Consider the following 66149-nt stretch of genomic DNA (forward strand, 5'->3'; position numbering starts at 1 on the left):
AAAGATAGATAATTTATATAATGACTTTATATATTGGGATAATACCAATAGTAATCTAATAATCTAATTAAAAACACCACATTGTTCATTATTATAGATTAAAGCAATGGTTCCAACCATTTAGTCTCCTCTTTATAAAAGAAATATAACATTTTAAGATGGAGTTGGGAGTGGTTCTTTCTAAAACTATTGGATAATTTCTAATAAAAACCTGTCTGAACAAACAACAGAGGTAAAGCATATTTAAGTGCATGAACGAGCTTAAAGTAAGTGGTATGTAAAAAGTAAATCACATGTAACTGTTTACATATGTTGTGTTCAAATGATTTGGAAATAGTTACCTGGCAGAATTTTACTGGATAAAACTTTCCTAAAATGTGCTGAAATGAGCACTGAAATGTGCTCATGTGTCAGGTTTCTGAATTATGCATGAGACTGAGTCTGAATTCAATTACAGTTCCTGGGACTAATGTCATTTATTCGTCACTCAAGTAGAAACCAATTTAAAACCACACATCAATTTAAGTATGTGTAAGTTGCTGTACTGTGAATTTGTTCATCTTAACAAATACTTTTAGTATTTAGATTAAGATCAAGTGATTGTTTTTTGTTAAGAAGACCAAAAGTCTCTTAAACTGCTCTTCATCCTCCACCATCCATCCACCCTGCAGATCGACATTGTAGCTCAAGATCACTAGGGGGCACGGTCGAGGCTGAAATAAGCGGTGAGGAAAGCGACCTCAGAACATGCAAAACAGAAAAAGGACCAAAAAAAGCATCACATGTAGATTATTCATTTTAGAGTTGCGCTATTGATTATCTTGCCATATCAGGGGTGCAAAGTAAATCTTTTAAAGCTCTAAATTATATCTGCAGAGTATTCCTGCACATTTTGCATGGCATGCTTTGAAAAGCAAGACCTTTTAAAGTTACTACCAGATACCAGCTTTCTTCAAACACTGAACTTTCTCATGTTATTTTTTGATCCGCTTGATGACGCATTTCCAAAACAAAACGTAAGAATGGCTGTTACCTCTTGTTAGATCATACTTCATACTCGTCTTTTCTTGACTCAAACCTCAGGGCCGATATGTGAAGTTCAGCAAGTTGATTGGTCAGTTCCTCATCACTTCTTAGAAGCAAAGGGAGTTTTTGTTTACTTTATAAAACCTCTAGAGAAAGAAGCTATTCTAGTTTTCCCAAGTCGGCAGGACTCACACCAAACCCACACTGAAGTGATAACACTGACAGCTCTGTATCAGCAGTCACAAGTGGTTGATTGCTCATGATAGCATTTTTTTTATGTAGCAAACAAGCTGTGCAAATTTATTGAAGACATTTAATTATTTTGACCCTCTTGCACATGTGACCTCTAAGAATATTTTGTGCATTGAACTCAATAAATTGTCGTTTTTTCGAGTTTTTTTTTTTGTGAAATGTGTGAGTGGTGAGTGAGTGTCATTAGCTGAAATGAGGAACTGGTCATGCGGTATCTAAGCTTATCATCAACTTTGTTCTGACTGAGGTGTTAAAGACATTTGTTGGCAGGAAGTTACAGTATGGGTCTAAAAATGAAAAAAGGAAAGAGATAAAGAAATAACACGAACTCTGTCATCTTTATATTGCTCTTGTCTTTTGACTCCAAAAAGTCAGTCTATTAAAATAAAAAGACATCATTTTTGCGTAAATGAAATCAATTGTGCAAAAAAAAAAAAGGAATAATAAACAATTATTCTCCTGCAGCAAGATATTTACTCCTAAAGAGCAAATACCCACATATGACTGTTCATGCTTAAGTGAAAGAAGATGTGAAAAGCTTGTGTGAGTCAAGCAGTTACTCAGTTTCAAATTTAGTTTGAGGAATCACTATTGGTAGGAAAGTGAAAAAAGTTGCGAGTGCCGATAAAAATTCAGTAACTTTATACATACGTAATAGTATACTGCCAATGTGCACATACTGCATATGTACTTTTTATTTAGAGTGCAAAAAGTGTGTGTGATGAGGAAGAGTGTATGTGGGGTTTAGAAGTCTAAATATAAGTGATTTTGTAACCAGAGGAGGTTATTTGATTGCGTGTTTTGACTCAACACTGTAGAACAGACTAGAAAGAGTCTAGCTCAAATTAGTTTCAGTACCATAACAGGACAGATCAGGAACTTTTTATTGAAAAAAATTTTTTTATTTCTTTTATTTTAAACTCGTGTTCTCAGGTACAAACTGAACATTTCAATAAAGCTTTTCAAAATCATGAAAGTGAGAGTTTACTGTATATTTTAAGGGGGAAATATCTGTAACCTCATCTAATCTAATCTAATCTAATCTAATGTACATTTATCTAACAAAAAGATGTGAAACTCTACCCACTCAGGAGATGTGGGCGTTCTACATGTTATAACACTGAATGATCATTATTTGATGACATCTTCATCACGCCCACCTTTCAAGTGACTGCAGGAAAATATAAAGTATGCGAAGAAGCAGCTCAGAACACATAATGCTTTAAATCAGAAAGCTGTAAAGCTGGATTCAGTGCTGATGGCTTTAGGACGTAAATATGTGGTGTATCCCGAATGTGATACTGAGAGGCGGAGGTTTCAGGAGCCTGTGGTAAAGCCACATAAATAAAAATTTGCCATTATCTGAAGGGATGTGGTTGGTTAACTGCTTAAACGTTGGCTGGCAGATCTTGATAAGGCCTTATCGCAAAACCAGAATATGTACTGTCAAGATTTTTACTTTGTTTTGTCATAACTTTCGCCATCCTGAAATAATTACCGTTTTACACGTAAGCCAGAAATTTGTTGCCAGAAACTTACTTATTTCTTACTTATTATTGTGACTTGCTTACTCATTAGAACAGTTTTTAATGTTTTCTGTGTCCTCGGAAACAAAAACATGAATCATACTTGTCATTTCTGAATTTCATAAACTTCTAAACTAAACCAAAAGCCTCCACTGCGTCTTCCTTCTGCACTTAGGCTTTTTTCGCAAGAAGTGTTGCAATCCGACAGCATGTTTTTAGAGCTTGTCATTTAAAACAGCTGATTATGCATTTGACGTGAAGGTGACATTAAATGCTACTGTGGACAGAAAAGGGGAAATTGAACTCGTCACAGAGGAAACTCCCACAGACTTCTCGGCTGGCTGACTAGAAGGAAGCCACAGTGAGAGAAGGACAAAGGAAAAACAGCCTTCACAATCTATGGTAGGTAAGTGAGCCATTTATTTTATACACCCTTGCACTGTGTTGGAGATCATGGGTGAGCTAGGAAAGGGGTGAATGCTTGCCTCTCACAAGTGCTACTTTTTCACAGCTAGAAAATCATGTTGCTATATTATTTTAAAAGTTAATGACCTCTGATGTGTGAGCATCAGCCCTATTTAGAAATAATGATAAAAATCCACAAAAGTCAAATGCACAGGTTTGCTTTTTGGGCTTCATCAGAGCTCATTTTAAAATGTGTTGAGCTCATGAAAGCGGACATGAATTCCCAGCATATGTCATCCTGTGACTTCTTCTCCTTTGATTTGCTCAGAATTTTCACAATCAGATGAGAAATTGGCTGAGACTCTTCAGAAACATGCGCACTTCTCTTTATGAACGCTTAAAATATCGCCCAGAAAATACAGTGAGTGTACAAAATGAAAAAAATAGCTTAATACAGTAACATACAGGTGTTTCCAGGTGCTGTGGGGTTTTTTGTTTTGGGTTTTTTTTTTTTACATTTACATTTTTTACTTGTGCTATTTTCTGAAAATCATTCTGTCTTTGATTTCAACTCAACTGATGGTTTCCACTTCTACAGTGTGGCCTACTGCACCTCTGACAATAACAGGTTGACAAGGTTGTTTAGTTTCAGAGTGAATACTGGATTCCCACATTCTCCTGAACGGGGGTTCCCCCAACCTTCTACTGTAAACAGCAGCTCTAAAGGCAGAAGTAATGCCTGAGTGACCCTTAAAATCCCCCGTTGATATTCTAAAACAATGTACTGAAGTCTTTTTTTCCCTCATTTTTCTGTAACTTTATTACCATTTCAGGTTGCATTCACGTTTTTTATGATTGTACATCAAATTTTATTTAAACATGTTGAGGGATCAATTAAAAAAAATGACAAATGCATTTTACAAAATGTCATTTTGATTTAATTTGCATTTATTTGTCAAAAATGTACAAGGTTTTACTGTTTTTACATTGTCAAAAAAGTGGACGCAACATGAATCAATTGATTTTCTTCTTGCAATGTGGGTAAAAAAATTGATTTTTTTATTTTGTGTTTTTTACATTTAGTCATTGTACGGTGTTTACATCTCTTTAAAACATAAAAAACAGACATTTAAAACAAAAAGAAAATGCCCACCACCACCCCTCACTCATACACATATACAAACACCCACACATACGCACACAACTTAACCATACATATGTGTGGCGGTGTGTGATCCCCAGTGTGTTTATTTCTTTTTATCTGCGTCTATCACATGTGAGAAAAAGAGATAAGAGAGAGGCGGATGTGTGGTGACATCCCACAACAAGCAGACACTCAAAGCGGAAGAATGCTCGTAGTGTGGTTATGACTCATTTGTTCATTGTTTCTAGTAAATGAACTAATTCTTCTCCCCTCTCTCTCTCGCTCTGCCTCGCACACTGCCCTCTGCTCCGACTTGTCTTCAGACTTCTTGATGATATCAGTAAAAGCAGTTGGGCAAGTTTCGTGAGGGCAGCTCATAACAAAAGGGCCACCTTGCCCTCACTGGGCGCAATAATGGTGCCTCTCTTCTGGCTTCTGCTTTTGGCAAAGCTTCCTAAGCTGGCTCTTTTCTCCGGTTCAGATCGTTGTGTAATCCAGGAGATCAACAACTCACAAAATGGTAAATATATGCCCGGTGTAATCCTTCAAACAACTACATTTTTAATTGTTTTTCATTTTTATTGTACTTTCATTTTAAAATACAGTGACTTTTGCATATTTAGCTTATAATAGTTTTTCATGCAAATCGTGCCATAAGCACCTAAAATCTGATAAAGGTTCTGAGGAAAAGTAAAGCAAAATGGCTAACTGTCATATGAAATGTATTTTGTTATGAAAGGTGAAGTGCAAGAATATCTTAACTGTTTTTTTTATATAATTATAATCATTTTGAGTTGAAGATGACTAAAGATTACAGGAATACAACAAAGCGACTGCCCGATTACCTAAAATGCTTTTCTTTTTCTGCTCAGTGTCTTCAGTACTGGAATCATTACAATGCCATAATAACTACATGTCCCATGTCCACTGCAAGTGGAGGCAACACATAAACACACAGTTGGAGCTCTGGGTCGATACAGGATCTGGAAGGTAAAAAAAAAAAAGGGACAAAAGACGTGAAGAAGCAAACAGAAAAAAAAGATACATGGGACGCCTTTTTCAAGGAATAACTCTGTGTTCATGTCCTTGCAGGGAGGTGAAGTGTGAGCCATTTGATCCTAGAGATGCAGCTAAGCACAGGGATGTCCGCTGTAGATATAAAGCCAATGCATTTGGCATCGGCTTAAAACACACCGCCTTCTTCCTCCAAAACAAGACTTGTCTCTCCTCCTCCTCTGTCCAGCACAAGACTCTTCATCTTTTACAGCACCGTGAGTTTAACATTCATTCTGTTGTGCTTCCTTTAGCATTCAAGTGAAACTAAACACTCAGGGATGTTGTGCGCGTTTGCATTTTTACAGTGAAAGCACTCCCACCAGCGAATCTCTCCACGCACGATGCAGCTGATGGTGGCCGAAAGCTCATTTGGTCCAGCCCCTACCCTCCCTCCTCATCCCTGAACAAAAACCTCACCTATCAGCTCAGCTATAAGACGCACAGAGAGGACAACTGGGTGGTAAGCATCGCACATGCAAGCTCATAACTGGATTGAAAATGCCTCATCTTTGTAGCACGTAGGTTTAACTGAAAGGTCGAAAATAGAAACCGAGGTAGCATTTAACACTCTTCATACTTCCTTGCAATATATTTAGCAATAATAATGAAACCAGTGACCTGATGCCTATAAATCACATTTTAGATTTCCTCTCACAGGAAAGCTTCAAACCTACGAGACCCTCGAGTCAGAAGCCTGGCAGCTTTAAAGAAATAGAAAAAACAGATTAGGATACACCTGGGGAGGTTCTGAATTCAAACATAAGCATACTAACACATTCACAGTTTGGATTTAAACAAATAACGCAAACATACATTTACATTCTAGGTAGCTAAAAACCTGGAAAATAAAATAAGGATGCACATAGAACTCAGTAGCTGATCCAAATACTTTTTTAACCTTGAATAAATGTCAATAAATAAATATTCCATAAGCCACTCACAACACCTGATTCTCTTTGCAGACTGTGAATGTCACAAACACCAGTATGACACTTGAGAGGCAGCTGTTGCGTCCAGGTCACAGGTATGAAGCCAGAGTGAGGGCCTGGGCCAGCATGGGCCTGTGGAGTGACTGGAGTCCTGTGGTGACCTGGCACACTAAAGAAGGTAAATTAAAGAAATCGGTTCAACTTCAGCTCTGAATAAATTGGTTGGCATGTTTAATATATTGAATAATTTTGCACAAGTAGTGCCTTTTCCTTCTTAAGGAGACCCACACTCTTATCTGCTTTCCTCACATTTCTAATCTTCTCCCTCTGTCCAATTTTATTGGTTAGAGATAAGTCTGGGGCTTTGCAGCTGTTGTTATTAGCTCTTTTTTTCTCTCTTGGGCCACAGACTTTGGGCAGCTTCCCACTTTGCATTGTGTACTGGACGGAGAGAAGGAGGTAACATGTAGCTGGGAAGTGAGCAGAGAGCTGGCTCACATCATTACCTACCAGCTGGCCTGTCGACACAATGAGAGTGCGCCGTAAGTTGAGCGTGACGCTGGCAACACCACCTGGCTGGAAATGAAAAATGCACCTTCATCATTCGTCCATCCATTTGTCAGACCGTTCGTGTCATTTCCTCTGCTTTCAACCTCTGCTTTCAGGTTTGAGAGATGTTGTTTGAACCCAGCAGTCACTTCTGACCTCACCAGGATGATGCTGAGGTACAGCTGCACGCTGTCTGTCACAGACCCAGAACATCTGCAGCTGAACCTCCAGCCAACACACAGTGCCAAGAGTTTTAAACTCTACCAAAACAGTGAGTAAACATGTGACTGGAGCTACAGCATTCTGGTCGGGTGCTCCAACCTGGGAATAATTCTTGTTCTTCTAAATTCCAAATCCACACTCAAGGAGCGCTTAGAAAAAAGGGTCTTGCTTGAGTAGCCCCACCTACTGTTTAAATAGCACTATTGCACCCATTCCGTACCCAATAGACTGTGTACCCAATATATATGTATGTAGATAGATAGATAGATAGATAGATAGATAGATAGATAGATAGATAGATAGATAGATAGATAGATAGATAGATAGATAGATAGATAGAAATTCACAACATGATTCTGTCATGCACACACATGCACACAAACAAACAAGCACACACACACACACACACCAAACACACACACACCACACAACACACACACACACACACACACACACACACAGTAACTACACCCTGTGGGGCTTATTTATTGGCATAATGCATTCCCTAAAGTTAACCAATGAGCTTAAGAATGAATGCCTAATGGCTCAGAAGTGAAATCTAAAATCAAATTTTACCCTAAAATTTAATAATACCCTAAAAAATTAGCATGGGCTAATTTTAGTCTCTACAGTAATACAAGTCCTTACAGGTTGGTGGGCAGTAAGATTAAAGTCCCCACTTGGCAAGATAAACGAGTGCAGACACTAAATCACAAGGCAAAAGCGATACCACACACAGCTGTTAAATATGCATAAGACTTTCCACAATAACTTTAGCTATAAACGAACTTCTCTGCATTGCTCTTATTCCACAGTTCGTCCCAACCCCCCACAGCATGTAAATGTGACGGAAGAAGACAATAACTGGATCGTGAAATGGACCGAACCAAACAAGAGTCAAAAACACGGCCTGTATTATCAGGTCCTTTATTACAGGAAACAAGATGAGGTAAGAAGCCTTACTATCAGTGTTTGTTTTTTTTAATCTTGATGATTGCATTGGAATTCATTCCCATTAACTATAAAAGACGTACTAATTTAAAGGTGACGTAACTGAAAAAAATAACAAAAAATCAGGTACATATATATATTATTTATTGGGGTTTTTTTTAGAATTCTTCTACACTACTGGAAGTAAGGGATTTAACTTCTTGGACCATCCTTGGAAAATGTTTAGCCCCACTCCAGGATTACCAGGTCAAAGTTAGGTCATTGGTTGTCCCTGGATCAGGTTCAGAGTATAAAGGAACCCCATCAGAATGGACGGATCCTGTGGAGTGGACCACTAATGAAGGTTTGTGGGGTTTACTTTCAATATGTTTAAGCTTAAAACTTAAAAAAAAGAAGCATATCATGATTCATGTCATTCCCCCAATAACACGATCATTAATTCTGTTTTCCGCACCAACAGTCTGGTCCCCCACAACCTGGATCTATATACTTATCACTGTAGCAGTGGCTCTAGTCTTCCTCATTCTGTACCGCACTATTCCAGCTTGTCGAAGGTACATTATTTGTGTAAAGCAAAAATTAACTACTGCCATCAAAAGTATAAATAATGCATTTATTATGTTCTAATTTCATAAGAATGATTTTTTTTAAATGATAAATTAACCCTATTTGCATAAATTTTAACCACTAGGAATGTAATTGGGTGGGTGGACTCAGTTCCTTCTCCAGGAAAAAGCAAAATCCTGTCAGAGTTGATGGTAAGACTTGTTCAGTTTACAGTTTGCTGTTTTTTTTGCTACTTCTTTATCTTTATATAAATGTTGCACACTTGCTGTTTTTATATGTAAATGTGTTTCCTTTTTTCTCTACATCTATTTGCGATCCAGTCCCCCGGCAGTCGGACCCTTACGCAGACTGAAAAGCTGTATATTTGCAAAGTGCAACAACTGGACGTCTTATCTACATGGTAATATGTTTCACACTTGACCTGTCCGGAGGTCTGCACATTTTTTTTTTAGTAAAAGAAAACACTTTCAGCATCAGTGATACTCTATAGCTGTTCCCTTAGATAACTCACACAGACAGACCGTTCAGTGCTCCTGAATGTCACCAATCACTGGGCGTAGCTCCCAGAAAGTGAATTGCAAAATGACGAGCTGTTACATAAATCAATAAAATTCTTATTTTCTTCCCCTGCAGCTCATCACAAGCTTCGCTGTGGCCGACCAAGGACACAGAAAAAAAGTGCCTGGATCAGGATGAGGGTTGCTGGAGCTGTGATAACCTGCCCTCTCCTACTGAGGAGGTTAACGTCTCTGACACTTCTGCGATAAGCTTCACCGGGCCATACATCCTCTGTCGGGTCAGCTGCTCAGCAACTCTAACCAAGTCATTTGTCATGTGTCCAGAGCCTGAAAACCAAAAACATGAAACTCAATTTATATTAAACTAGCCTTAATCAATTTTGCATATCCACATACTGTATGGACAACTTTACTTAATAGTTTTCTTGCTAATAGTTAGATGAGAAGAACACACTTTACACACTATATTGTCTAGAATTTTAGATAATTTCTTAATTAGGTGCAATGATAGAAAGTCTCTGTTCCTATTAAAAAAACATCCCTGTAAGCTATATATGAACTAGATATAGCCACTGTGACACTGCCCACTGGTTTAACGACTGATAGCCTGAACCTTTGAGTTTTAACTGCAGCAGTTTTTGCATCAGTAAAAGCACAGCATGCAGTTCTGGCACTTTGTTTTTATTTTTTCCAGAACAGACACACAAAACAGAATGTCACCTATAGCGGTGATGGGAAGTGCCAGGTTAGCAGTTTCCCACTGATTCCGGTGTTTGTGCTAAGATTTTTGGCCGCTTAATTCACAGAGATGAAAGTTGTACCAGCCGTTTCATCGAAACAGAAAGTGAAGATGTAGATTCGTAGAAAAACACCAAACTGCGCCCTTCATGAATGTGTCAAATAAAACTGTGTTACTTGAATCTATGTATAGCAAACCATAAATGAGCAAACATCACTGGTAAAGATAGAAAGAAAAGAAAAATTAAGGCATTTGATTGAAGACTAAACAGCACTGTTTCTTATCTGACAGTCGCCGGAGCCAGCCCCCGAGTCAGTGAGTGTCAAGGATGAAGAGATGGACACAGAAGCCCCGTCAGATGGCTCTGCATCGCCTTCTCCTGTAAATTTCACTCTTTTCGGCGAAGGCTATGTGTGTCTGCCCAGACACAGCAACTCCAGATCCACACAGGACCTCATGTCCCACTGTGATGAAAACACGAGCACACACTGGTGTGACAGTGCTGAGCAGGACCAGAGGTGCAATGATCCAACACCATGGCTCGTTAACTCGGACATCAAGCCTGGCTTTAGCGAGCCCACCGTTGGGGGCAAACCGCCAGAATACACGCCGGGACCTTTCACCCACTGGCCTGAAGGGGCCACCGTACAGGCGTCAGGGTACTGCCACCTCCCCACAGCCTTCATGCAAGAGCAACGCGCTAGCCTGCATAATTCATAGGAAGATTTTATCAAAAGAGGACCTATCACTTTCTCTGCACACGAAACAACTTTCTTTTTGCATAAACTTTTCACTTTATTCTGAGTTACTGATGCTTCAATGTGAAAAAAAATTCCTTCTAGCATTTTTGAGAAGCTTTGTGCCTGTTTTTAATCTTAACTGACAAAGTGGCTCCATAGTGTAGTGGCTTATAGAAAAGGCGAAAGATCTCAGTTTTGATCCCAGAAGGAAATGCAAATGACTCTGGAGTTGTGTCAGGAAGAGTATCCAAAGAAAAATCAAATATACTGAAGTGTAGTTTAGTGTCTCACCATTTGAGGGCAATAGTGAGCCAAATTTTGTAGGTGGTCTTTAAGCTTATGAGGGATAGAATGCAATATTATGGGAAGCAAACTAAGCCTTTTCTTTGAACTTTTTTAGATAATTTCCTGGCATAGACGGGGATGGTATGTAATCCAAACGTAATCCAAAAAGCAGCCATGCAAAACAGCTTTCGTGATTTTCAATGCGTTCAATTTTTGTTCTGCCTGTGTCTAAGCGTTGCACCATCTTTTCAAATGCATGGCACCATCATTTTACTTGCCTGTGTAATCTTTCAGCGTAATGACAGCCTTTCACGCAGGATGTGCACATTTAGCCGCAGACTCTAAGAACTCAGTTGAAATTTAGTCTTCTTTTATTACTTCCTCTAATTCCTTGTTGCCTTCACAGCTGAAGGGACGCAACTATGTGAACTTCACATCGTGGAAACAGTGTGTGCTGTACGTTTGCCAACTGTAACTTTCACTGTGGTCATGTACAATATGCGTGTTTTGCACAGAGGTGTCTGAGTTGAGACCTTGTTGTCAGTGTTGTAGCCTAAGTGTTGCCAAAGGTGTGTAGAATATGCCATCTGCATTGTGATGTGCTGATTGTGCTAAGATAAGCATAACCAGTGCCGTGTGCAAAGGTTTTAGTTTAGAACTGACGTCAGCAAAGGCACAGAGACGTAAATCTAAACACATAAAGTCTATTTTAATGTAGGTAATGGCAATTAAAGGTGAAGGAGCACAACTCTGCCTGTAAATACAAAAGAAGAGAAAATAAGAAACGTTGGGCTGCCAAACTATGTAATATATATATATTATAAATGCACTCTGTCTGTGGATGATCTTTATGCTGAAGGAAATAAACTTGTGTAAACTGATGTCAGCTGTAATTAAAAGAATATTATATTTTTGCTGGGTTTCTGTCTTAAATTCAATATAATGAAGATGTGACCGAAGGTCCTTAAGGTAGAAGACAGTTTGACACAGTGAAGATGCAAAGAAATATCAAAAGTAAGATGTTACTATCACTGATGTACCATTATGAGTACGGCTAATATACTGAAAACACTGATGCATTGAAGTGCATGCTTTATTATGGCAGCTGGTCAAAACTAGACTATAAAAAACTTTGTAGTTGTCCACTGGATTCATTCAACTGTGATGAGATTTCCAGTTCAAGACGAACTGAGTCTGCATAATTCTCAGACCAGTGTGTTTCAGTGTGGGGACAGTGTTCTTTGCGGTGCATGTCTCTCTGCTTTCTCCAATCATAAGCTGCATCTCTGTAGCCAAAGAGCTGATAATCCTTCTTCAGGTTGTCCTTATTTTGTAGTTAAATTCATTCGCATGCAATACTAGTAATTCTGGATTCCTGTTGAGCAATTTTATAGCACTTAAGCATTATAGCATTAAATATAGGTTCAGTTTAGGCTATTTGGGGCAATTGTTAACTTACTCAATAGCTAACTCAACAATTGTTGAGACGAGTGTTGTGTGGCCCAAATATAATGACAAACATTGCAACTGGCTTATACAAGGTGTACTTGTGTTTTGCATTGAGGCAGGCAAACTTACCTGTCCATTAATCAGATCAAATGTGGCCCATAAAAACAAGGTGAGGAAAATTCTTTACAATGTAGTTTTTTTAAAAGCTAGGAGTAGGTGTGCAGCTACCTTTTCTTAATATAGCATGGCTTTTTTAAGGTTTTGTGGTTGATTTTTTTTTTTCAGCTAAGTGTGAAAGTACCATTTATAGTCCAGCCATTGTTAGTGCAGTACTGTTACTGAGCAAACATACAGAGGTATGACCAAAGCAAATGTAGGCTGGCATTGTGTTTATTTGTGTTTTATAGGAAAACCCCCCTACAAATTTTAAGTTCAGGTTTAAAAGAAATGAAATGTTGTGCAGCATAATTGTAGTTGTGATCATTTGCATTTTAACACTTTCATATTCCTTGCCTGTTTTTCTAATGCACAGAAGCATCCACGTACACAGAGACAAAGATAATTCGTTTGTATTTATTGTGTTTTGCTGAAAATGGTTTTGTAAATTGGAACAGATTGTGTTTGTGTGTATGTGCGTGTCTGCGTGGTGACTGTATTTCTTAACCTCACACACCGGTGTTGGGAGCATCACACACAGTTTCACAGCGTTATCTAATTTATTGCTCTGTTTATCTTCCCATCTGTTTGGCCTGACAGGACTGCAGAGAGTTTTCAGGGGCTGCTAGTTTCTGAAAGCAGGTGTGAGTGTGTGTGTGTGTGTGTGTGAGTAATACACAGAGTCTGTGGTATGCATGCATGTTTTAGGTCGCTATGCAACATAACTGTATCAGAGTCACCTCGTGAAGATATTGTGCTTCGGTGATCAGTGATTTGTCTCAGTGTTAGTGAACTATAAGATTGTCACTCTGTTCTCTATGCAGAAAAAACACAATGGTGGAATTCCAGGCATGCTGATATCAACTTCCTGTGTTTTCAACCCATCGTTAGGTACAACTTCCTGCCTGATGAGATCGAGGATCAGTTTGACATTCGCTAACTGAGAAATGATGCTTATGTTATGCTTACACACTCATTTATTTGACCTGCAATGTGTCCGTGGAAGGTGAGGGGAAGGTGTTTGATGTGTTTTCCCAACATTCCAGGCTTTTCCAAATACTATGCCCCAAAAAGCAGACACATTCCTTGGTCTCACGGTCGTCGTCACGGGCCTATTGTTCTGAGGCCAGGGAGTGAGTGACGGACACATTCATATTAAGGAGAAATGGAAAGTGGTCGAGATAAAGCACCAAGGTATGTTTTGATGGAAAGACCAGACTGCTTAATGACGGGGGTATTTGTGTGGTCATCTGTGTACGGCATGTCCCTGTCCTTTGTCGTACATAAAAACAGGAAAATAAAAGTGCTGGAAGGTGTAGGGGGTGCGTGGCGCCACACGGATGCTTGTGTAACCTCCTGTTCAAAGGCCTCCTGTTTCCTTACTACTGTGCATTGGGGAATCTGAGCCATACCGGAGCACACATACTTATGACATGTCTTTCAAAGCAGCCTGGACATTAAGATAGGTTTTGTCAGTCTTACTTAAGTCTCCATATTTGCAATCTAGATGATGAATGAGTGCGAGTAAAAGAATATCTCAGAAGGATTTTAACTTTTTACACAATTTTCCCTTGTTTGGAGCAACCAAATGGAACTTTTAAAGCTTTTAAAGGAAAAAATGAAGACTTTATTGAAAACTTAATATCGCCTAGTTTCTGTAAATATATGTATTTAGCATGTGGCTAAAACAAATTCAATCATAATCCTAGCCCTAGTTGGCCAGGTGGATGTAAATAAGATTAGAGCTGCAGCTAGTTCTGCATGGTTGCACTCTCCCAAAGGTCCCCACATGTTTGAGTGCCTGATTCCACATGCACTAACCTTATGAGGGTCACAAATTCACTAAATTTACCCAGACTTTGTGAGCTATAACCCTACTGAACCACTATAGTTTCAGCATGTGTTTTTCTGTCAATCTCCCAAGTCTATCAGAGCGCTAACTTACAGCCAAAGCAGCTCTGAATCCTGACATAACTAGCATTATGAAACAGGATGGTCAACATTTGGGTCATGATGTGTTTAATTTGCATTGAAGCATTTGTCAGGTTTTGGGTCATGATTGTTCATTTATTAGTTCCAGTGGCTGTGTGCTAGTTAGGTAATTGTGTTGTTGAGACCTAACAAGCCATAATGTCCTTTAAGGTCAGTCAGTCAGCTATGAGCAGTCCCGTGCCTTTAGTCCCTGTCCCTCAGAGACACTCCCACTCTGCTACGGTGGCTGACCCCTCTATGTATGTGAATGAGCATGAGCACTGCCTGTGTGTGTGTTTGTCGCAGTCAACAAGCCTCAGTGCACGACTCTCGCCTGTTTTTGTTTGAAGGCTGCGGGGGGTTGGGGAGCTGGGTGGACACCCATGGAAAAACAGGCATCCCACCTCAATGCTGAATTTGGAGATGGCCTGCTGTTTAGGAATAGTATGTCTGTGCAAGATTGACGGTGTTAGAGAGGGGGGCTGGAAGTAATGCACGAATCACTGAATCACATATGGAGATACAGAGCAAACCCTTACATAACTGTCATTTTTTACAGGCGCAATAATATGAGATCCAGCATAGTGATTTATGCAGTTTAAGGCAAAACGACAAGGTCTTATTTATATGCACTCGCAGCCACATTCAAATAATCCCTTTAACCCTATACTATTCAGGACATTAGTATTTATTATGTCAAGTAATTCCTTGTATGACTGATATGATGACAGGAGCCGTGATGACTTATTGGCTCGATAATTCACAAACATACCAGTGCAGCTGGCTGCTGAGTTGGGGAGTTTTTGCAGCCAAGAGTCAAGTGGGTTATTGTGAAAAACAAACTACAGAGAGAGTGTGTGCCAGAGTTCACCTACAGTACATTAACCCCCACATTTTCTTCTCTTGCTTTTTTTTCCCCTTTCTTCCTCTCACACTTTACAAACCCCACTGTACATTTCTAAATATACAATGTAAGGTGTAAATGATGCCTCTGAAGAGTTGGGGGTGTTTTAGGTTAAACAGCTCAGCTACATATATAAAAAATAAACTAAAGTGATAAGTTTATGAACATTTCTGTATCCAGCCTTAAAATCCCACATGAATGAGGATAGTCTCACAGTCTCAGCACTCAGGTCCAAACCAAATAATATGATCTATTTTCTTTTCATCTATCACCATCATCCAGTCAATATTTAAACTACCCATGCTTTACTGGGTGGCTAAACTGATGATACTCCTGATTAATGTTATGTCATTTTGTTGACAACAAAATGAAGCTAGCATAAAATGACTAAAACTGCAGTTTGTTGAACTGAAAGATGAGCGCAAACATGTACAAAACAAGTTTATAGCTCAATTTAGATAAAAGGTTTTGGTCTGCATTTTCTTTCTTCATAACTGACTCATTGGGCCTCAAAGTTATAGCTTATTAAATACTGAGGTGAGAGCTAACTATGTTGCTAGCCGTCTGCGAGGCTTCACTTCAGCTAACTGTAGCTGCTGTTTGAGTTGTCTTTTTGTCCTTTATAATGCAATTTTTAAATGCTTTTTTGCATTTACTTGTATGTTACTTACTGCTTATTATCAGGAACCTGTGCCAAAAACATTCAGGCTATGCATATTGCTAACCAAGCTATTGCTAACTGATAACCAGCCAACTGTCTGACCAGTCTCCAGGCTCCAAAGGGCCAAAATGGTGATGGCCATAAAATGAAAGGTCAAAGTGACATTATAGCAAGTAGTCTATGGTTTAGTAATTTTTAGTAATTTCATGTGCTGATATGCTAAATTAAGATGCTAAACATGATGAAAAGAAATGGTACCCGCTTAGTATTTGGAGGAAACACGATCATTTAAGCATGTAGCACTGGGCTTAACTGCCTTGAATTAATGAAAGGGAATAAAAACACATACAAAGAAGTTTCAAGCACATTAGCTTCTTATACCCATATGAAAATAGCATTATGTGGCAAAGTTATCACAAACATTCTCTTTTTTTCACCAGATCAGGTAAGAAAACACATTTTTTTTTAAAAAGTAACAGTTGTCAGATGGTATAAGGAACATACATACAAGCCTTTTTTCAATAACTTAAAATGTTCTGACTAAATTATCAGACACAAAATAGCATCAGTGTGTTTCTACATGCTGTTATTAAGGGAAACAGAAAGGTCATAAAAACAACAACATTTGTAAAGTTTATCTTAGTTTTCTTGTTTTAATAGCTAACCCTTGAGTTACTGGTTTTCACTCTTTTAGTTGCCTGTAAATGAAATCAAATATAATGTGTTGTAGGCTCCCTACAGAAATACACTCTGGGGTTAGGACTTTAAAATGAATGTGACTGCTTGCACCAAAACATATCTGGTGGGGGAGAGACATTTCTGTATGAAAGGAAAAAAAACTCAAATAAAGAATATAGATGTGAGCAGAAACACATACTGAACCACACATGCATACAAAACAAACATGCACGCACTATTTGACACTGAAGCTGAACAGGATACTGGGGTAAACTGACAGGATTAGTTTTTTTATGTTCTGTCCCTTTGTTTAAACCTCACAGTTATTATGACACAATGAATCTTTTTTTTCAGACTCTATCTCAGCCACATGTTGTTTGCAGTATTTTTTATAGAGAGTAGTAACAGTAGCAACAAATAAATAAGAAACACAGCACACAGTCAGGTCACAAGCCAATTCTTGTTTCACCCGTGACAATACTTTGAGACAAGGAAACCTCATTAATGCAAAACTATATTTTTTCTATACCCATATAAGTGTAATTCCAGTGTTTGCAATGAGTTACATAAAATTAAATACGGTTTGAGAGAGACCATCATTTTTAATGAGCTAATAATTGATATCACACATGGAAATTCTTCTGCTCCTGCAGTGTGTTGACGATATAATAATCTCTGTTATTATATTATCCAATTAGAAAAACAGCTAAGTTAGGCTTTTTTTGGTTAATTTTTACACCAGATATACTCCTTATTCTAATCTGACTGTGATTATCAAACAATCCAGGCTTTCAGCAACAAACTCCTTATACACTTGGTTCTGTCAACATTTAAGTGCAGTTTCTGTCTGCTGATATCAAGACAAGGTTCCAAGGAAACTTTTGAAATTGCACTATTTTATACAGTTCTACAGCAATGCAGTTTCATATCCCCACAGGCACAGTGCTTGCACACAGTTCATCAGTCTTTGGGTGCCACTTGTTGCTTCATACCATCAACTGTCAAAGAAGCAAGCATTCTCTGGAGAAGGTCCACCTTTTCTTTACACTCCATTTTCTTGTTTCCCCCTCCTCTGTTACTTCCAGTATAGGTAGAGGTTCACCAGACAGTCATTAGTAGTGTTACTGAGATCTCACAGGACGAGCAGGTTACTGACAAATGAATAAATACTTGTACAAAGGGAGTCCATTTGGGTCTTCTCTGGGTTATCCACAAAATGCACCATGTTCTCTTTGTGTCCCTGTGGTAGAAATACAGGAAGATGGGATTACAATAAGAAACATAAAGCAGAATTATAATTGTTTTTTGTTTTGTTTTGTTTTGTTTTATATATTCTATGAACGAACCTGGGTTTCTTTTAGTTCTACATCAGCATTGCTCTCATGGCTGCTTTACTAATCCGTCTGCGATTCTTCCTCATCCTTTTTGTTTTTTGTGGTCGAGTTGGGAGTCTGGGGGCCGTAGGAGCCAATGGCTTTTTTGTGGTAGTTGTCGATGTTGTTGTCTCTGTAAGATGGAAAACCAAGAGTGTAAGAGAAAATTACAAAAGCTGTGCATAACATTGGCTTGAACAGGCTTCAGTCGAACTCAGCAGATCAGCTGATGTCAGTGCCAGCTCACTTTGATTGTTTACTCAGTTGTTGGCAATCTGTAGGCTGCTTTGCAACCCAACTTCATCCGAGCTTTTCCTTTACATGCTGTGTCTTACTTAAAAAGTAATCAGCCTTTTGCTTTAAATGTATGCACAGGGAGGGGGCCTCATGCTTTCCACATGTGTGCATGAACTATGGGACAGTCCCACAACTGAACCATAACATAAATATGAATTACTGCAAATGGAAATATCTTTTTTGACTGAAGTGGTCCTGACTCTACATACAATCTTGTGATAAAATATACTCTTAAGTAATTTAAACACACTGTTTTAGTTAATTGAACAATTTACTTAATTCTGCACTGTTTAAAAAAACGTTTAATAATCTCTGTTACCTGGTTTCTGAGTTGTTTGGTGACTGGGATGATGTTTACCATGTAGGTGCCGACTGACTGTCTCCTTTTCTTTCTGCCTTTCTTCCTCTCCTCGCTTCATCTGCTGCTGTCTCAGTATTTCCTTTTCTTCATCCAATTTTTTATGGAGAAGCAGAAGCTCTTTTCTCTCCTCCTCCAGTTTGGCTTCCGCAATCTGTAATATCCTCTCCTCCTCTGGAGTCTCGTTTTCTCTTTGTCGCGCCAGCTCACGGGGTTCTGGGTTCGGTTCTTTGGTAGGTCGGAACCTGCCCCTAACTGTGTCAGTGACGGTTTCCTCGGTAGGGCTGAAATTTGTTTCAGGAGTAACATGCTGAGAGAATCCACTTGTGTGAATCTTTGGGTATTTGCCTTTGTCTTCTTGCCACAATGGGCTGTGTGTTTGTGTCTCTTTGTTCTCCTCGTTAACTTTGATGTGCAACCCGTTCCCACCTTCTACCAACTTGTTCTTCACCTTAGTTCCAGCTGTATCCACTGAGGAGGCAGTTTTGTTGGCATCTGAGACCACGCCATCCTTCCTCTCCACATTCTCAGTTTCTTTAGCCTCAACAAGCTTGCTGATGTTATGAGCCCAGTGTGGAGCAAAGAGAACGGCTTCTCCAGAACGAGAAGTGCCCTCCCCAGCAAGACTGTATCCTTCTCCGGGCTGAGTGAAGGTGTCTCCTCTGGGGCTCCATTGCTGCTTCAGGAGATCCTCCAGGTGGGCCCTCTGGTTCTGTTTGAGCTCATCCAACTGATGAAGCTCATCCTTGGAATGCACCTTAACCTTGTCAGAAAAAAAGAAACAAAATTCATTTTACTTTTATTTTATCTACAGCTATACATGCACTGCAGTGCACAGGCTACAACACAGTCATGCTTGGAAATAAAAATTCTATTGCTTTGCACTGTTATGACAAAGAGGCAAAAGTAAGTGTTAATTCTGAAAAATAATGATAGTAAGCAGAGTTTCGGTCCACCTGTTCGTGTGCATGACCTTGGCTATGCGTCTGGTTTCGATGCAGGTAGCCGTGCTGCCTGCGAGAGGATTTCTTCTTGTGTGGTGGAGGACGAGGAGCAGTCTGACATCTGCACTCCACGTGATCCACAACTGACACCACTGCTTTAGCATAAGTGGGTTTCTTGTTGATGTACTCGACCTTCATAACCTACGGAGTTTGAGAATAAGATTGGAGGAACATGAAACAATTCTGAGAACAGCACTAACGGATGTGCGTGTGTATACATGTATGTGTATATAGCTCTGTGTGATGTTGTTTACCTGCAAGTATCTTTTGTGTGTGACAACAGGAACACACTGCAAGCTTTTAGTGTTGCAGCAGCCAGAGCAGCGCTGCACCTCAACACAGGGTGGCCATAGCAGGAAGTTAGCATTGCTCCGGTCCAACATTGCCCTTGTGACCTCAACCACTTCTGTTCGAACTTTACACAGAGCCTGCTGGGCCGGCTGGGCATCTGAGCCATGAGACACAAGTGAACATGAGTATTAGGGCAGAAGTGGTGTTATATTAGTATTTCAAACATCCATCCAGCACTAAATTCATTTTTTCTTTTTTTCCAGCTTGCTCATTCATCCACTCTAATAAGACTACCTTGTTTTCATGTCTGTTTATGCGATAGTAAAACACAAGCTCCTGTCTGATCACCTGTCAGTACTGCGTATTAGCACTTCAGCAGCTTGTAGACCTGAAGCACGAAGCTTCAAAGAAGAAAATATGCTAGAACTTCTTCTCATCAAAAGGCAAAGATTAGCATAGGCCCATTAGTGTCTCTCAGTCAACCAGACGGTTAGTGATTAATGACAAGTAATTCAGATATCTGCTTTATCATAATAATGAAAAAAAAAACACTTAATGGGAAGGGTTTTAACCGTATCATTGAAACCATACTTGTCACATTAATCACTTCACAGGAAACTTGACTGAACACTCAGGGAAGGGACTCCTCTACTAATGAGGATTGAGTACTGTTACATTCATGAGGAAAATCTGCATGGCGGCACTAAAACCTTCTATTCATCTTGTATGAATATGAACAGAGTAACATTTATCCACACTAGGAAGAATTTCTGTGAAGATCTGAAGAGCCACATACAGATAATAAGTCTTTTTGTCATAACCTCTTGAGAACTGAGGAGAAAATTATCTACTAGTGTAACTTTTTTGTGATTTTCTGCCTCTTTGGAGCTAAAGAGGACACCCAAACACGTGAGGCGTGATTGAAGAGGCCAAGATGTCCTCTATTAAGCACATTAGGACTTAGTAGGGTAGCTCAAATAAGTCAAAAGATAAAGGCCAAAAACAAATGTCAATTACAGAGGCTTGGTTTCAGGCATTCACAATACATTCACATCTCAAATACAAAAAAATATCTTCTAAAATATATTGATGGGAATAAAAAGGAAGTTTGGCTGAAGTTTTGTGGGGGGGTTAAGGGCTCACCAAGGCTCCTTGGTAGTCTGTGACCTCCATTGGCTGCAGAAGTCTCGTCTTCCTCATCTGAAACAGAAACCAAAAACAGCATTTGACTTATGTCCCAGACAAATCATGAGCATTTCATTTTTTTGTATGGGGCGTCATATATATAATCCAAGGGCTTTTAGCGCCCTCTGTATGTGGAGAGATAAAACACGAGCTTGTGTCAAAAGAGCGGGGAGGAGGATGGGGGCATAGCTGATGTCACATTTGAGTCACAAAATAAGAGACCCAGTCCGAGGGCAACCAGTTGTTACACTTTTATAAATCTAATAAATCTTCTGTGTGTTTCTGTCGTCATGTACACTGATGTATGTTTTATTACAGGTGTGGTTCCTTATTTCAATTAGTGTAAAAAAAATGCAATAATTACCACTTATTACTGTATTTCTGTTGTAATAGGAAATATGTGTTTTTTTCTTACTTGCGCAACATTTTGTTCTTTATTTTGAAAGTGCAACATAACCTCAGCTTTCTCAAACCAACTTTAATCTGTGCTAATGTGTTAAGAAAACCACTTCTCATTGTGACAACAACAATGTAAGAGTAGCATTTTTTTACTTTAATGTCAATACATGTTTAGGGAAGAGCTACAGATATTTTAAAAAGGGCTTTGGGTTGCACTGGATGACTGGGGTTTGTGAACAGAATAAAAAAATGTTTTAGGGGAGCTTAATCTGGTTGTGTGAAAATGGTATTCAATTTACGACGTCACTAAGGCTGGAGTAAAATTGCAGACAGCAACTTGGACTCTGGCTTCAAAGCATGTATCAGTAATAATATTAGAAAGCTCTGGTCTTTACCTACGGAGTCAGAGAACAGCAGCATCTGAAGGTCCTCTATTGAGGAGATGGGGCTGTTTCTAACCAGCTCCACCAGGGCTGCAGGCAGAGCGTCCTCCTGAAACACAGATATATAAGAGACCTTAAGATGCACTGTTCTGGATAGTTTGTGAGATTAAAAAAAAACACAGAAGAAGGCGACATTGAGACATATCATCACCGGCACACCTGGCTACTGATGAGATTTTTCCACATCTGTAACATCTGATCTGGGGAAACTGTTGCCAAAGTTACCAAAGCAAAAATCCAAACACCAGATTGAGAACATGGATGTGCTATCACTCAAAATCTACAGTTATGTGAAACAGAGATCATTATGCACAATAAATTAAAAATACAGCTGAACCTTTGACCCCTACAATGAGGGCATCTGGTTACTCTGTTTAGCTGCTTGCATGCTGGCATGGTTTGAGAGACACATATTAGCACAGTTCTCAGTGATTGCCTTCATCCTATGATAAAACATCATAAATTTCAGGGTGCCCACTTTCCCCACCCATCACAGTCACCGAATGATTTGATATTTATGAAGACATCCTTGGAAATTCGCAGTCTCCAATTTGCAGCTCACTTGAACACCTAGAATTTAGAGCAACATGTTATATGGGGTTTCCTCCCCCATCACCAAAACACCAAATGAGGGGAAAATGGTCTTCGATCCCTGCAGTAGACGTAGAACCACTGAAGTTGTTTGGTGGCACACATAGTCGCTCCTATGTGATTAAACTGATGCATGTATAAACTGTATTCATGTATAAAATCTCAAAAACATTGACTGGGCTTTTAAACACTTCTCTGCTACATTATTACTCTTACTGTGTACTCATAGAAAGGTAATTCACCACACAGTTCAATGTTATGACCATGACACAGAAACAGGAATATGGAGCTGTTTTCTAGGAAAACGGTGGATCTGGGCAAATATTTCTATAGTATTAAACCATAAAACCAAAAACAGTCCCACATTGTGAGTCCATGAATTTAACCCCTCTAGTCATTAATGGGTAAGAGACAGCTAAGGAGGGGGGGGGGGAGAATTAACCAAAGCGGACACACAATGGTCACTAAGAGCACGGTGAATGACTATTGGCGTTGTGTCTTCTCATCTGCTAACATTTAGGGGTCAAAGGAGCAAGGAAGGAGTCAGGAAGTGGGGGAAGGAGTGATACAGAGAGGATGAGAGAAGGGAGGCGCATCTGAAAAAAAGGAGGAATAATAGATGAATTAAAGCTGGGCTGAAACGGACGAGGATCAGCCGTGGGTCGAGGCACTTCCTTGCATTGATTTCAGCGCTGTAAATGTGGTTCACTTGCTTTGGAGTCTCACGCTAGAATGGAACCGATGAAAATGACCAAAAGAGCAAATGCGTCGGGCATTAAGTGAACCATGTTCAGTTCAGTAAATGTTACACAAAGCCATCTGGAAATAAACTTTAGTTTTAATACTGATTAATTTAAGGTCTGAAGAAAATAATGAATCCCAGCGGGATGCAGGTTTTAGAAAAAGGAAACGGCCATTCATGCATGAGTATTCTCACCCTGCCCATACTGTTTGCCACTGACATTCCCCCATTGTTGCTCAGATTTTCAGACAGTCAAATAATACAGCAGGGAAATGCCTGCTGTATTACACTCGCATCTCTGCTGCGGAGCTGCCGATGCCCCTGAGGAGTCGTCATGATTATTTCCTCCTTTTGCCAATGGAGCAAAGCTGCCTGCTTGGCTAATTGTGTCTGATGTTAATTATAGGACGTGTGCTTTTGTTCACGGTGGTGCCTGCTGTCATGACAATTTGTGTCTAAGCAGGAAATATTAAATAAACATTTCAGTTCTGATAAACAAAGCAGATGTAAACAGATGCAAACTGGACTGGCAGACTATGTAAACACACTCTGATAATGATTAATGAGCACCTATGGCATGAAGGTGAATTATCAAGGTTAAGAAAAGCGTTTTTTATAGGTGCATTTAATATTTCCTGCAGGCAGAAGCATAAAAATAATAATAATATAGAGCTGAATGTCATTTTAATACAAACAGCAGCACCTTATTCATTCTGAAAAAGGATAAAAAGCTAACGTTTCTTAAAGAAAAGATTAAACTATCTCAAAATCCAGCTGTAGCTAGTCTGCAGTAGTTAGCCTGTTTGGAATAATTAGCTTCTGCTGACAAAGCATTTGTTTTTGACAGCTGCTAATCTACAACACAAAAGACCACTCCTGCCAAACTGTGTGTTATACCTGAACTATTCAGGTATGTTTTCTCCCTTTTTTCTGCTAATTATGGCAGAAAAAAAACACAAGACTTGACATACTGCAGTATTTATCACCTGAAGAAACTCCCCATCCCCTGGAGAACTCATGGACACATTGAAGAATGCCAGGTACAGGCAGCGGCTGCAGTGGGCAGAGGACGAGAGGGAACATCTAATTGTACATAATTAGAGGGTCGAGTTTGCTGCCGGCGAAGCAGCAGCAGCAGCTATAGCACATGTGTGAGGTTTCACATGTAGTCCCTGAAAGTATGCTGACACATGCTCAATATGGGCATGTGCCAGAAACTGTGAGTTTAATTAATTCCACTGTCATAATTGGCATCAGCACTTGGAAAGGGGCCTGATACAATTTAGCTAAAACTAAATTCCGTTCTGGTGGTCCTTGGCTAGGTGCATATGATCATTACAGCTTTATACGTGACAACCACTTTATATACCAGCAGATTTTTTTCTGGTGAAGTTCTTTTAATAAAGACCATAATTGAACATACAGTCTCTATTATTTCCCCAGCTGCCGTGCCATAAACTTTAAAATCACACGTGGGGAATTTCCAGGTTGTATACCTTCAAAGCCTTTTGTGACTTTCTCCTTCAAAAATACTGTCAAAGTCTTCTTTTACATGTGGTGCCTGCAGATGCAGTGGAATGGAAAGACAGCTTGACGACAGGAAAGTCAACCGTCATCTTTAAATATACATTTAAAATGTACTTTTATGTGAGGCAGTGATAATGATGGAAGATTACTTATATGTACACGAGTGGATGAAAGAAGGAAAATGAAGCAATAAAATGAATGTTTAAAGATTCAGGGGCTTTACACGATAAAGATATACTGCAGTTCAGCATTTGCAAAGCTATTGTGTTTGTAACTTATTTTCTTTTTACAGACATGTGCATAAGTTCTTTGAAAAGAGAGTCCTGACAGGAGAACGTATACCTCTCCCATATGGGCTTCTTTCATTGGCTCCCTGTTAAATCCTTCTTACCACATACAATGTCTTGAATAACCAGGCCCCATCTTGTCTTTAAGACCACATAGTACTGTATTACTCTAATACAGCACTTCACTCTCACACTGTGGGCTTAATTGTGGTTCCTAGAGTGTTTAAAAGTAAAATGGGAGGCAAAGCCTTCAGCTTTCAGGCCCCTCTTCTGTGTAACCAGCTCCCAGTTTGGATTCAAGAGACAGACACTCTCTTTATCAAAAACTTTCCCTTTTGACAAAGCACATATTTAGGGGTGGATCAGGTGACCCCGAATCCTCCCTTAGTTACGCTGCAATAGGTTTAGGCTGCCAGGGGCTTCCCAGTGATGGGCCAAGCGTTTCTTCTTCGCTCACCTTTTTAACCCTCTATGTGTTTATACAGCCCTCTACATTAAATCATTAGCTAATATTAATCTCTGGCTCTCTTCCACAGTGTGTCTTTTGTCCCGTCTTCCTCCCCTCACCCCCAATCTGTCACGGCAGATGCCCCCCCTCCCCTTATTTGGTTACACTGGAGGTTTCTTCTTGTTAAAAGGGAGTTTTTCTTTCTCATTGTCGCCAAGTGCCTGTTCACAGGTAGTTGTCTGATTGCTGGGGGCTTCTCTTTATTATAGTGGGGTCTTAAAACTTTACAATATAAAGCTCCTTGAGTAGACTATTATTATGATTTGGCGATATGCAAGTAAAACTGAATTGAAATTGAATAAGTTATTCTGGGAACAAACTATACCAACACATCAGTTCTATGGCAGAAAACTAACTCAATCAGTTGTGCCTTTTTTCTTGCTTTTGTAAAAACATTGTTTAAGCCTTCACTTCCCACGATTGACTTGTTAACTATTTGTGCTTTAACCCCATTGACATGACATGAATTGCCTGGGTCAGAAACACAGATGAAATCTGCATAGAAGCAGAAGACTGATAAAATCAGACTTCATATCAGTGAAGGAAAAGTGGACAAGATTTGTTCTAAAATGAACATAATATTGTTGTCTAGGTCAAGTGAGTCTTGACCTAGATGAGACCCGTGGTTAAGTTTAGTCTTCCTGCTTGAATTCACCAGATTTTATCCATCTTTTCTGCCTTTATATATTCACTGTTGTTGGCTGATTTTCACCTGTTTCTAAAACACTGTTTTGGCATAGAACATGGTGCAAGAGAAAAGAAGGTGTTGATTAAAAAAGGAAGCAACATATAATCATAAAAACAAAAGTCACACAAAAAAGTACAGAAACAACAAATGTGGTCTCTGTAGGATGGTGTTAATGTATGTTTGAATGCACCAGCTGCCTTTAATATCTGGAACAGCAGCATCTGTAAATGCATCACTTCACCACGTGGTGAAGCATCCAGCTGTAAATGAGCCTATCATGGCAGCGCCCGTTTCCTTGCACATCACCCACAGAGGTTGACCCCTGCATGTGTCTGCCCCTGGGCATCCATTCATAACGCCAGTTAATGGGGAGGAATAACAGTTATCTTCTGTATGAAGAGAAGCAGTAAGAGAAAGACTGAGTCTGAAGTTGGAGGTTTTTTGTTTGGCTGTTTTTTTAAAGGCGGACATGAGCTTAAAAAATAATGACACAGTTTTAACAGCATGTGCATTGTAGTTGGAGTGATATGCTTACTCAAAATTTAAAAAAAAACAGACTACAAGAGTCAGAGCCCAATGTTAGCCAGAAAATATACAGTAGGCTACCGCATATAGGCCCATTAATATATTAATATGCTTCGAGTATTATATACATATATACTACTATTCAAAAATAAATAAATAAATAAATAAATAAATAAATAAATAAATAAATAAATAAAGACTCCACAACACTGTTGTGTTTTATATCCTGCGTAAACTTTTAGATAAACCTTGCGGCTTCACTCGTTGGTGCTACATTTGTTTTATAGTGCTCTAATTTCAGAGGGACCACTAATCCCTCTTAAGTGTCCGAAGAGGTTTCTAGAACTTTGATTTGAACTCACCTCGGCCACGCCAAACCGCAGACACACCGCTAGTAACGCGAGCAGCAGCTGTACCCACGAGCTCATCTTGCTGCCCAGCCTCGAGCCTCTTCGACGGACCGGGCATTTATGGAAGCGCGAGAGAGCCTCTCTCCTCAGCACTGCGCGCGGGGGGACAGCGGCTCGCCCTGCGAGACTGCGCGCGCGTGCGAGCGTCCGTCCACACCGCGGTCCCACAGCAGAGGTGTTCCCAAAAGATGAAGAACAATCCGCTCAGCTTGCACCAAACCTTTTTTTTCCAAGTTCCTCTCGAAATATATAAAAAAAAATTGAGAGCGACAGTAAGCCTCCTACTTTTAGTTCACTCTTCAAAGTCCGGTTTAGTTCACTCAGTTAAGTTCACCTTGATGCGCTGAAGTGTCCGTTTTTGGCTGAAAACTCAGATGAAAAGAATAAGACCATTTTAGCAAAATAAATTTCCAAGCAATTAAAGTCTACACTTTAGAAAAATACTTTTTTTTTTAAAAAAAATCCAAGAGATTTAGAAAGGAAGCAAAGTCAAAATAATTCCAAGTGTGTCCCAAATTAATTTCTTTAAAAAAAAATTTTAAAAAAGCAATAAATTACAAATCCATTTGAATTTTCATTTCCCGACAGTCAAGAGTCTTTTCCTCTTTAACCGTAACGCGTCCCAAAAGTCCAGCTTAGAGGCAGAAATAACGTCGCAGGAAGATAGTTTGCGGTTCTCTTCTTCCAAGGAGTCTTATCAACAAGCAAACCGCTGTGTGGCTCGGTGCGTCTCAGCCCCTGGACCTGACTGATTACGCAGCCGTGTTGTTGGTGGTGGTGAAGGGGAGAGCAGATTTTCACGAGTGTGCGGTATCTCTGCTGCCCCCTGTCCGAAGAAAAGTCGATGCAAGCCAAATTTATCCACTAACAGCTGCCTGGCAGCAGCCACTCTAAGAAATATTTCCTCAGCCATGAATCATTTATGCAGATATTTGTAAGGCTGGGCCATTTTTCCTCCTTCCTCACATGAATCTTTACAACGCACCTTAAAACTTCATTAACTGTAGAAAGCAACCAAAGTAACTGAGTACATTTACTCAACAGCAGTGGTACACCACTTTAACTATTGTTTCCACAGTCCATGGTGTTTTACTATATTTAATCTAAAGCTATGTGCACACGTTCATTTTCATATTAACTTGTTTTGCGCATAATCACAATACAAAGTGTCTTGTGCATTATTATTATTATATAATATGAAGTGCATTATATAAAGTAAAAGTTACAGTCTGGTACTTCTAAATGGATGCATTAATAAGCTATTAATGTCCCACTAATGTCATGTGTGAGGAAAATATGAAGCCCTTGCTGTGATACTGCCCATCACTGTTCCTATTGCTATTTTTCTAAGAAATGTGTGATTTTTCAAAATGAGCCATCAGCAAATACCTGTAATTATCCCCCCAAATTTTGCTTTTGGGCCTAGCAAAATATTATTAACATACGGACAGGTTCTGATCAGCTGTGTTCAGTTGGTTTATTGCATATCTTGACTGCTGTGTCTTAACAAACCTTGTAGTTGTAAGCTTCTTTCTATTGAATTTCGTCACATGAGCACCCTGTGAGGTCTAACTACTGTCGCACCTGTGTTAAAATTTTGTGTATAAGCTGGTATATTTCTCTCAGCTGTCCAGTTCAGTTCAGTTCAGGCAGGTTTTTTTTCTTGTCTGCTGGGTGTATCAGCATCTGACAGTTTCAAGGCTGGCATATTGTGTACATATGCGCATGCACTGCAGCCCCCTGCAACTTCAAGGCCCTTCCCACAGCTCTGATGGTAGAGATTATTATCAGAAGGTAGGCCCTGCCCACAGCATCCACTGCCTTGACTCCAATGCAACCTAGTGATTGAGACTAAAAACTTATAGGTGAGGATTTACTGAGGCCACAGATCATTGAAGCACAAGCATCATTTTCCAAACGATTTCCTGCGCAATCAAACTTCTTTTCGCAAGCAGAGGAGTCACCTCCCTCTGGTCATTAAGGTTAAGACACTTTTGAAGTAGTATCACTTTTCAGTCCCAGATGCTACCTCAGTCTTTTAAATGGTAAATGGCCTGTATTTATATAGCGCTTTACTAGTCCCTAAGGACCCCAAAGCGCTTTACATATCCAGTCATCCACCCATTCACACACTGGTGATGGCAAGCTACATTGTAGCCACAGCCACCCTGGGGCGCACTGACCGAGGCGAGGCTGCTGGACACTGGCGCCACCGGGCCCTCTGACCACCACCAGTAGGCAACGGGTGAAGTGTCTTGCCCAAGGACACAACGACCGAGACTGTCCGAGTCGGGGCTCGAACCGGCAACCTTCCGATTACAAGGCGAGCTCCCAACTCTTGAGCCACGATCGCCCCGTGGCTCAAGAGTGCAGTCTATGCAGTCTATGATTTTGATGAACAGATAATAAACCCTCACATCTTTAATATTGTTATTCCTTTTCTTATTGTTGATGCTGTAGATATGGTTGTTGTTGTTCATTTTAAGAGGACTAATATTTAACATTAGTTAACTGTGAAAAACTGAATGTTCCAATTATTTTTTAGCATCTGTGTAAAAAGAACAGTTATATCTATAACGAGGTACAACACATAAGTATGGGATATCATGCCTTAAACCATTTGCTGTGCCTTAAACCATGTCAGCACCTATGCATAACCCATATTCCTAATTTAGTGTGTTGTATAACAGACCTTTTGTGCAGATGCTTTGTTAGAGAGGTCATGGGGATAGTTGCCATGCCAACTGACTCCTCTTATCATCATCATCACCGCCACCAGCATCAGCGAGGTTTTCAGGAAATAAAAGGTGTTTCTAAATATCACAGGAGTTATTCTAAGATTTCTGACCTTTTGATGATCACTCGTGTTTAAAGGACATTTCTGAACAATGCCCGATTGGTGAGTTTGCAGGCCCAAAAATAGCATATCAGGTATAGATGACCTTTTTTAGACTTGTTATATTATTTGACAGAAGAAAAGAGCAAGTAAGTTTTTATATAATAGAAAACATGTCTAAAAGGGATAAGAACCATTTTTTCTTTGACTGAAGCAATCGCTGTATCTATGAATGCCCCTTACAGTTAACGAAGTCCTACAGGTCAGTCGTGGCCCTGTGAATAATAGGATGCCATTGTTTTTCAAACAAGAGTTGATGGAGGAAACAGCATGAGTTATGGAGCTATATTTACACTCGTTTCATATTCACACGTTTGGCCAAGGCTTCTGGCAGTACGAGGTAACAATTGTGACTTTGGATACAAGTGCAACGCAACACTCAGGAAATTGCAGTGACGTAAAGGAAAATTATCAAACTACATGCAAAAAGTTACTGCATATAAAGACGTAAGACACTGACTGTGTACACATCTGCTCAAATGTATGTGGTTACTTTGAAAAGCTGCTTTTCATCTAAAATAATAATTGATCAGTAATGTCCTAAATAGCGGAAACTAATTTAAATTACTTGTAATTTTTCATGGAATATCTACATATATATGCAAAAAGGCCCATTTCTGTCAGCCTAATAGCACCTGTGTTCCAGTGCCACATTGTGCTACATCATGTAAGCTTATCATGCTAAAATTAGAAAATCATTAAAAAAAATAATTTTTTCTAATCGTGTTATTTCAGGTGAAGAGGCAATAAATTTGGCTTGTTTAGTTTTTGTGATACGAGCTTTTCTAAAACTCACCAGGACCTTTTTGCTCTAAACACTCAAAGCAATTCCAGGAAGCTGTGGCAAAAAAAGAAAGACAAAAAAAAAAGAATTACAATTTCATACAACAGTCTGTGCTCCCTTCGGACAGTGCAAACTGGCTCTTACCAGAAAGAGAGAAGGCCCGCAATTCCTGAGAAGTGGAAGGTGTGCAGTTCAGCTATAAAAGGCAAGTACATCAGAGTGCACTGATTCAAAAAACAGATGCCTCAGAGGTTCTCAGTTGGCAGCGAAAACACTGAAAAACACAAGACACTGGTTTGAGGGTTTCAGTGTCAGCAGTGAAGAGACGACTCCAAGACCCTGGTCTTCAAGTAGGGAAACAAAAGCAAAAAGTCCAGATTGGCCAACACACGGAAAAGATTATTATTGGTTAAAGAACAGAGACTGGAGAGAGAAAGAGTGGAAAAGGTATTATAGATAGATGCTGATGAGTCTTCATTGGTGCCATAATCTGTAAAACATGGGCTGATTTCAAACTTTGGGAATCATTTGTCTTTGGTGAATATAACAGAAGAAGTTTAAGTCTTTTAATGTGTTTTTCCATTTCTGTTTGTTTTTGTGCTTCCTTTTTTTTTCAAGTATCAGCAATTATGCTAACACTTGACAACAAATTTTGAGTTCAGGTTGCTCCCAAAACATCAGTGTGTGCTGCTGTGTTTGGTTTCTAAGGAGAAGGGGGGAAAGGAGGTGGAGACTGAGAGGGAAGAGGAGGATGAAGGTGGAGGTGGGTGGGGGGCAGGTTATCGACTAGAGGTAGGGATTTTCCCACCGGCAGCATGCATTCATATCTGTCCACTCCAGTCTCTCTCTCTCTCTCACACACACACACACACACACACACCTGTGACTACACCTCAACATAATCCCACCATCCATCCATCTCTAGACAGGAGGTGACTTAATAAGAAACTTGTTTTTAAAAAAAGACTGTTTACACATCTGTATCAAAAGCCAACTGAGTGTAAGTGTTGATCCGTGATCTCTTACAGTTCAACACTTACACTTCGTGTGCATGCATGCAAACGCACTCTCTCATGTGCACGCGCAAACAGACGAAATGCATGCAAAGAGCATTCGAACATGTTAGAGCACCGTTGTGTGGCGCAGATCACACCACATCAAATATTGGCTCTTTCACACACACGCACGCACTCGCACAGAAAAACACACACACACACGCTTAGTGTCTCTTAGCTGGACACCATTTTCGCCATGCACAGAGGACAGAGGGGCCTCTATGTTTAAGAATGGAGTGAGAAATGACAGAATTCGCTCAAATATTTAAGCGCTTTTGAGAAGATCCGGAGAAGGTCACATCCCCTGAACTAATCTCCTGTCGGACAATAGCGGCATTTGATTTCATGCGTTTTTCTGCCGTTAGCTCTGAGGCTTCAGCGGTTAATTTGACGCAGTAATCGCATAGCTGGACCCCCCCACACACACACACACAAGTGTGCACACACACACACTTCCCCTGGTCAGCTTTTCAAGATGAAAAACATGAGTCTTGTCTATTTGTGTTGTACAAAAGGACCCAGGGTTTGTGCGTGTGTGTGTGTGCGCGCGCATGCTTTTGGCTGCTGTCAAATGCATCGGAGTCAAGGGGGGGAGACAAGTGACCCTCAATTAGTCGTGGGGATAGACTCTCGCCAGCGCGTGTCTCTGAGATACTGCAGGATCATATAGACTGAATGGACTGATGGGAAGTCAAGTATGACCGCTCACCCCGGCTCTCAAGTTTCCCAAATCCCAGAAGTGGGAATGTGGCTAAAAGAGATTAAAAGATGGGAGAAGGCTAGATGAAATGAAGTCCATGGGATGGGTGTGTAAAGCAAAGACATAAGCACAAGAAAATCTTTCTTTTGTTTTTATTTTGCTATATTATCCTGAAAGGAATGCCCGAGTGTGGCTGTGACCAGTTTGGCAGAGGAGTGGCAGCTCAAAGGAGCTTCGTGTCTTAGCAAAGATCTGTCAGCAACAGCTAACGAATGGGCCTGAATGGGAGAGAGAGTGACTGACAGTGAAGAATTGCTGGAATGCACTTCACTGAAACAAGCATGGGGAAAAAAAGATATAAAGAAAGACGAAATACACAGCGAGAAAGAGACACACTGAGATATGCAGAGTGGCAAAAGTAAGAAGTCTTTTTTAAATGGCTAATAAAAATGACTTCAGTCGGGATGCATGTTAAGAAAGGAGAAAGAGCTCAGACCTAAAGGCATGCTTTATCTTCAGGAGAAAAGACAAAGTTAGTCATTTTCTCTCTTCCAAAGGTTCAGAGTGCCTCTGGACCAGAGCCAACATCAATACTTCTGATGTTTGAAACCCTGCTGTTGCATGTGAGGACAAATTACAAGCACAGGATTCTCCGTCTGCAGCTGATATTCACTGTTTCAGTGACGTCTTTGACTTTAATCACAAGCTGAGGTCAGGTTTAGGGTCCTTTTTGTCTTTTGACTCGACATGCCAAAAACATGATCAGAAAAGTCGTGCATTAATTTCCTCCCAAAACAAAAGTCACTCAGACAGTATCAACAAGTAGGAGGTTTCAGACGTCTCTCCGTGTCAAACTGAGCCAAAATATTAGCATTAGTCAGGACATGTTGCCGGCTTGGCTGATCGGAACACAACCTACATTATGTCGTGTGATTTCACATCAGAACAAATGGTGTAAATTTTTTTCTGGTCCCCAGTGACGGGTTTGTAGGTAGAATTAATGAAATCGGTGTAGACAAACTGTCAGCGATCAAAAGAAACGCATTTTGTCAGTGTTAGCAGCTTCTTATTTATTATTTATAGAAATCGTTGCCAAAACGGGGCGTATTCACTGTGTCAAAAATCCCTTGAAAATGTTGTTTTATTTCCTTTGGCTAGCATTCTGCTGATGATGGCAGTCTGAAGATAGCAACAGATACAGTGAAGATGGACCACACCGTGCTGTGGAGTATAAACACCTCCATGAGGAATGCCTGGTTTTGTTCAGCTCCAAGAGGCTGTATACAGCAGCTTTCCTCTGCCAGGTCCTCCTCCCTATCCTGGTTCACAGGGGACACTACTGCAACAGCTGTAATGAAAACCATTGGGCCTGCTGTACTGTATTGTACTGTAAACTGCTCTATAATTAACATTGTGCACAAAAATGTACTGAGCTGTCTTTTTTTACTTAAAGCAGTACTGGAAATATGCAGTATCAGGGAAGCATTTAACCTCTATCTGAACCACATTACATCTTGTCAACAGTAAACCTCACCCAGAAACAAGACCACAATACTGCAGTGTAGGTAGCAGCAAAGCAAAGGGCGTGTACAGTGTTGTTAAAAAGCAATCGTCACCTTTCTGACTTCTTAGTTTTTTGTCACACATACATGTTTCAGGTCATCAAACAAAGTTGAATATTAGGCAAAGAAGAGCAGAGTTAATACAACGTGCTGTTTTTACAGATTTTGCTGTCTTCATTAAGCATTAAGTAGTGCTGTCAGCGTTAATCTCGTTAAAATGACGTTAACGCCATAACCGCATGAACACAGCAAATCTCCTTTAGCGAGTTACAGCGTCAACGCGTTAGAATCAGAATCAGACTTTATTTATCCCCAAGGGGCAATTATGATACAACACAGCAGCATGACGTTGAAGACAAGGACAGGGCATAAACAAAGAATAAGAATGAGATAATAAATACACAGAATATACAGTATATACACAGTTTTAAAATTACATAGTTTTAAAATTAAAGTGACTTAGCGCAGTTAGCTTGTTAATGCGTTAGCGCCATACAGCCCTTCACACGGGGCGATCTGCGGTGACTCGCTAACGGAGATTTGCCGCGTTACTGCGGTTATGATTTTAACGTCATTTTAACGAGATTAACGCTGACAGCACTAGTATTAAGTAAAGGTTACCCACTACCAGACCCTTTGAATCAAGAAATCGCTTAAATAGAACCTGTCTGACAGCGTAGAGCAGGAAAAAAAGGATCTCAAAAAGCAGCAGATCATGACACGATCTAAAGAAACAGATGAGAAACAAAGTCAGTGACAGCTGTCAGTCTGGAAAGGGTTAAAAAGGCCTTGTGACTCCAGCGAACCACGATGAGAGCCATCATCCACTAAGTCAGAATACTTGTAACACTGGTGAACCTTCCCAGGAGTGGCCTACCAAGAACACATCACTGACCCATCCACAAGTGCACAAAAGAGCCCAGAACAACATCTAAGGAACTCCAGGCATCACTTGCCACAGTTCAGGTCAGTGTTCATGATTCAACAATAAGAAACAAATTATAATTAAAAATATATGCTTGACAAATATGCAAAACATAAGAATGATATATGGATATATATGCACTATGCACTGATACTGTGACTATTGTTTTATTTGGAATTCTATAAATTAAATTCAACTGAATTGAGCAATGTACTATCTAAATAACCACAAAACTAATGACATCTCCACCTAGCTAAATTCTTTGTTCGATATTGCATTCAAACTTTGTTACCCGGCTAGCCTTTGTCATATCTTTTGGGTAGTCTATATCATACAAGCCAAAACATGAAGCTAGTGGGGGCTTTTCTTTTTACCAAAAGACCAGAAAAAAACAATGACCATTGATGGTGTAGTTACTATTACACTGCTGTATAGTTCTCAGTGTCATATAAAAAGTGAAGAGAGGAGCAGCAATTCTCCACCCAACAGAGATATAAAGGGAGTAGAAAGGATGGGTGAAGGAAGACAGGTGTACTTGTATTGTGGTCTATAAATGTCTCTTTGAGCACCACATTTTATTTCATATAACATGCTGAACCTCCTCCCACTGATTCCTGTTTACAAAGTTGCTTCCTGTTGATGTTCATGCTTAGTGTTTTACGCTCCATCATCTGTTCTCCTTTTCAGAAATTCATAGCTCCTGTGTGTGTGTGTGTGTGTGTGTGTGTGTGTGTGTATTTACTTGTATTGCTGACATTGTGGGGCCCCATAATCCCCATAATGTTTGGAATAAGGATTTTGTCATAGATGCAGGTGTGTAGCAGTCACAGCTGTATTGCTGGTTTAAAAAAAAAGAAAAAAGGGCAGCAGAAACAAAAGTAAAATATCTAACTAAACAGTAGCCAGACATAATATAAACTGACTAACTGGAAGGACAACAAACAGACAGAAACATCACCTACAAAGAGGGAGATTCAGATGATATATACACACAAGGGATAATGAGGGAACAGGCTACAGGTGGGACACAGCTGACACTAATCCAGGCTAACGAGACCAGGGAAGCAAAACCTGATCCACACGAGGCAGGAGAATATCAAAGTAAAACTGGAATTAACACACACACAAACACAGATGCATGGGGCTGAAACTAGGACCGAGAGCAACGACATGAAGACATGACAGACCAAACAAAAGTGCTAAAGGAACCTAATAATGTCAAAGAAGCAACCATGAATTCAAACTCAAACCTAATTGTAAATTTAAACTTAAAAAACTCATGAGTCCAAAATAACACTCAAACCGCTGGGTCAAAGACCTAGAAGACAGATTTTGTTTAAGGGTTAGTATGAGTATTTTCAAGTAAAGGTTAAGGTAAGGTCAGTATTATCTTAGTCAATATAAAATCATCAAGAGGCAAAGGCAGCAGTAGTTGTTGGGAAAACACACAGGTTGGAAAATAAAGAAACAAGTTCCACATCTGTCCTTCTCTGGTTAACCTGTTTTTACAATGCTAGCTGGTAACCTGTTCAATCTTATACATGGATAAATATAAAGCTGTATTTCTAATATTTCTTCTTTATCACGACACATGATAAAACACCTCCATTAAGTGAATAATTCACTTAGCATTATCTGCTATAAATCAGTGGGAGGTTCAAGGAGGGATAAGAGAATTCTTTTCACGATTTAAGCACTGAAAAGTTTGCATAGAGGCCTCATAATCAGTAAATCAGCAACAGTATAAGCACCTCAGTGCACTGTATGACTCACGGGTCTATTAAAGAGTAAGGTAAAAACTCTTAAGACACACTGGAAAAGATATGAAATACAAGGTCAGGTGGAGGCAAATCACTAATGTGATACACCCACACTTGACACCCTAGTAATTTGGTAGCGCTTCCCCTTTGTTGCTTTGCCATGCAGCTGCACACCGAAAGTTGAAAATCCTTAGAGTGCTATAAATTAGGCTATACAGATGTCAGGCTCTCTGCACATATTCTTGGAGGGCTTATTATAAAGAAAGAATGTGCACACCTGCATTCAAAGGCACGCGTATACTGTGCTGCATAAACATTAAATGCTTTGGTGACGCAGCCACCAGCAGCACGTGCACACATATACATAAACTTGCATGCTTCAAACCCATGAATGCATCTGTTCCAGGCACTTTACAACAGTCATGATCATGTTGCAGTCTGTCCCTCTGTCCCTGTATCTCACTATGAGCTAGGAGGTTTTCGCTGAGGACCCTGTAATCAAAGCGAACAATCAGGCAGGTCCAGACGGCACAGAATTAGTGCAGTGGGAGCACTCAGCAAATACCAAACCTCATCTGAAAATGTCCTAAATATCTCTCCAGTACCTGCTTATTACACTAAAGAGTGAACTACTTAACAAATTTGGATAAGGGGACGACAGGGGGAGTGACGAGAAAGAATGAGCGAGCAGTGTTGATTGTTCTTATTAAGTGGCTCAAGTTATACAAATAAAAAAAGAGAAATGGAGAAAAAAAAGTTACTTAGGGTGAATTGTGAGAATGAGAGTGGCAAGTACAACGAGGAATAACTTGTGATGGGGAGCGGTTCAGTGATCAGGGTGCAGGTAGGCACAGAGGAAAAGCAGGGGAGGAAGCTTGTTAAATAAAAAAGGCCTAATGGTTTAACAGGAGAGGAGAGGAAATGAGAGGAGTGGTGCTAAATGAGAGGGTGAGAGTGAGGCGTTAGTTGTTAAAGACCCAGAGAGAGTGGAAACGGGGAAATCCAGGCTTTACCTCCCAGAAGACAGGAGCGGAGGGGGAGGAGGGGGAGGGTGCAGGACAGGGAACTTGGCATGCAAGAAAATCCGCGAGTCACACTCAGCTGCAGATGAGGGTTGTTGAGGGCAAAAGTGTTTGGCGTCTGCCACAGCAGCAATTTCCATTCCCTCCTACTGCAGATACAATGAAAATTGTGTCTGAAAACAATGCCATCTGCAGAAGGAGAGTGGGAAGAAACTTTGGAGTGGCCCAGTTCATCTGCACGGTTGATAGGGAACTGTGTCAAGGATGTGATGTCTGGACAACAACAGCCGACCTGTCCCTCTGTATACAACCCCCCCTTTTTGTAGGAAGGACCAGACAGAGTGTGTACTTTGTGATAATCGCTCTATTTGTTGTTACTATTCCATTTTGTCTCGAGCTTCAAAGTCAAACACGGTTTGCCTCCTGCGACAAGCCTGTGTTTTCACAGAGATCTGTCTTGGTTTACACAGCCTTGTGTGCCTCAGAGCTTGTGTTTGCAACTGTCTCTTTTCTCCTGATCTCTTTTCCATTATTATAAATTAATATGATAGCTAAAAAAAAAGAAGAACGAGAAAATGATGTATGCATAAAGCTGATTTAGCCATGATTATGTCGCCTACAGTTTGCCTCCTGCTGTGAAGCGTCAAATTGAGTATTTTAGCTGGTGCTACTTTTTGCAAACTAGACATGAGTCATACTCATTAGATATGAAGTTGACTGAGAATCAGTGGCGTACCATCAGGACAAGCGGTGCTTGCTTTACCCTTCTGTAAAAGTCACTGCACATCACTACTGCACAACCATATGCACATATCAGTCACAAGGTAGCATGTGCCTTTTTATCATCTATTCGCTCAAATGTTGGGATAGCTAATAAAATGAGCATAATGCTGAATTAAAGAAGTTTTTAAAGAAGCATTTGAGGCCATAAAATCATACAAAGATCAGTTCCTGAAGTCATAGATCAAGTGAGCCCCGGGGCTCTTTAATCATAGACTAAGCACCTCTTTGTGGACTCAGAGAAAGCACCCCCTGTTGGTTATTAGAAAGAATGCAGGAGTCCATATTTAATAGTCTATGGTAGATGCCAGTGTCTGTGTGTTGAATATATGTGACTCATTATTGGCAAGAGAGAAATTAGCAGTTTTAAGGGATTTATTTAACCAGCGTTAGCCATAAATTTGTATTAATTTTGGAGGAAAAATATAAAGGTGAAGCTAAATCCTATGGTAAAGTGAACAGCAGTACTTCATGGATTTCCTGTGGAGTTTTTTTTAGAGCTGTGTGCAAGCTGAATGGACTGAGCAAGCTGTAACTCATGCTCATACATTTTAAAGCAGTACAGTAACCTAGTTAAAGCTTTTTCCATGCAGTCTTTAGTTTCTAAGATTAGCGCAAAGTCTTTCTCACAGATACTTTCTCACACACTCCCAACTTGGAAATGGAGAACAATATAATAATATCCAAGAGCATTTATGAAAGCCACTTATTCTACTCAATCACAATGATGCTGCACTGACTTTGAAGCCGGAACTCTCTTTTTCCCGGCCTTCTTCCTGGACTCCATGTGGCTTAAACAGCAGCTGCTCTGCCTCTCTCACTCACTCTGTTTAATTTCCCTCGTCATCCTGCCTCTCCTCAGCCTCTTCTTCCTCTTCCCTCCTCTGGCTTTGTTTGTTCTCCCTCTGCTCCCAGGTGTTTTCCTGCACAGCTCCACGTTCCGCTGAGCAGAGAGCCGTTTAAGCCCCTCTTCCGCTCTGACTCAGGTACACTCATGCCAGTGGCTTCCCCCTGGCTTCAACACACAACATGCTGATCAATTAATGCAACTGTGGCGTGCTGCAGACAGGATCCCATATACACAATCAAATCTGTGCACGGGTATAAATCACACCCTCGCAAAAAGCGACACAAACAGGAGATACATGTGAATGTGGACACACATAGTACGTCAAACGCTTGCGCACAAGCACATGCACGCATGCTGCCTTATTCCAGCTCTCTCTCACTCTTTTTCCCTAATCCAACAATAACACAACAAACCTTGCTTCCTCTGCGTGGAACAATAGTAGGATAGCTTTGATGGCCAGAGGTACTTTGTTGTAGATACTCTTATCAGGCCCAGCATCACCAGATCAGCTATAGATCTTGGCAGTCTGCACTATGAAACAGTTTTATCCTTAACCAGTGACAGGATGTTGTAATGTATGGACAGGATTCAACTGCGTTAACAAATAGCACCTTTAAAAAAATGCCTTATTGTTTTAGGTCTCCTAAATAATTGTTTGGGGTTTTTTTAGCATGTGCCATTATGTGTAATATTATTAATACCCACGCATGAGCCAGTCATAGTAATCTTATAATAGTTTGCTGTTCTTTTTTACTGAATACCAAGTACCAACCACACGGATGAGGCTATAGTTTAAATATTATTTCGGTTAACCTTTGCTATAGTCAAGATACAGTGACAGTATTGTGTATATCATTCAAAATAACTTCATTAAAAAAGAACTGAATTACTATTTTTCTTGTGAGAGAGTTTGCTTGCAGAGGTAAATCTATAGAGAATAAGAATTTAGCTCTGCCCTTAAGCTAGCAGAGTGTTTTGGTGCCTTTTAGCTCATTGTTTTTCTTTTACGGTTCACAACCTTACTGGATTCACTCTAACACATCTCAATAGCCTTCTTTAGTCTTCAGGGAAATAAGCACAAAAAATATATTAATATACAACATATGCAGTGTAGGGTGTAACACTGTCCAAACTAACCCGTTACTGTAATCACATTACACTTTTCGGTAATGGAGTAATGTAACCTGTTAGTGGACCAAGTTCAGTAGTCATATTACAGTTTACATTTACATTACAGTTACAATTATGTTGTTATTTGCATCATTTAGTTTTCTGCATGATGGGCTGATAGAAGGAATGAAAAACATCAAACATGACTTTAACTTTCTTAATATTCCATTGTGCTACAATCAGCTGATTTTAATGCAGAGAGGAGGGAATTAGCATAATTGCACAAAAGAAGAACAAAATGATGGGAAGGGACAAAAACAGCTGCACTATACCGTCAACATAACATTAATTCTTTGCAACCATTTGTACAGACAGCATGCTAATGCAAAGCTAGTGAAGAACCTATAATGATGTTAAAGCCGAGTGTATGCTGAGCCCAGCCCAGCAGCCAGAGCCTGATCTTCAGCAAGAAAACAAAGGCAGTGATGAGCGGTCGGTCTTCTGCTTCTGCCTGTTTCTAAAGCAGAATCATTGTGAGGATCATTTAAAGGTCTCTGTGCTGGTTTTCAACTTTGCATTTTGCTGTTGTTTTTGTGTTCATATGTAAATACTAAAAGGAAAAGTCATTTGTGTCCTCATTAGGAATGGGATTTATGTCAGCGTGAGGGACTCCAGCCTCAGGTTTACGTTGCAAGATAGGAAATTTCAAGTCCTGATAGAGAGTAAAGCAAAATTAATGTAACAACTAATTACATATTGCTAATTAATAACACTGCTCATGCACTTCCTGCCACAAAGCCTAACCTGTTAGCATAGTGAACTATTTTAATCCAAAAACTCAAACCAGAACTAAAAATAAATATTAGCAAAAATCTGAATAAATATTCACTTCTGTCTCCTGGAAGCGTAATCAGGCAACAGCAGTGATATGTCAGCATATTCAGTTAATGATTATTAAAGTTAAATAATGTCAAGTAAATTCATTTTTCTTGTGCTCCAGTGACACTCAGACAGGCGTAACCCCGGGTGGAACCCGGTGTCCCAAGATTCGTTTGAACTCTTGATGACCTGTGTGTTACGTAGTTATATGACACTTAGTGGTGGATCAGTCCATCACTTCTTGCTAGATCCAAAAAACAGTGTGAACCTCAGGATGTATAGATGGATGTGCTGCAGCCTGGCACCCCTCCCATCACAGTTGAGGAGACCATTAAGTTACCACATGGTCCCACCTGCACGTTTTCTATTCTTCCTTCTCATTGCTGCTGTTCATGCACTCATCACTAAAGTTGATGCCACAGTACTGTTGGAGTGAAGGGGTTGGGAGGGGAGCTCAGCGTTTTTTCTTTCTTTTCAGTATTTGGCACACCGTGTCTGTGCTAGCTACAGTTATCTGCAGTTGCAGCAATGTATGACAGCGTCACTCTCAGAGGTAGGACAGGGGAGATGAGAGATTTGCGCAGTACATCAGATTTTATAAAACACAAATTCAAAGCTTAAATGTAACGTTTTGCCTCATGTTAGAGTTTTTTAATGAGACAATGCGAGTGCCACTATAAGTCACCTCACTGAGTGGTTACTCTGGGGTAAGAGTTTGAAAAGAAAACTATAACATTAAGACAATGGATCTGTACTTGATGTGTAATTGTTATTTGAAAATAACAATAACAAAAAGTTATTTGAAATTTTTTAAAATGGCCTTTAAAACAAATTACATAGGCATACTTTCATGTTATAAATAAGTTATAATGTACAGTAAGTGCAGGCTAAACTGGATTTGCAGTATTGTGATACTGTTCACAGAGATGGACTGTGGTATCCGTGGCAATTGTTAGGCCAGGTCCAGGGCAGCAGCAGGTCTTCAACAGGAGGGTTGTTTAATCACACGGTTTCTAAGTTTCAGCATTTATTTTGTTAAGAAAACACAAACACTTGTAAACACAGTCATATATAAAGCGTGCCAACTCAGTAACTACTCACACACAAAAACACTGTCACTCTCCCCTTTCTCTTCCTTGATGTCTCACTTTCTCCATCTGCATCAATACTGCCATTGATTCAATAAGCCACAGGCGTTACCGGGGTCAGAGCTGTGTTGGGATACTGGTTGTCCCGGCAACATCTCCATCAGTCCTCCCTTACATCCCACAAGCACACCCTCCTTTTGTCCATCTACTGCACCAATGCACTTTGTGCTTGTGTGTGTGTGTGTACACGACGACGCCGTGTGTGTCCTGCGTGGGAGAAAGGAGGCGATGAGTCATAGCACACATACCACCAGGACATAACAGCTCCCCCTGTTGCTGGGGCCGGGGAAGCCCCGGAGGTGTGGGTGTATTGTCTGGGAGAACAGAGCAGTCCGTGACATCACAGGACGTCTTTCTCCTACACCATTCCCTGGAGAAGGGAATGGCGTTGGGAAGGAGGGCAGGAGGGAGGGAGGGAGGGGAGGTAGCGACAGGTGGGGGGAAGGAGAGGGAAGGGGGCAGCGAGTCTTTCATTTGGGCATTTTTTGTTTTCTTTTCTTTTCTTTCTCTCTTCTTTTTGTTCTCTCCTCTTCTAAAGACTCCCACCAATGAGGATTGAGGCGAAACCCATCACTCATTCCTGAGTTGTTGCAATACTTTGAAGCTATCTTCAGCTATTAACTTTTATGAATGGGCCCCACTGTTGAAAGTCTCTTTTAATCTTTGGCATTTACTAAAAGTCCTGACTGAGATGTGATGCCACACACAGAAAATTGCTGATTTTCACCTCTCTGAGAGGCGTGCGTGCATGCACGAGTGCATTCTTGTATTAGTCACACTGAGGAAACATAACTCTATTTACAGAGTCAGACCCTGTAAACTCCGCATCGGTCTCAGGCAAAGATTATATAAATCATTAAATCGTGAGGTGAGGAGTTTATTTAATGTCAGGTTTAGATAAGGGTAGAAACGATAAGCAGATATGTTGCTGTGACATTTATGGAAACCTGTCATTGTTTCTGGAACATATTTCCATAAGTCTCTGTAATACGCTAAAAATATTTTTGAATTCATTTTTAAAAAGGTAGTTTGTGGTCTTGAGCTGAAAATAATGATGAATATTGTATTATAAGACTTTTTAACCATTTAATATCGTTGTCAACTAATTCTCATCCAGAGAAGAGAGTCCTGAGCCAACCTTTCAGCAGGTTGTCTTTTGATTCAAATGTGGGAAATGTGCAAAGTGTGTGTGTGTGTGTGTGTGTGTGTGTGTGTGTGTGTGTGTGTGTGTGTGTTCAAGATTCCAGTAAGCGTGAAACAGCAGGCATCAACCCTCAAACCTTTGTACCTTTCCAGTTTGCCTGCTCAGTTCACTAACACAGATACACACATGCGCGTACACCAGGACTGGGCAGAAGCACAGACACAAACGTACACACTCACACACACGCAGCATGGAGAGGAAACTGCAACACAATGATAAGGTCTGGGAACACAATGGGCTCAGCAGTGCACAGACAGAAGCCAGGACCAGTTTAGCTCTCAAAGGTCAACAAGCCTCTCCAGGCTTTCATTCAGTCCCCCAGTTATTATTGTTCAACATTATAATGATTACTCTGATGGCCTTTATTTTGCAAATGTGGGAGCCATCCGGAAATACCAGTGGAATATGAAAATGCAGGCCAGACCGGAGAGCAGAGAGGGGGGAAGGAAAGGTTACTTATTTTGGAGGCTGAACTTCTTTGACGTCAAGTTTCCCATGGTCTAGTCCAGCCTTGGATTGGACTCCAGGTTCATCGCAGATCACTGGTGAGGTGCCAGTTTAGTGCACACCTGCTTGTGTCTACATGTGACCACTCCTACCATCATAGTGAGTGTGCTAGTAGACAAAATATTTTGAGTATAAAACGGTATAAGACATTATAAATGAAAGCATACCAAATGGAAAACGCATCCTCTGAGTCAAAAAAGAAGAAGCAAAAGCAGAAGAGTCTTATACCTGCATGCTATCTGAAAACCACCAGATAGTGATAGCGGTGGTGAAAGAAAGACCTCCAGTCTCATAGGAGTCTATCAGAAAGCAGCTTTTCTGCTCAGTTTATTGGGTCATTCACTCATTTTAGGTCATATTGAATAAAAATCATCTTAGCTTCATTAAATTCACAGTCTGAGAGAAGCCGGTCCATTTCCTTACAAATTTTAAAAACTGAACCCACTACACAGAAAAGTCTAGATTTTGTGCAATGGGTACCAATTTGTTCTAGTCAGGTTGTCAAGTAACCCTCATCTTATACACGTGATTCTAGACTGCAATATTTTTAATCGTTACACCAGAGTAGGTTTGCATTTTTCAAATTTCAAAAAATTCCTTTTTTTTTTTTAATCTTAGTGCAACGTCTCCCTTGCCTGAAACAAGACATGTTAGCTCATCCCATTACCATAAGCTTAAAAGTCACCCAACCATTAAGCTGATAGAGGAGCCGTGTGCCTTAGATGATCTTATATTCCCACTTTCTGACATTACACAGAGCCAAGAATAGAAAAAAAGCTGTGTTTAGGGTAGTCTGAGCTTTTGTCTCACTGGGATTTCTGGCACATAAGCCCACCTCGTTCTTCCAAACTTTGGCTATGTTTGGTGTAAGTCAACTGTAACAGCACAAATAAGACGAAATAAGGAAAAGCATAATAGATCCAATTTAAAGCAGTCACATGGCCTCTTCCTCCTTTAGCAGACAAACGTGCAGACAACGAGACATAAAGACTGTGCACAAACATCATTCAGCAGCAAACATTAGAGAGAAGAAATAATGAGCGCACATTTCTTTTCGCTTGAACTTGAACTACCAGGACTGAGTAATGAGGTAATGCCAATTTGTCACATTTCATATTGTGTGCTGCTGATAAAGCCCATATTGTCTCACATCACAGAGAAAGAGCCCACAACAGGCTTTGCATTAAGGCATCATTTCAGCCCAAGAGCGGCGCCAACCTCTTGGGTCTGTCTGAGCGAATGTCTGACTGATCCTCAAACTAGTGAAGAACCAAAGCAGGTCACAGCCCAAAATGTCAGGGCCCTTACATAATTCCTGCATGCATATTCTGTCGTGACACACCAGCTATACCCTCTCTCTTCTCAGAAATCTTCCAACAAGACAAAAAAGGTCAAAGACGTTAGAGAGCAGAGAATGATCCTGGCAAGCTCGGCTTGCTTTATGCAAAAGGTTAGCATGGAGATTGGGAATTTAGCTTTTCCTTTCTAGCTTCTAATGCTGATTTATAGATTATGTCACAATGTACAAGCGACCTATAACATCTGAGTCGGGCTTTGGTGCACGGTGACCGATAGGCCACTTGGAGCAGCAGCCTGTGACCTAAGCTGGTGGCTCATCTGTCATACAAAGTGACTAAGTTTCCAGTCAAGTCAACTTCTAGTGCATCATTCATCGGTAATGGTAACTGGAAACATAAGTCACTGATTGTGTGAATTAATTTTCAGTGTCAGAAATGTTTTTTTTTCTTTTCCCGTTCCATGCCAATAAACATGACCTCTGCCCAATTATTTTTCTTTCTACTGGAAAAATGTTTGCTCCAAAGCAAAATACCAATCTCTGGGGACAAACAAAAATTAAGATATTGTTGCCAACATCTAAAAACAGCATGATTAAAAACAGAGAATCTCAGTGGCAGCAGTTATTTCTTCTTCTAGCTGTTCTCACCATGTTCAAAAAGTCCTAGTCAAATATAGCTCAGCAGCAAGGGGGGCGGGTCTCTTCATGTGCATATGATCTCCAGCCTGGATGAGAGTCTGTAAGTGGAAAAGGCTGTGCTTTCTACCTGAAGTTCAGAATCTTTTTCCCCATCTTTTCAAAAGCAGTAATCTCACCAAAGAGACAGACACTCGGAGCCCTCTCTGTGCTAATGACTGTTTGCTAATGTTTTAGGCAAACCCTGTATTTACTCGGGACAAAGAAATTCTTTGGAGTTTTTGGTCTTTTTTTCACATCGGGATGTTTTTTTTCTTAAATATGTGTTTTGCCAGGGAGAATGCAACCCCGCATATGTGCTCGTGAGTGAACAGAGTGACAGCAAAACTAAATGCAAACACAATGTAAAGGACCACACACGCGCTTAAGCTTCACGCTCTATATTTCAGGCTGATGTTTCACAAAAAGGAAAGGGTGTTCAGATTGAGAATTATAAAGAATATCTGAAGTGTTTTGGGTAAATATGCAGGATGTAAATTTATTAAACGTGAGTCATAGTTAAAGCAATTTCTTTAATAGGATGCTGCCATTTGTTACCAGGCTGCTGCAACTCTAAAATTTAAACTCGATAATATGATGCTTGCTCTTAAATTCTGCAGTCTCAGTGTCTGATAGAAACCTTGTTGCAAAATCATGGTGCATCAGAACTGATCCAATTCAGGGTTGCAGGAGCCCAACAGCATATAGAAAAAAATAAAATGAGAAAAATAAGGACATGGCAGGTACTTACCTGTCTATTGCTAAGTTGTTTGAGTTGGATTGTGAAATTGTGAATAAATAATGCACAAATTATGAGAGTGCAAAACTAAGGTGCACAACATGTGAAAGTGTAAAATTGAGGCCCTCAGAAAGAAACTATTTTCGAGTCTTTCTGTTCCTGCTCTTATGACCCTGAACCTGCCAGAGAGGCGGGAAAAGATGAGAATCGAAAAAGACACTGTGCAGGGTGTGTGCAGCCAGACTTGATCTTTTCAGCTCTGTTTTTTCACTCAGACAGAGTAGATATGATCCAGAGGTGGGAGAGGGGCACCGATGACCTTTTCCGGAGTCTTGGTGATCCGCTTCAGGTTTTTTTCTCTCCTCTGAGGTGCAGCTGGAGAACTTCACCACACATTTCTTTCTGTGGTGCACTGGTAGAAGTTGGTGAGGAGTTTCTGTGTCCAGTTTTTCGTAGGGACTGTAGAAAAAAGGTGGAATGTATGTGAATGTATGTATGTCTCCACCTGTTCCACCTCTTATCTATCAATCGCCGGACTGGCATAGGATGTATCCTTTTTATGTTTCCTGAAGTCAATGACAAGCTTCTTTGTCTTGCTGGTATTGAGGAGCAAGTCATTGTTCTGACACCAGGATGTGAGGGCTTGGACCTCCTTTCTGTAGGTCACCTCATTGTTATTGGTTATCATCCCCACCACGGCTATGTCGTCTCCAAACTTGTATGTGAAATTTTTGTTATGAATAGGAGTGTAGAGGTGTGTGGAAACTGAATAAGAGTGGACTGAGAACACAGCCCTGGGGAGTGCCAGTGCTGAGGATGATGTTGGATGAGATGAGGCCTCCAAGTCTCATGTGCTGTGGTCTGTTGGAGAGGAAGTTTTAAATCCAACTACGAAGCCGGAGCCAGTGACAGCAGCTTGCTAACCAGGTTGCCTGAGGTCAACAATCAGCATTCTCACATAGGTCTTAGGGTTTTCAGGGTGTCCTGCCTAAGATGTCATCCTCAGTCCATCTGCTGGTTTTATAAGCAAACTGATGCCAGTCCAGGTCAACGGGGATGGAGACTCAATAGATGTCATCACCAGTCTCTCAAAGCATTTCATGATTACCAGTGTTAGTGCAACAGACTGATAATCATTCAAGCACATAATTGCTGAGGGCTTCAGGACTGTGCGTAGAGTGTATATAAAAGATGGACATAGGCACCATGATGATAGGAGAGAGAAATATGAGGAGACAGTTAGAGCCGGTCATTTACTAATCAGATGGTTGATGATTCAATTCCTCCTTAAGACCACATGTCAAAGTTTCCTTGGGCAAGATGACGAAACCTAAATTGCCTTTGATGCATCACACAGCACACAAGTGTGACTTTTACAAAATATTTAAAAGCATGCGTGTGTACTTTTCAACTCTACTGAAGCACTCAAGACAATGTACCTCATTATTCATTTCACACAAGCACCTTTTTATGCTTAAGGGCTTTCTATCTAACGTTCACACATTCGTGCTCCATTTGATTGATTGAAATGACAACCTTCTGATTAGCAGATGACCTGCTCTGCCTGCTGAGCTACAGTCACCTATGTGTGTGTGAATGGGTGAATGTGTCCTGTAGTAGAAAACAATTAAATAAAAAATATATATACATATATACAAAGAATCCTGAGTTGAAATCTATATAATGTTTCTGTGACAGCAAAGATGGTAGAAACATATCTTCCAGGAGCCACCCTATGAGCAAGCAGAGTGCTGCAGTGGACAGTGCCATTAGCGTGCTCTGAGAAGCTTCTGGGTTCAAACCTGTTGGCTGGCTGTGGCCTTTCTACGTGCACTCGGCACACTCATAGCTACTCAAGGATGTTTTGAGCCACTTACTGAGGTTCACCAATAATTTAGCCAGGCCGAAACATCAGCCAAGACTGGTGCTTTATTTTAAATACTTTCTTTTTTCAAAAAGCTCAAATGTCAATATTGACATCAAAAATTCAGTATCAGTTGGGCTACACTCCAAAGGTTGCAAAGCCTAAATATAATTATATTTCAGGCTGGATGCAGATGTCTTCTTGTCTCAGAGATGCAGGCAACCAGGAAGTCAAGGAATCCAGGAAGTTACTGCTCCCTGCCAAGAAATACTCTCGGCTAAATCATCCAGGTAAGACAAAAATAATCTTTTGTTGTTGTACGAGTTTTGCATAAGAATACAGAAACAAGGTTCATACTTTCCTCTAAACAAAGTGCACCTGTAAAGAAATTGAATGATGGCAAAGGAGTGTGGCCAGCAGCTCTTCATCAGTGCGTATCCACGTAAGTAGGAGGGGAGTTGCTCTTCATTGTCCATGTGGTCCTTTCTTAAAAGTGAATTTCTCCTCCCACCACCTCCAGTCCCCACCAACACCACTGCCACTGCCCCTCCTCCTTCCCCTGGCTCTCTGTCTTGTGCGATCAACAATAGTCTATTTTGTGCTGTCCCGTGCAACTGGAGACACACCCAAAGCCAAGGCCATGGCGCTGGGGGAGATTGTTGGCCGGTGGCCAGCAGAGAGAGACACTGGCTTAATTCTCGTCTGGGAGAGAGGATTCTTCCTCAACTAGAGGGCAGAGGTGGTCGTGTCTGTTTAGCTGTGAATTGTCGCTGTCATTTGGTGCTGTGATTCCCCAGCTAGGACAAGTCACAGCCAGCTACATTTTCATAATAATTAAAAAATAATAATAAATGTTGCATTAAAATACTATATACGTTTCTACATTTAGCCAAATGTAACACCCGAATATTCACATGTTTAAACATGTTTAATACAATTTAGGAAAGAATATTTGAAACATGGTTACGAACCCCTGATACCGTTTTGGTTCTCAGAGGTGAAATGTTTAATTTTAATTTTCTTATATTATGTGTGGTTGGTGGACCCCACAGACTGGATATAAAAGATCATGTCCACCATGATGTGAGCAGAGCTGTTATAGAAGAACAGCTCTGGGTTATAGGAAGTGTCACCCATTTGCTAATCAGAGGATTGGTGGTTTAAGTCCACATGTTCAAAAATTTCCCATCAGTATCTATAACTATCTATAACTTGAAATAACTGCCCAAATACATGCCCAGCATTTCAAGATAACTTCCAAGTGGAAAGACTAGGTGAAAGCCATTGTTTCGTGCATTCTTGTTGCCATAAGTGACCATAATTGGGTAACAGCTTGGAGTTATCAGCAAATACTACAAATCATAGGCCTTGGCCACAGGCTTCAAGTCTGGTTGGCAACACCCTGGTGAGCTCCACTAGGGAAAAATATATTTCGTGAGTGGTTGCTGGATATTATTGGCTGGCACCAGATGAAATTGATTGCAAATGGTTGCTGCACCAAAAACTTTCTATCTTTCTGCCTTGGTCGCTAACAAATTGCCATGATTACCTACAGTTTGCATAGAAAAGGCCTATTCGTCTGCAAACATTTGCTGGCCACAGGCCTATTTAGTGAAACATGAAAAAGCGTGATGCAAACTGGAAATGGACACTGTTTACCTTCAAAGTAAAAGTTGGACCTTTTGGCTACAACACACACTTTTTAAAAAGTCCAACGTAACTTAACTTTGAAGGTAAACAATTTCTTGCAAACTGCAGGTGACCGTGTCAATCTGCTAGCAATCAAAGAAATCTCCAAGAGGTTTTCAGTGTATTGTGTATACCAGCAACCAGCTACACATAGCAAATGTCAGGATACTCCATGAGGAGTACAGATTTTCCCACTTGCAGTCGGTGGCTCCCAGATGATCACTGACCAATGTCTAGACTTGTTTGACTTGAGCCTTAGTTTGCACAGCGTATTCTTGTACAGGTGCATCATGCAATCAGTGACATACAAATAACACAAAAAGTTTCATTGACCCAAATTGGAGCAGAGGTTTGGTGGATGGTTTGCTTGTTAACTGCAAAGACAGCGGTGTCTGTGTTTATTCAACTATTATTTGCTCTAAATACAAAAACAAGAGCAACATTTAACTTGAGTTAGGAAGTGACACTTCAACACAGTTTTTATTTATATAGTGCCAATTCACAACAGCAGTCATATCAAGGAGCTTCACATTGTAAGGTAAAGACCGACAATATTAGAAGGAAACTTTTTCTTTTACTACCTGCTGAAAATAAACCTGTGACTGCTTGATGGAGTTTGACGTGCATTTAGCTTTAGCATTGCTCTCCATGTTGGGGTTAGCATGATGGATAGTAACATTTGCTTTTGCAAATGCTCGGTGCTAGCTGGTGTCTTGTTAGCATAGAGGTGGATAGCTGTTTTTGCTCTGCACACACTTTGCATATTACTGTCACATTCTTGTTGTTTTGCAAAACAAATTCAAACTCATGTGTACATCTCTACTCCTCTGCTATCTTTGTCCTGCAGAGGAGTTTTAACTTGTCTACCCATCAAACAGATTGTGGATAAATAGGGCTGTGCGATATGACCAAAATCTCATATCCCGATATAAGACATCTATCGTCCCGATAACGATATAAATCACAAAAATTTCACATTTTCTGTAAATTCTGTGAATCTCGGGCAGCTTGACTTGCATGAAGTGTTTCCAGCTGGACGTCATGTATCTGGAGTCGAATGTTTTAACCTATTTTTTAGCACCTGATGACTCTTTTTTGCTTCTCATCCGTAAAGACTCTGCATACTGTTTCACGTGATTCCGTTTATTTTGAAAAGTCTCAACAGGATCTTGAACTTTATTGTGAAAAGATTATGTTGCTGACGACAACGCAAAAAAACAGGCGCTTGTCCGTCCGTAGTGTGGTTATATTAAATATAAGAGAAAGAGAGAACTTTAAGAAATTAATATAGCCTCTACAGTGACCATCAAAACGATGAAAAAATATTGCCGTAAACAGTTTATTTTGCGACACCACGTAAAATGAAACGATAGATGTTTTTATATCGTCATCCGATAAATATCGTTATATTGAACAGCCCTATGGATAAACTTGTGCCTCTCAAGTAACAACATAATTCTATTTTTAGTAGCTGCAACTTCACATTATAGTGTTACAGAGATATGTAATGTGATTACTCGTTACACCCAGCACTGGTCAGCATTCCTCAGTCATAGAAAAGGCCTTTAAAAAAAATCTAAGACCAGGTTGTAAAAAAGCAGCAAAGGTTTGATTTTTGTACTCAGCTTCAAGTAGACATTCGAAGAACTGCAATTTTTAGCCTTTCCACTTTGTCCTAATTTTTCAGTCCTGGAGAATGGAGCTTGTTGGAGCCCCCAAAAAAGTCCCCACCTCGTCGTCACATATCACATTCTCTGATCCCTGCCCTGCCATGGAGTGAAGGTCATTCTATCGACCCACTATTATTCTCTATCGTGACAATCTGGTCCTAAGTGCCACAGCTGGAGCACACACACCCCACACACACACATTCTGCCGCTGCCTCCTCTGATAAGGCCAAACTCTCCTCATTGTCTGATAACGTAAATATGACACACCAACACACCATCTGAGAGTCCCTGTCTGCCACCAGCCAGCCTAATTATATAATTATCCCTTGTCTGATTGTGCCCATGCAGCTGAGACGAGGGAGGGCCTTTGTGTGGCTGCTGGAATGTGGTGCACTTGGCATTTTTCAGCGAAAGGGCAGTTTTCTGGAAGACGTTGCCAAAGAGCGGAGCAGAGGGTGAGATCATGGCTGCTGGTGCCCACTCTTATTTTTCCATCTTTATCACTCACACTCCATCTTTCTGGGACGCTCTTCCTTGTCACTAGGTCTCTGTATCTGCTTGTGGATCTCTCAATTCTGGACAATCCCATCTCTCTTCTGTGTCCGTCTCCTATGTATTGGACTCACCAACCGTTCTCCTCAAACAGTTTACTCCCAGTCCTTTCCCTGAGCCTTCATCTGGCAGATTCTGCTGTCTCGCTGATAGAGCAGGCCTTTCGATGTGAAGTGCACAGGATTTGGCTCGTCGATGATAAGACCAGCGTTAAAGAGAGACCGGAGCGTCCGAGGGTTGCCGGTTGCGTCTGATAGCGAACTTGGAGGCAGCTACTCCGCTCCGCAATAGGAAAGCAGTGCTTTTGTTTCTGCTCAAGAGGTGTTGCCAGGATAAGACAGACTAGGGCATAAGCAGGTGTTGGGAGAGATTACAGCGCGGGCCTTGAGAGCAAGTGCGCTCTTACCTTCTTCTTGACTCAAAGTCAAAAGCAACAAGGCAGGCACCACATAAACCATGTTCTCCCATATTACAATAGAGGATCCAGACCTTTTTTTCTGACATTTACATCAAGGGCCTCCCAGTCTTTACATGTCGCTACTGGTGGTTTTATGAGTTTTTATTACTTTATCAGGAGCCTTTTATACTCACTAATGAAAACAGCAGGGTTAAGGGTGTTTTGGCACCAAAAGGCCTCCTTCTGAATTCCTTATTATAAGCAGCAAGAACTCAAGAGCATTTTTGTTATTTCAGCATAGGCAGAAAAAGACCGGCATAAGGGGTGAACTTATTTTAAATCATGCACTTTGGAGTAACGTCAGGAAGTTAAATCTTCTTTCTAATCTGCCCTGGACATGAGACTGTAATGTTCAAACCCTGCATGCTGCCTGCAGCAGGAACACTGGTAATGAACAGCACTTTGAAAAATTCCCATAGAATTCCGGGCTTGTCCGTCTGCTCCCTGTGCCCGCTCATCAAAGCCCCCCTCTGGTTACATCACACAGTGTGGAGTATGTGAAAGAATGCTCCCGAAACATAGCAGGACACCGGGGGCCCACTATTCCCATCTCGACCATACCCCTAGTGATTTTTTGTTGACATAAATAAAGATACAAACAAAATTAGATATGTTGATGTTCACAAAGCACGACCAAGATGTTACCAACAGACCCTGAGATAATATTCTAAAATAAATAAAGAACTTGGATGAGAGAAAGAGTTTGCATGCTGGAGCCAAGAGTAGGACCTCTCCCACTATCAGCATCAACTATGAGAGCTTCATTGTTTTGCCCGCTGCAAATAGCCTTGACAAATTGCAGTGAATGCGAAACCTTCTAAATTGGAGGTATCTTACAAAAAAACATGTTGGCATGCCACCAGAGGTGCATTTTCCCAGCAGCCCAATGATCAGCAGCCAGAAATGCTCAACAGCACCCCCGCTGGCCGGTGGTGTTTCTGACAATTATAAAAAAGGAAGTTTAAAGTGCAGGTAAAACTCAAGAATGAACCATTTTAAATGTATCTTACAGTACTCTCTCGTGTGTTACGCCATATGAAGGCCTTTGTTTCTCTCGTTTTCTCAATAACTCAACATTTCCTCCATACCGCCATCCTCCTTTTAAAGCTTCCTCCAGCTGACAAGTGGACAATGCTGCAGAAGAAGAGCTGATGTTCACTGGTTTTCACTGCGTGCAATCACCAGTTGATTTCACATCATGAAGATGAAAATAAGAAAACGCAAGAGAGGAAAAGAGGGTATATGAATGATTTTAAGAAGTGGCTTAAATAATAAGAGAGGGATCATGTAGAGGCTGTTGTAGCAGATTAAGATTGTTAAACAGCGCCATCATGTGTTAGTCTGTGGTTATTGCTGTATGGGATGAAGCTCTTACTGCAACTTGCGCTGTTTTATTAAAGTACCTGATTTTTGTCTATTTTCTGTATTTAACACGAGAACAAAACCTAAAACTAGCGTTCACAACATTTTCAAAAAAATAAAAGGATAGACACACATCTCTGTACCCAAGTTATTTATTTGAAATTCTTCTAAAAATTTATAAATAGAAAATTCTGCCCGTATGGTAGTTGACTGTGTAATAGTAAAGTAATTTACTAATGATAGTAATGACATAAACATGATGAATTGCATCAAAAGATGCTGTCATAGATCATGAAACAGATCTGCCGTACTGAGTGTTCAAAATGGAAAACATGCAAATAAATTAAAAAGCAGTTCTATATATAATAACCGAACATAATGCATTCTGAACCATGTGTACAGCACACAGATCCAGTACAGTGTTTTTAGCTAATTGTATTTATAACATAACCGTTCATTTCTATTGATGCGTGGCTGCGGTCATTCGTAAACATTTGCTTCTGTACGGTGAGGCTGTGGCAGTCAATGTGTCTGAACTCGGCTGCAAAAAGGCCAAAGAGGCAGAAGAACGACATCACCAGAATCCATTCACACGCAGCAGCTCCAGAGGAAAAGCCTGTGATGTGGAGAATGGACACTGAAGGAGAGAAGAGCAGTTAAGGAGCACGATGCTGAACAACCGCACATCAGAGTAAATTCAATAGTAAGCCTAACACTAGTGTTGCTGCTTCATTGATGCTTTCAGACACTATAGTGTTTATTCTCAGCCCAAACACTGTCTGTGTATGATCCTGTATAGTATAGTGAGAGGGTTCATTTAAAATGCATGTGAGAAATAGCTCTTCACACACAGCACGGTTCAATAAGAACTCAATGAGAATTCAGTCATTTAAAAAAGTTCAAAGAAATGGGAAACCACAGTCACAGCAAATACTGCATGTATCAGTATTTTTTCATGAATCTACAGCGGTCCTCAACACTTATTGCAATGCACTAGAAATATAGTGTCAAAACAAACGTATCAACACTCACTGGCCACTCTATTAGGTACACCTTGCAAGTACTGGGTTGGACCCATTTTATCCGCTTAAATCGTATTCATAGTACAGATTTCCATATTGACGTGACAGCATCACACAGTGGCTGCAGATTTGTCATTTGCACATCCATGATGTAAATGTCCCTTTCCTCAACATGCAGTGGTGCTTTATTTTATTGAGATCTGGTGATTGTTCATGTGTTTTGAGAGAATTGGTTGAACAAACCAATTTTTGATGATTTGAGCTTCGTGACATGGCACTGGTAGGATAAAGTGAAAATTAGTACTCTATGGTGAAAAAGGGTAGACTGTAGGATTCAAATGATGGTCATTTGATACTAATGGGCCCAAAGTGTAGCAACAGAAACCATTACATCACCAGCAGCCTGAACCTTTGATACAAGGAAGAATTGGGCCACGCTTTGACGTTATTTGTGCCAATTTCTGACCAGACCATTTGAATAGAAACAGAAATTGAGACCAGACAACGTTTTTTTCAGTCTTCTGTTGTCCACGTGAATCATACCCTCAGTTTCCTGTTCTTAGCAGATCAGCGGTTCCGAAATACTCAGACAAGCATGTTTGGCGACAACAACAATTCAGTGTTCAAAGACATTTAAATCGCCATTTTTCCCCTTTCTGATGTTCAGTTTGAACTTTACAGGTTGTCTTTACCGTGTCTTCTAAATACATTAAGTGGCAACCATGTGGTTGGACAACTGGATAGTTGCATTAACAATAAGTTTAAAAAAAAAACTAAAGAAAAATCTTAATTTAATAGATATATTTTGAAGTTAGGTGATATAGAAATAGGTAGCTCATTCTGGACATATTCTTTGAAATTAAAATAACTGAAAATGTTCTTAAAATGTAAAAAAAATTAAAAAATAAATAAATAAATAAATACAAATTTAAAAATTCTCCACAACTGAATATTCTTACTATGGGCAAAAGCATTATCTTGGATTGCATGAAGCAGTTTGAAGACAGGAAGGATACTAACAATAACCGTGACGGTACAGATGATGCAGAAGGTCGCCCTGACAGGCCCCACCCACCATCGGTCCTGCGATGGTTGAGCCCGATAAGTTAGATACAGCTGTACCCAGAAGTAGGCCAGGCCAAGGAAGAAAGCCAGGACTGCTCCCACAGTGTGAATAATCATTAAAACTGATTGCTACACAGGACAAGCAGAGGGGAGTGGAGAGTTTGATTAGCATACAGTCATCTTCATGTTATTTTTCACAGATAAAGTTTTAATCTTTAACAGAGTAAAACAAGTTCACAAGATAAAAGTGCTACCTGGAAGTTCCCGGTGACGGAGATCGATATGGAGGAGGTGAATCCTAAAACAATGCTGGCAATGTTGCCTTTTCCGTGATCACCATAGTCTCTGACCTGCTGGAAACGGATCGCCACGACCCACAGGGCTGAGAAACACAGACATAAGGTGGTTACGAAACGAGCGAAAAATGACCAAAGCTGCAGAGAATCAAAGTGAAACTACAGCTCTGACAAATGGCAGCTGCTGTTGAATTTAAATGAACTAATTAGGGAAATCAGATAGCAAGCACTCTTCCTCTATATTGGGATATTTATTTGAATAATTTTTACCTAAAAAGCAGCAGATGTTGCAGACCTGGGAGAAGAGACAGCTCTGTGGGTTGTAAGTGCCACACTGGCTAGCAGCAGAAAGACAAATTAGTGAATCATGAGGTTCCTTTAAGGCTGTGAACATGACGACAGCAGCCTGCCAGTTCACCGTTATTTCAGTTTAAGTCCTTTATTCTGTACTTGGCTCTCGGAACAGAAAGGATTTACACCGACCTGATGTACGGGATTCCCTCTGTTAGGTTGACTGATCCATTTGTTACAGCTACTGCAAATCTGATGGAAAGAAATAAGGCTGTTGGTGACTGCTGAATGTTTGTGCCTTTGCAAGGGTATGATTAAACATTTTTTATATACATATATAACTGTTTGAGAAGCCAAGCATACTTATTATTGCAGATTCCCAAACTTGAGTAAAACTGCACATCAGCTTGTGACCATGCCAAGCTCTTGCACAGTCTTCATTTTAATGTCATCCCCAAATCTGATAAGTTTAGTCATTTTCCCTTATAGTTGTCATGCTCTCATGTTAAACTCAGTGCACACACAGACAGATGTGTAAACACCTGAAAACCACCAGGACCGAGTAGAAAAAATCAAGCACCTAGGCAGGCAGACTGCTTCTACAAACATTTGTGAGAGAATTTAATATACGGTAACATAAGGACATGAGGACATGTTCTCTAGAGACACGAATCACACTTCTCCGTCTGGCAATCTGATGGACAAGTCTGGGTTTGGCAGATGCCAGCAGAACGACTATGACTGCAATGTGCCAGGTGCAAAGTTTGGTGGTTTTGATTATGGCATAGTTATTCAGGAGTTGGTCTCAGGCCCTTAGTTCCGTTGAAGGAAACTCATAATGCATCAGCATACCAGGACATTTTGGACAGTTTCATGGTCCCAACTTTGTGTAAACAGTTTGGGGATGGTCCCTTCCTGTTCCAACTTGACTGCACACCAGTTTACGAAGCACAGTCCATAAAGACATGGGTGAGCGAGTTTGCTGTGGAAGAACATATCTGCCCTCACAGGAGTCCTGACCTCAACCCAACAGAACACCTTTGGGATGAATTAGATCAGGGACTGCAAGCCAGGGCTTCTCGTCCAACATCAGTGTCTGACCTCACAAATGTGCTTCTAGAAAAATGGTCAAAAATTCACATAAACATGGAGAGACTTCCCAGAGTGTTGAAGCTGTTATAGCTGCAAAGGGTGGGCCAACATCATATTAAAACCTATGGATTAAAAATGGGATATCAGTCAAGTTCACATGAATGTGAAGCTAAACGTGTAAATACTTTTAGCAATATAATTTATATTAGCTAAACTGTTGCAGTTAGTGTGTGTTTATACATTAGCTAAAGCTAATGTATAATGCATCTATACCATGAAGACCCTAGGCAGTTCTGAGAGTAAAAGTTGGTCCAACATGGTGGTAATCAACTAAATAACTAACTGAGGGGTACCTAACACATGCATATACTACAAGAAAAAACTTGTAATATTTCTTATTTTTAGTTTTAATGTGGTCTTGGTTAGATTGGAACACATCTTATAAAATATATTTTAATCAACAATTGTGTAGCTAACATCAAAATGAAAGTTCACAGAGAGATGTAGTGCAAATCCTGCAGGCGTGGAAGCAAGATGTTTAATATAAAGTACCTTAAGGCACCTATCCTAAGATAAATATGTACTTTAAACTGAAGACAAGCCTTATAGATAACCTATACTGCATGTTTTATGTCTTTATCAGTTTGCTTGCCCACAGCTTTTCACAGAGGCATGACTGAGCTCAACCTCAAGGCACCAATAGTGGCATTTATTGACACCAGCACAACACATGGGTTGTGAATACGTCCACATTTGCTGTACTGATTTACACAGACAAGAGGTCTGAATAAAGACCACTGCCCATGTGTTTGGGTTTGAGAAATAAGGTAAAACATTTTATGAGAAGTGAGTTAAGAAAGGAAATGAAACACTCACACAGTCCAAATGCCTGCAGTGCCAAAGAAAGCCAGGCAGACGGGGAGCAATGCCCACAGCGGCATGCTGCTATAGAGCATGTGGAGATAGATACAACAAAATCAAAGCAACCTTCTCTACAAAACAAAGTTTGAACTGTAAAAAAGAAACCTATTAAAGAACATATCGACTACAGCAGAAGACGTGGCTAAAAGTAACAGTTTTACAACACCAAAACATTAAGTTAGAGTAACAATGAGTGAAAGAGGAGGCATTTGTACTCACTCTGTGATGAGGGATGACTGATTGCAGGTTGAATGGTAGCTCTCTGTTAGCTTTTAAATAGTAACTCAGTAACTTCACCATTCCCCTAATGACCCTAGGACATGACATATTGGACGCTATTCCATGACATTGCACAATCAAAATCATGACTCAACTTTCTCCAACCACATTCAGCAAATACGATCACACTGGTTATGGAGAATATGTGATGTGTATTACTCAATTTTAAATACACGTAGACATTGAGGGCTATCAGGAGGGGCTATGCGCTTACCTGCTGCTCTCTGGCAGGTAGCTCCATGCCCTCCTGGGTTTTAAATGCACCTTAGAACACACATGCATCAAAACTACATATGAGCAGGCAGAGGGAGGTTTGGAGTCTTCACACAACTTCACACAACTGGGTTATAGAGTATGCTTGGGGAGTGTGATTGTGTATACAGTGTCTATTTATGTCTGTCTCCAGATGCCCTCAGACATCGGTGCATTGGTGCACGCCCAGTAAAGGTCTTGGGATCCAGCAAAGCATCCAGCTGCCCTAGAATGGGTGCAAAGTAGGGGTCTCGCTGGATTCTGGCCAGCAGGTCATGGTCTCCACCTTCCTGTTTAACCACAGCTGCTGCCTCTTGAACATGATCATCTCATGGCACTCCTGAACCCACATAGCAGACAGGTTTGGCCCGGAACTGGAGTCAACCTGGCACTGCTGGCTGACTTCTGGCATGGTAAGTGGTATGTCATCCAGATATGGGCTAGGCCTGCCGTAGATGGCACTGTTTATGTAATGGCATGCCACATCTGGCCGATTTTGGTTTGGTTTATGTGGCCCAGGCTCATAGAAAACAGGTCTGGCCCAGATCCGGCATCAAGCTGGCACTTCTGACTGACTGGTGTCATGGCAGGGTGTATGTCAACCAGATGTGAGCCAGGTCTGGCAATGATGGTGCTATTTATGTTCCTATTTTAGTTAGAAGACCCAAATGCCATGTTGCAATACTATACTGCTATGGTAGCCAACTTTTCATGAGAAACTGGAAGCATAGGAGTTTCCACCACCCTGTTTGTCGGCAACAGATCAAATTGTGCATGGCTAACTTCTAAAATCACCCCGCTTCTCTACACACTTTCAATTCTGATTGGATCTCATCCCTGTAGAACATTCTCATCTCTTTTTTAAATCAGCGGTAGTTTCATCACAGGTTTTGTCCTCGTACATTAGTATTTAACTATCGTCTTGTTTTTGTCAGGAGAAAAAAGAAGAAAGAAAAGAAAAAAAGAAAGAATACTACTGTTGCTACTCCAAAATTTAAGGGATGCATAACTGGATGTCAAACTCACCTGTGTGACTTCGGGGCAAACAGGTGAGTCTTACCTTAAGACAAGAGAATGCTGAAACCATCATGCAGTGCAATGAGATTCAGAAGAAAACAAACAACAAACATGCGAAGCTTTTACTCCAACTCGTGGCTTCAGAGAGAACTCTGAAATTCTAAAAAGAACTCCTCCCAGTACCTGGAGTTCAAACTCCTTTTGACCGAGGGACTGATAAATATGTTCTCTCCAGAAATCAAGAAAAGGAAGCCCCAACCAGATGAGAGTGTAGGAAAATATGATGCAGTCCACGTCTTTCAGGCCTTTCAGGCGTAGAATGCTTGGGTGCAACAGTAAAACAAATGTGAGATGTGTGAAGTACCAAATGTTCTTCTGTGTCTCCAAAAAAATCAGTGTTTCCACAGATATCATAGATGAATGGACTTTTGTGAAATAGAAAGCCCAGTGTAATGATTTGTTCCTAGACCAGAGGCCTACAGCTAGTGAACTGTCAATGACTTCTAAGCTGGCCCATACTATTTTATGATGCTGTTATTTCGATATGTTTTAATATCCTGCTTACAAAGATTTCAGTGGAGCATTTAATTTTCTTAACCAGCTCTTAAATTTTGTTAGTTTCACATTCATGATCAATCAATGTTGTAAACTTTAAATTAGTTAAAAACAAAAGTTTTTGCAATGTGATTTTTAACATCCCGCTACTTGATTTATATGGAAAAAAAATCGAAATCAAAATACCTTTTTTCCTGGGTCTGCGGAGAATAAAGAAGGTCTTAATAATCATGTGCATGCTACCAGGTCCTGACTGTACAGATACTACGGACACATTTACACAGCTGTGAATTTGATATGATGCTATAACTCTGAACTTTGAAAAAGATGTTGCGTTAATGTAGACACATACAATAAGTAGGGAACAATGATTCTTAATTAGGATTAGGTAGCTCAAGTTTAGCTTCTGTGTTAGCCAGGTTTTACATGAAGAAATTTTCTCTACTGTAAAAAATGTTTGAACACCTGAGTGTAAGTCAACAAATTTGAAAATGGTATTGGTTAAATAAACCATGACTGGGTGGTTAAAAAAAAAAAAAAGAAGTATGATTTGCTAAAAGTATAGCTATGAGTGGCAATATGGGTTAACATTAACTAAAAGCAAGATAAAAGTGCAAACACTGTTTTATTTATTAAGTAAACATCATGAAAGGTGAATTTGGTCACTCAAAGCTGTTAAATGGTTTAGCAGCTAGAAGTAGTAGATTACTGGTTGAAGTGGTGAGATTATAACTAAAACATTTAGCCAGCTATAGGTGAGACATGCTTGGCTGAGCTTCAAATGACATCATGATAGATTGTGTTGATGAATATGGAGTCCAGAGTTGGTGTAAATCTCTACAATTAAGACTCGAATGATTGTGATACAGTGTTTATTGCACAATGTTACTCAGGATTCAGTGGTTGAGTAAAAAGCTGTTACTTGTCGTTACTGATGGTTTCTTTCCTCTCTTCCCTGCCTTGCTCCTGTGCAGGAGGATCTCCCTGCCCGAGTCCTTCCTGACAGCAGACATCATCCTCAGCACACTGCAGAACATCACAGAGGGTCTTGTGGTCTACCCCAAAGTCACCGAGACACATCCACCACGAGCTGCCCTTCATGGCCACAGAGAACATTATTATGGTGATGAACAAGTCAAAAAATACATAATAGATACAAAAAATGGATTACTGGCAAATTATGTAGTGGAGTGTGAGATAAAGCAACTTGACTTCATCTATTTAAAGGACTTCGAGTCAGTGTTATGCTAGATTTGGACACAAAAGGATACAGCTGATGACGAATGTTGTTAAACCCCATCATGCACTAAGAAGGTTTGCTTCCCGTCTATAAAGAGGGCATAGGTTTAATAAATTCACCCCACACAGTTTTAGCATTCATGTTTTATTTATTTCAAGCAAACAATAATACTGCGTCAATGACAAATGAAACACTCTAACCCAGGCAGGTTGTAATAGCACCAGTTGGCTATCAATGTATAGTCAACAAGAACAAATTAATGTTGTGCTGATAATGTCATGTGATTCTTTTAGCAACACAAGATTTCATCAGTTGTAAATCCAGTGTGAAAATACAGTGGTTAACTCATTAATGACCAGCAGCTGGACTATTGTGCAGCTGATGCTTTCCACCTTCTTCTTCCCGGTAACAAAAAAAACCAAAAAAAAAAAACCAACAACAACACACACACACCACACAACATACCTTCTAAGAGCTTCCTGATTGGCAGAGCCATGACTAAATTTTAGCTTGAAATTAGTTTGAAATACATAACTTGAAATTTCACGTTATGGATAAGCCCCCCCCCCCATTTTATTGTTTTTAAATCTGTCTCGCTTCATCTCATCTGTTATAACTTCACTCTCCACCGCGGCTGGCTGACCAACAACAGTACAAGCAAGAGCGGCCCACACGCTGGTTGTGCCACACACTTTGTGCGCTGCCTCCATCTGACAACAGAGCTCGCTCCAGGCAGACAGACGGTCAGTCCCTAGAGTGGAGTGGACAGCAAACTCTGCTCGACCATAAAACCAGCTTAAGACATCACTGATGTTTTAAAGCACAAGCTCAACCTTGACGTCCATATTGGCCTTATACGGCTCCAGTAGGGGGCGTACTTCTTCAGCCAGGAACGTTTTCACCTGAAGAGGAGCAGGAACAAGAAAAGAAACTATCATCAAGGGGGGCAACAGACACAGCTGCAGTAATAGGAGAGCTGCAGCTTGGCTGAAAACATTCATCTGTTGTCAGACTGAACAAAAATAAGGCTGTTCATGCTGTACCTGCTGTGGAGCACGCCCAATAAAGGTCTTGGGGTCCAGCAAAGCATCCAGCTGCCCTAGAATGGGTGCAAAGTAGGGGTCTCGCTGGATTCTGGCCAGCAGGTCATTGTCTCCACCTTCCTGTTTAACCACAGCTGCTGCCTCTTGGGAGAGAACACTGATTTTCTCGTGGCACTCCTGAAGGAGACACAGGAAAAAACAGAGAAACATTAAGGTGGAGCTGACTTTAACAGCCATGTTGTTGGGTCTCCATGTCAGGTCTGGTTATTGGTAATCAGCTTCTTCATTTAAATGGTCAAAACACTGGTTACTAGTCAGTAAGATGATCTCACTTCAGTCATCTGTTTTTCTGGTTACCACTGGCATCTTCTGCCCAGTAAACCATCTCTCCTGATTAAGCAAAAATGCATTCATCCAGTTATGTTCAAAACTATTATTAATGTGTCCATTCTGACTCACAGAGGAGAATTCCTCACAGGGCATTTTCTCCTACCTGTCTGTTGCCTCCTGCCTTCACTATCGCCATAATATTGTTCTCTGTGGCCATGAAGGGCAGCTCGTGGCAGATGTCTCTCTCAATGACTTTGGGGTAGACCACAAGACCCTCTGTGATGTTCTGCAGCGTGCTGAGGATGATGTCTGCTGTCAGGAAGGACTCGGGCAGGGAGATCCTCCTGCACAGGAGCAAGGCAGAGAAGAGAGGAAAGAAACCATCAGTAATCACAAGCAACAGCTTTTTACTCAACCACTGAATCCTGGGTAACAATGTGCAATGCATTGTAGGATGTGTAGTTCTTTAACCATTAATGCAATTATGTACATCGTCTTTTACTCTTGATTTCTTTTCTGTTTTCCCTTTATGGCCACAATTCCTCTCTTAGCTGTTTGACTTGGTTCAAGGCCTCAAACTCTCGGATTTCCTGAAGTGTCAGTGGGAAAAATGAAGGAGAAATTCCCTTTTAAAGACAGTCTCCTTACAAAATATAAAAAATAAATAAAATAAAATCTCCGTTTTCGGTGATTCCAAACGCCGTTTACTTGTGGACGAAACAGCTGCGTTTTCAAAAATAACTGTGTAGGTGTGGACGTAGCATAAACGAGTTAGTAGTTTATTTCCTTACTACCTCTAATTTTTTTACTTGTATTTGCTTAACTGTTTACTAGATGTTTGAGGTGTGGAATAAACTGCAATGGAGCAAAATATGGGTGTGTGTGGTTGGAGGATGAGTACGTGCGGGGGAGGGGCACGAACATTTTTCTTGTAAAACAAAGGGGAGCCTAGCAAAAAAAAAGTCTGGGAACCACTGCTTTAATAAACAGACAGCCTTAAAGTATAAAATATTCATATATTAACACATATTTGTCTGTTGTCTCAGTGGCTGATCGTGCCCCACAGACCTCAGTCTGAGCTTGAAGCCATTTGTCATTTTTAAGTTGTTTAATGTGTAGGTGTTCACAATAAACAGATTAAATGAAAGCCAGGGAACTTCAGTAGCACAAAAAAGTGGCCATTCTTTGTGCCCATATGGATCAGTGCCTCTTATCACCATTATTTCCTTAAGCCTTAAGTTGGCTAGTTAAGTATCAGGCTAATGTTTAAAGCTTTCACTTGAGTGAAGAAACTCACATTACTGCTACTGCCAAGTAATGTTAGCTAAGTTTACAGCATATTCCATAAATCAATGCCATAACTAACTACCTCACAGAGGAGAACTGCATCATACCAAATTCACAGCAGTGTAAGTGTGTCTGTGTTGGCTGACCTGTTGGCGCTGTCATCCAGTGTCCTCTCCAGCCACTGGACTGAGGCAGTCTGCAGGGGGTCGGCCATCAACGCAATCAGATGTCGGGCTAAGCTACAGCAGCGTTCTGCACGCATGGGGTTCCTCTTGTAGGGCATAGCACTGGAACCTGGAAGAGGAGCAGGCAAAGCTTTAGGCTGAGGCACAGTTTAACAAGTAAAAAGTGCTTTTGAATGAGCGAACGTACCAATCTGCTCCTTCTCAAAAGGTTCCTCGATCTCTTTTAGGTTGGCCAGCAGGCGGATGTCTGTGCAGATCTACAGCAGACGACAGTATAAAGTTTAGACTCAGTTACATCAGCTTTTTGAAAATCCTGAGCTCAAGACCCAAGTTTCTTTAATCAACACTAAATGTAGACATTTCCTCACCTTGTGCACAGAAGCTCCCAAACTAGCGAGCGTGGACAGGCAGTCTACGTCCACTTTGCGACT

General features: G+C 40.5%; 4 protein-coding genes across 6 annotated transcripts in view; 1 reads left to right on the plus strand and 3 right to left on the minus strand.

Moving 5' to 3' along the window:
* Positions 1 to 2931: 2931 nt before the first annotated feature.
* On the plus strand, positions 2932 to 11822 carry csf2rb (colony stimulating factor 2 receptor subunit beta). Of its 3 annotated transcripts, none has more exons than XM_005949324.2 (15): positions 2932 to 3210; positions 4677 to 4873; positions 5226 to 5343; positions 5446 to 5624; positions 5715 to 5869; positions 6372 to 6516; positions 6748 to 6880; positions 7004 to 7158; positions 7925 to 8058; positions 8223 to 8403; positions 8521 to 8614; positions 8752 to 8818; positions 8948 to 9027; positions 9261 to 9423; positions 10176 to 11822. In XM_005949324.2, exons 2-15 carry the CDS (start codon positions 4768 to 4770, stop codon positions 10602 to 10604), a joined length of 2139 nt encoding a protein of 712 aa, XP_005949386.1. In that variant the 5' UTR covers positions 2932 to 3210; positions 4677 to 4767; the 3' UTR covers positions 10605 to 11822. The 3 variants fall into 3 exon arrangements, with proteins under 3 accessions (XP_005949386.1, XP_005949385.1, XP_014185449.1); XM_005949323.2 differs by having other exon boundaries at positions 2932 to 3206; XM_014329963.2 differs by having other exon boundaries at positions 2932 to 4873.
* A 1066-nt stretch (positions 11823 to 12888) lies between these two features.
* On the minus strand, positions 12889 to 28123 carry pdgfbb (platelet-derived growth factor beta polypeptide b). Its single transcript, XM_005949322.2, has 8 exons — positions 27309 to 28123; positions 22031 to 22127; positions 21195 to 21251; positions 20015 to 20208; positions 19713 to 19901; positions 18718 to 19519; positions 18075 to 18234; positions 12889 to 17968 (listed from the first exon to the last, which is right to left on the minus strand). Exons 1-7 carry the CDS (start codon positions 27372 to 27374, stop codon positions 18092 to 18094), a joined length of 1548 nt encoding a protein of 515 aa, XP_005949384.1. The 5' UTR covers positions 27375 to 28123; the 3' UTR covers positions 12889 to 17968; positions 18075 to 18091.
* A 26876-nt stretch (positions 28124 to 54999) lies between these two features.
* Positions 55000 to 59804, minus strand: tmem150b (transmembrane protein 150B). The gene is made up of 6 exons (XM_005949321.2): positions 59486 to 59804; positions 57710 to 57769; positions 57497 to 57564; positions 57185 to 57312; positions 56882 to 57059; positions 55000 to 55480 (listed from the first exon to the last, which is right to left on the minus strand). Exons 1-6 carry the CDS (start codon positions 59563 to 59565, stop codon positions 55269 to 55271), a joined length of 726 nt encoding a protein of 241 aa, XP_005949383.2. The 5' UTR covers positions 59566 to 59804; the 3' UTR covers positions 55000 to 55268.
* A 3202-nt stretch (positions 59805 to 63006) lies between these two features.
* Positions 63007 to 66149, minus strand: part of adsl (adenylosuccinate lyase) — a 16565-nt gene continuing 13422 nt past the window's right edge. The window contains 6 exon segments of the mRNA XM_042228089.1: positions 63007 to 63775; positions 63917 to 64093; positions 64410 to 64590; positions 65680 to 65827; positions 65906 to 65975; positions 66087 to 66149. Of these exon segments, the coding sequence (XP_042084023.1) occupies positions 63689 to 63775; positions 63917 to 64093; positions 64410 to 64590; positions 65680 to 65827; positions 65906 to 65975; positions 66087 to 66149 (726 nt within the window). The 3' untranslated portion in view covers positions 63007 to 63688.

This window comes from Haplochromis burtoni, unplaced genomic scaffold (genome assembly GCF_018398535.1).
Source record: "Haplochromis burtoni strain Fernald_Lab_line unplaced genomic scaffold, NCSU_Asbu1 Contig_301, whole genome shotgun sequence".
NCBI lineage: Eukaryota > Metazoa > Chordata > Actinopteri > Cichliformes > Cichlidae > Haplochromis > Haplochromis burtoni.

What these genes read in the sequence shown, in the direction of transcription:
- tmem150b (XM_005949321.2), bottom strand. Translation starts at nt 59,565, where the DNA reads ATGCTCTATAGCAGCATGCCGCTGTGGGCATTGCTCCCCGTCTGCCTG. An exon ending in GAGGGAATCCCGTACATCAG is followed by an intron (nt 57,565 to 57,709) that starts GTCGGTGTAAAT and finishes TTCTGCTGCTAG; the next exon opens with CCAGTGTGGCACTTACAACC. An exon ending in TACCGTCACGGTTATTGTTA is followed by an intron (nt 55,481 to 56,881) that starts GTATCCTTCCTG and finishes TCTCTCCTTCAG; the next exon opens with TGTCCATTCTCCACATCACA.
- csf2rb (XM_014329963.2), top strand. Translation starts at nt 4,768, where the DNA reads ATGGTGCCTCTCTTCTGGCTTCTGCTTTTGGCAAAGCTTCCTAAGCTG. An exon ending in CGACACAATGAGAGTGCGCC is followed by an intron (nt 6,881 to 7,003) that starts GTAAGTTGAGCG and finishes CTCTGCTTTCAG; the next exon opens with GTTTGAGAGATGTTGTTTGA. An exon ending in CTGGACGTCTTATCTACATG is followed by an intron (nt 9,028 to 9,260) that starts GTAATATGTTTC and finishes CTTCCCCTGCAG; the next exon opens with CTCATCACAAGCTTCGCTGT.
- pdgfbb (XM_005949322.2), bottom strand. Translation starts at nt 27,374, where the DNA reads ATGAGCTCGTGGGTACAGCTGCTGCTCGCGTTACTAGCGGTGTGTCTG. An exon ending in CAGACTACCAAGGAGCCTTG is followed by an intron (nt 20,209 to 21,194) that starts GTGAGCCCTTAA and finishes CTCATGGCTCAG; the next exon opens with ATGCCCAGCCGGCCCAGCAG. An exon ending in CACACAAAAGATACTTGCAG is followed by an intron (nt 19,902 to 20,014) that starts GTAAACAACATC and finishes CAAACTCCGTAG; the next exon opens with GTTATGAAGGTCGAGTACAT.